Below are 72,089 nucleotides of genomic sequence, written 5' to 3' on the forward strand. Positions count from 1 at the left end.
GATACAAATTTATCTTCCCACTGCCAAGTAAAGACTTGGGTTGGATCAACTAATTCCGGCCAACTCCTGCTTTACAAGGATCTTGAACAAGGATTTTAGCTTGTGTTTGGAAGCAGAGGAGGACTCCGAGCAGGACTGGACCAGGCAGTTCGCCAAGCCACGAAAACACTCAATATTATAGTCATATTCCAAAAGAATAACATAAAAACACAATGCAAGTAAGCTATGTTAGAAAGATATATTCCACCATGTCCACGTGTTCTAAACTAGGAAATTATGCATTACATACGTAAAGCACACAAAAGAACAATTTTAGGACTAATAATAAATCAGGTAATATTTATACCAACAATATTTGCTGGCGTAATGTTAGCCAAGACGGATTTGACACTCACATTTGTGTATGAACGCACAAAACAGGCATCCACTACCGCTCACCCACTGGAAAATGTGCAGAATAACAGCAGTTCTTGCCTTAAAGCTGCAGTCTATGATTATTTTTGTGTTATATTTGCTAAAATTGTCATTATGATCTGACAGTAGCTAAGCTGTGACACAATCTACTGTCTCTGGGTCCAGTGGTCGTAAAATGATTTGCAAGAATCCACCACTCACTAGTCAAAACAACCAATCACTGCTTGGAGGAATGTCAATGATGCTGGCGCCCCCACCCCAACAATTATAACAATGGAAACAAAAACAGTAGACTTTCCTACACTTAAGTTACAACCACTATTACTTTGTAGAAGTCTGGTGTCATTTGCATATGAAAAATGACCCGTCATGTGTGTTGTGCATTGGTTAATTGTTGCCCATTTAATATTCCAATTGATGAGCAGTATATGATCCCTGACAATATTGTTATGTTGATTAATGGTGTATCACTGTGACTTCAACCGTTTATTATTTATGTCACGGCAGTGTAGTGAGCGTGCCGATGCGTCCATTAAGGGATCGTCGCACATTTATCTGTTTGGCCCTCTGTGCACACTATGCCAGTGAAATAGATATGGGCTTTTCTGAGCTAAGAGGTTGCTTTTTGTTGTCAGTCTCTTAAAGTCCCTTAAATGTATAAACACTCAAACCTTCTCATTTATTAACCTTTTACTGTTTATCATTACATAGCCTTATTATTGCATTGTGTAATTATGCCAGTCTGTTTCTGTTTATTATTATTATTGCATATGATTAATATGCACATTTCTGTTTATTTCTTTATTGTAGTAACCACACAGACAATAGCAACAGAAGAGTTTATTCTGCAATAAATGAGGGGCATCTCAATGAGAGTGTGTGTGAACTGGATTCATTAACTATCAACATCATTCCTGTTCTTACCGGACAACCTGTCGAGAGTGCAGATACATTCTTGAAATCAGTGCCTTCTGATTTATTCATCTATTATTAGGTCTCAAGTTTGGTATTCAGTAAGCCAACACCTATTTTATAGTACTGCATCCAGCAGGCCAAGAAGAACCTGTGAAAGGCCTCCCTGCCCTGTAATGGGATCAAGAAGAAGCGAGAAAGCACCTTTGACTGACATAACATGTATTCATTGTGGTGCTTCACATCTCTTTCCTTGTCTGTTTGTCTGTTTAATGTTTTATCACTGCTCAGGCATAATGTGTGATTTTAATTTCAGGTCCTGCTTTCTGGATTTTAGCCAGTGCCTCAAGTCTGTTTGAGACTCCTAGTGAACTGTAATTGGAGGTAAAAGATAATGGTATTATTTAATGTAATTAATTGATTGCTGGCAGTGGGTCACTCATTTAATGTTTTTTTCCTCTATATATTGCCACTGCTGTTTAGTTTAGTTTAGGGTTTCTTGTTTTAACTTTGTTCAGTTTAGTTCTGTTACTTTAGTAGTTTCTCATTTTCCTGTTATTTGATCTAGCTATTTGTTTAGATGAATAAGTCTGTTTGGTTGGACCGTGGTTGCTTTTGTTTAATTTTGTTCTTTGACCTTTGTATACTTTGTCACTTTAAGACATTATTTCACCCCAGGAAAGAAAGTATCTGTCATTAAAGTGTAGAAATTGAACAAATTGTCTTCTTTCCTTGTTTCCTTTTGTGTGTGTGTGTGAGTGTTATAGGAGTGGCTGGGTCAGTGGTCACTAGTCCTGCGCAGGGTTCTGGTGATAGGGCATTGTCCCCCTCTGTCCTCAATTGTGTGGGTTGGTAGTTTGTTTTGTATAACACTGCCCTCACTATTTTATTTTTGCCCTGTTTGCCTTAATTTGCCGTGTTTGAGTGTGTGTATGAGGGTGGGGTGCGGGGGTTTGGCGAGTGCTCTAACCCAGTCTGACTTTTGTTCCCTCTGCAGCTGTAACCACAGCTGGTCGTAATATAGCTCTCCAGAGTCTCCTGTTTTTATATTATAGATTCTAATAAACTAGCACAGCATTTTTATAGTTGATTTTATGACATACATTGTTATCCTGGGGGAAACTGCTTGTCACTGCCCATCATTGACATCACTTTGTCATCTTGGGTATTCAAAAGGGTTTTCTTTACCCAAAAATTAAGGTGTTTCACTGCACGGTTACGTAAGCAACATATTAACATTTCTTTTGTTGAATGATCTAATCTGTTTTAGGACGCTTTCCAATGACCAGTGATGAATATGTACATTTATTTGCATAAGTAAATAACATAATATCTCCGGCAGCTATCCTAATGTAACACTGTCCAAAGTGGAGTTGTATGCCTCGGACCCCTACGACAGAGCCAAAGAGGCCCTGAAGGTAATGCTAAAGAGAAACCTCTGTATTTTTCAACCTGGACCATAGTTTTCCATCTTTTTGTGTTTAAGTGACTCATGGGGGACAATCATTTTAGAAATTGATCTAGTATTGACCGAGAGTGCTGCAGCTAGAAATGGGCTGCAATGTAATCTGATGGGGCATGCGTTCCCTGTCAATGTACGTCAACTAACAGGCTTGTTTTTGCCAATGACAGGCTCAGATTGTTATTGTAAATGTCTGACAACATTATGGAGAGAATCATACAGAGAAATAAAGTTTTTCTTTACCTTTCGTTCAATTTGTTACTTGGTCTGACCACGTCTTGCTCAAGACGACTGGTTCTGAAATCTCATGAGGGTTACATTCTTGTCGAAATCAGTTACATTTTCAGCTGTGATAGAGTTGGAGAGAGGAGTTCAAAGAGTAGAGAAACTGTGTTGTTTTTCAAAATCATGGCTTAATGTTTAGCTGATTTCAACAACACAACTCTCACAAGATTTCAGAACAAGACTTTTTCAGTGAAGCTTTGTTAGATACAAACAGACCAGATCAAGCGAAAGGTAAAGACAAACTTCAATTTCTCTGTATGGTCCTTTCTATAATAAAAAATCATAACAATGAATTTTACTTTTATAAATCTCAATTAAAATCACATTCTGAGTGACATGCAGACAAAGGAGTGTCAAAACGCTAAAAATTGTTAACATGGGGTCAAAAATGAGCCTCCGGCGCACAGGTAGTCAAGTGGTTAGAGCACATGCCATATATGCAGCCGACCCCAGTTTGAATCCCAGCCGGAGGTCCTTTGCTGCATGTCACACCCCCCTCTCTCTTCCATGTTTCCTGTCTGTCTACGGAGCAGACTTCCTGCTTTGCTTGAGTGCAGACGCTTCGCTCTTTGCTCTCCGCTTTACTTTCTTTTTTCCATTGAAATCCTGTCCTTTTGCTACAAAATTTATACTTCTATATCACTGGGAACTTAATTTATGAAAGTATCTCAAGGCTACCACTATTATTTAAACTCTTTTACTTCGTGAGTGTGGCCTATCAGCAGCACAAGCCTGCACTATAGTGACTGGGATTGAGGAGCTCAGCTAAGCTAAGCTAATTAGCAGCAAGATGCCTCCTTTTTCCACGGATGATTACCACAAACTTCTCCAGAAGATAGCAGTACTGGTGACGAAAATTCAGCGACTTGAAGTCAACGTGGAGGTAAATGGACAATATGGGAATGAAACCACTCTACTGATGACCCAAATCAGTGGACAGGAACAGGCTAACAGACAGCTAATTAGCACCACCAAGAAGCAGGAGGCTGGTGGTTACGGCAGTAAATCAACCAGTAGTCCTCCCTGGAACTCTCTTGGTGCAAAGCCAAAGAATAAATCATCGCTTCCCTTAGATATGGGAAGATGGTTAACAGGCAGAACCCAGCACCCGGAGGCTCGTGATGAAACTCAGTGGCCTGCACTGCCATCGCACAGGAGGGTCTCTTCAACCCCAGTACCAAGGAGAAAACAGACGTGGACTGTGGCAAAAACAAAAAGTTAGAGCAAACCGACCCAAGACACAGGGCTTCTACTAGAGAACAGATTTGCTCCGCTTTTACAAGACCCTGACTCCCCAAAAGAAAGCTCATGTTCCAGCACCAGAGAAAGGTATGTGGCTAAATCAAAAACTAAAAGGCCGCAAAAAGAGGTAACCACTGGGCCTCAGACGCTGATAGTGGGTGACGGAGCTGTGAATAAGATAAAACACTTTTTCAACAAAAACACCAAAGTACTCTGTTTTACCAACGACATGGTGTCCGATATCTCAGAGAAAATTCTGGAAATCACTGCTGAGCATCCGACAGTGAAATCTCTCATCATACACACAGGAGCACTTGATGTTGTCAAGCAACAATCAGAGGTATTGAAACAGGATTTTAATGATTTGCTGAACAAAGTTCGATGTCTGAATACTGAGGTGTTTATCAGTGGACCTCTACCGACAGTTCGGCGAGGAGACGAGAGATTCAGCAGGCTGATGATGCTCAACAGATGGCTCAAAGATACGTGTGCCGCTCAATCAGTGAATTTTATTGACAATTTCAACATTTTTTGGGAATGCAGACACCTCTTTAAGGCAGATGGATTTTGCCTTAACAAGTCAGGAGTACAGCTGTTAAGCTACAACATTTTTTATTTTGTGTGTCAGACACCAGCAGCCCCTGCCAAGGACAAGACAAGACAAGACAATCCAAAACAACAGATAAGACAGCGTTCTGGAGAAGAATTGCTACCACCTGAGATAAAGACTGACCATGAACACCCAGAGAGAGGCTTTAATGTCATCAACCTTACCCCAACACAAGGAGTCTCCCCCAGCCCCAACAGCCCAACAGGAGGAGTCTCCCCCAGCCCCAACAACCCAACAGGAGGAGTCTCCCCCAGCCCCAACAACCCGACAAGTGGAGTCTCCCCCAGCCCCACCAGGAGACTCCCAACTTTCACCCACCAGGACCCCATCCAGTCTTTCATTCTCTCCACTCAGTCAGGACTCCCCACTTCTGGATTTCACCGACACATCAACACCACTCGTACTCTGTTTGCTACGGTTGATAAGCTTACAAACCCCCCTAAACAGATAGCTCCAGAACTCCTTTCTACAGAAAAATGCAATGAATTTGCTTTTTCAGTGAAAAAATCCAGTCCAAAAAATATCAACACAAATCAACAAAACAATAAAATGATGCAATCCCTAAGACCTCCCAGGAATAACTCAACTGCAATGTCAGAATTTAAAACAGTTGACCAAAAAACCATAGAGGAAACAGTGCAGCATCTAAAACCATCAACATGCTGTCTTGACACAATGCAATCAGACTTGTTTAAAACTATTGTGAACTCTGTCCAAACAGATTTGTGACAAGTAATAAATAGCTCACTTAAATCAGGTGTGTTTCCTAAACTCCTAAAAGTAGCTGCCATTAAGCCACTCTTAACAAAGAGGACGCTGGATGCTTCCATGTTAACCAACTACAGACCTATCTCAAATCTTCCTTTTATAGCCAAGATCGTTGAGAAAGTGGTTTTTAATCAACTCAGCCATTTCTTGAACTCCAGTGGCCTTTTTGACAAATTTCAATCAGGCTTCCGACCTCACCACAGTACAGAAACAGCTCTTATTAGAGTGTTAAATGACATAAGGTTGAACACTGACTCAGGCAAGGTGTCAGTTCTGGTCCTGTTGGATCTCAGTGCTGCATTTGACACTGTGGATCACAGTATACTGTTGAACAGGTTGGAAACCTGGGCAGGACTCAGCGGAACAGTCCTAGACTGGTTCAGGTCCTACTTGGAAGAGCGGAGTTATTTTGTGACCATTGGGAGTTATGAATCCGATGAAGTGGCTATGACATGTGGAGTTCCTCAGGGGTCAGTTCTTGGACCCCTTCTGTTCAGTCTATATATGCTGCCCTTGGGTAAAATTCTGCAGAACTCTAATGTAGACTATCACAGTTATGCAGATGACACACAGATATACCTAGCACTGTCCCCAGATGACTACAGTCCAATACAGTCATTGTGTCACTGTTTAGAGCAAGTCACTAATTGGATGAACCAAAATGTCCTTCAATTAAATCAGGACAAAACTGAGGTCATTGTTTTTGGCAATAAAGAGAAGAGGATTGCTGTCAGTAAACATCTCGAGTCACTCTCTCTAAAAACCAGGGACCAAGTCTGAAACCTTGGCGTGCTGATAGACTCAGATCTGATCTTCAGCAGTCACATCAAATCAATCACCTAAACAGCCTTCTATCAGCTTAAGAACATATCCAGAGTGAAGGGTTTTATGTCTCAAACAGACCAGGAGAAGTTTTAACCAGAACAAAGAGATCAGAGCACATTACTCCAGTTCTAAAGTCTTTACACTGGCTCCCACTCAGCTATAGAATAGATTTTAAAGTTCTGCTACTGGTCTACAAATCACTGAATGGTTTAGGTCCAGAATACATGAATGACATGTTAGTAGAATATAAACCCAGTAGAGCTCTGAGATCTACTGACTCAGGTCAGATAGTTGAGCCCAGAGTTCAAACTAAACATGGTGAAGCAGCTTTTAGCTGTTATGCTGCACACAACTGGAACAAACTACCAGCAGAACTGAAATCAGCCCCAACAGTGAACACTTTTAAATCCAGGTTAAAAACATTTCTCTTCTCCTGAGCTTATGATTGAGCTCTTTTAAATCACTTTACATTTTAATCTTTCATTTGCACTCTATGTCCTTTTAATGATTTTAAAGTTAATTTATTATTTTATGCTGCAATCATTTTATTTATGTCTTTCTATTTTTCTGTACTTTGTTTTTATTATGGGGGGGTGGGGTGGGGGGTTAATTGTATGTTTTAAGTTTCTCAAAGTACATGTTTTTCTGTTTTATGTAAAGCACATTGAATTGCCATTGTGTATGAAATGCGCTATATAAATAAAACTGCCTTGCCTTTTAAATCACTTTACATTTTAATCTTTCATTTGCACTCTATGTCCTTTTAATGACTTTAAAGCTAATTTATAATTTTATGCTGCAATCTTATATTTAATGCTCTATTCTAGCATTTTATTTCTCTCTCTCTATTTTTCTGTACTTTGTTTTTATTATGAGGGGGGGGGCTGGGGGGGGGTTAATTGTATGTTTTAATGTTTCTGTTTTATGTAAAGCACATTGAGTTGCCATTGTGTATGAAATGCGCTATATAAATAAAACTGCCTTGCCTTGCCTTGCCTTACTGTTGCCTTATGTCGTCTATGCCAAAAAAATCTAAAAAAAAAAAAAAATCAGTCTCCACTAGAATACATTTCCTTCTGAAAATGACAATTTTACAGGTCTGAGTTTTGATACCAATGTAAGAAAATATTAATATTGATTATTTATATGCTTCTATTGTTTTTTCCAACCCAGTTCAGATGAAACCAGGAGAATATACTAGCAAACCGTATCTAATAAGTTAGTCTGACATTAACTCTTGCTTCCCCTACACATTTTTACAGCCTGCTTAGACGCCAGTATGTTTAGTACTTTACTATTAATAATTGTATTTTCTGTAACTAATGAATTAGATGTTGCTAGATCTGTTGTATTGTGATGTGTTTGTAGATAGCCAGTTGTTTTTTGCTTTTATTTCAGACAGATGCCCCTCTACCACTATCCATTCTGTCCCCTCACCCATCTCCTTAGAGGCAGTATGTCGATGTTTGATGTCCCTCTACCTCCTTTATATATCTGTGTCTTGTTTCCATGTGTATGCCTTTGCTGTGTTAATCTGTTTTTACTAACAGTCTTTGTCCTGTGTTTCTAACATCCCACTCGTGGCCTGTACCTTGTGGTGGTGAGTGGGCTTTATACTAAATCAGGCCTCAATGTGTGTGTCATGTCAAATATTAAAAACTAATGGAAAGAGAAACCTATTCTCCTTCAAATCTGTGTATGCTAATGTAAAGTACTGCATTCATGTTTTGTTACAGGAAACAGTGTACAAAAACAAACTAATAACTTACTGCCATCACATCAGGATACAACGAAGGAGAAAAACTAAAGGCCTTTGAATTGACTGCATTCTTGTTAGGAAATATCATCTAGCTAGCTAGTTCTTCTCTCATTAGCAATCTGATAAACAATAAATTCCCTATCACTATTTTCTAAAGCTACACATTATACAGCCTCTATGCTTGACTCAAACTAATCATACTCATAGTCTTATAGACTCACTCATAGTCCTCCTAGAAATAACGTTTTCCATTACTAAACACTACATACCTACTGAAACAGTTAGGTAACAGCACACTAGCTAGCTAATTCTTGTCTCATTTGTGGTCTGATAAACAGTAAATTAATCAAATGCAGTATTGCTGTTTTCTAAGCTGCTGTAGGTGTTATATTTCACGGGACCCATGCGAATGCAGTTTTCATGCGAATGCAGCTGTCAAGGCTTTCATCATTTCACCAAGGCTTTCATGCAGAAGTGTGCCGGGTTTTATCTAAACTAAGTTGAAAAAACAATAGACCCTCATATTTAGAGTTATTCAGTTGGTTGCAATCTGCAACCTCCCCACTAGATGCCACTAATTCTACACACTGCTCCTTTAAACTAACTTTATTAAAATGTGTACTGTGTGTGATACAGAAGGAGGAATCAATCCATCACTCCAAGTTTGGAGATGGCCCCTTCAAGCTCAACCTCCATCCCAGAGACTATTTCCAGGGCAATCCATATCACAATGACAAACCAACCCCACCAGCACATAAGCCCCTCCCACCAAGACAGAAAGTCTCTCCTGCTCCCTTTAAACCAGCATCCCCCGGCAAACGGGTCAGTATCTCTATCTGCTCTACAGAAACAGAATTAGAGTGAAATTTGACAAGTATCCCTCACATTCTGCTGATCCATACGTCCTTCGCCGTCCTTCGCCGTGCCAAACCGACCAATCAAGAGCCAATCTTCCATCCCACTCCTGGTCCTAAGAGCACACCTGTCAAGAGTTCATCACTGACAGGTTTGATCCCTGGTTCTCTTTAATCACCTACCCTCTCTGCTCTCTGTGCTCTCACATACTATATAGCTTTCAGGTGAGACAAACCACCATCTGCAGAATTTAATAAAATATATTTTTTAAAGGATTCATTCAAGGAAGTCATCTATATGGTGTGTTTAGGTTGAAAATTTGAAGTAGTGAAAAACATTAAAAGTTTCTTTTATTGACCTGCATTACCTTTTTTGACCACTTGGGATGAGCAGAACTAAACTATATAAAACAGGCATTATCCTAGAGGTTCCATTCTGACTTCAGTTTGTCAAACACAACAAGTAAGTATTTGCTTTATCAGTGTTGAAAAAAAAACATATGAAAAGGAAATCCAAGAAATTAGGTTAATCCAATCTTTTATACACTGACTGTGAATTAACCTTGACATTTACAAAATATGAGTTTAATGCATGCAAAATTTGATATATTTAATTTCAGCTATACCTCACAGTGAAGAGAGCTGTAATTAAAGTTACCTTGTTTGCAAGAACAAGAGATTTTTGGGTTGTTGTTGTTTTTTTTTCAATTAATCTTCTTCTAACTTGTTCTGTCTTGTTGTTTCAGGAGTATAAATTCTGTAAACTACACCTCAACCATCCCAGCTGTGATGACCCATACCACACCAACATGTTTCTTTTTTTCTACTGTATAGGTTATGTTACTGTGTCTGTTTTACCACCTGCTGTTATGAGAGCTGTAAAAAATGTTATTCCAACATGTAGATAATTCAGTTTTCAACAGTGGGTTCATTTGTGAACTTTTTCCCTTTTTGCTTCTCTGGAAGGAAATATGACTCTTGATTAACAGTATGTCAGTATGTGTATATGATGTTTGTTACAGATTGTTGAAAAGAACTAGATGGTTTTCATGCAGTTGTATTTACTCCTGGGTCCATATTATATATGCACTTGAGACAATAAACATGAGACAAGGTGAAATTGGATATCATAATATACCTGTTCACACCAGAAGACAGCAATACAGGCGCCATCATGTCCATTGCAAATGCTAAAGATTGGCTTTGCAATTGGCTGTGCAGAGTAATGTTGACAGTGCCCTCTGCTGGCAAGGGTTATAACAGCAACTGAACTGGGCCTTATTAGGACAAATGAAGCATGACAACATTTAGGCAGCTCAATGTTTCATATTGGGAGTACACACACAGTAAAGCAACACTGAGAAGTACAAATGAATGACCTAACTATTCTTATACAGAGACTGTAGCTGGCACTAAATGCAGCAGAAATAGGTCACTTATTTTTTGGTCAAACACTCATATTTTGCAGGATTAATCCTCTCAGGAAAGACATTAAATGCTGAACACATTAAATATTCCACTGGTAGGGTGTTGTAGACCTCCATTGTTGCCAAATACTATTAAAAACACGTGAGTGGAGGCACTTGGGTAGTTGAGTGGTTAAAGTGCATACCACATAATGGCAGAGTCCCTGGTTCGAATCTGGGAAGTGACCTTTGCTGCTGTCATGTGGAAACCTTGTAACTCCATGTGTTGTTTTGGGCATACTACTGTGACAATAATTATCAACATTTCTGTCGAGCCTGATCAAAAAGGGCCCCTTTCTGCTCAAGGACCCCTGGGCACTTACTTACCCAGATTGCCAGTATGGTAGATTTGACCATAACTGTACATTTTTTAAAACAAACTTATCTACTATCATGTAACTGGACCATTTGCTCAGTTTCAGTTTTTCTCCAAGTGCAGTAATATATTTGTGTAAGTGAAATATCAAAAATGAAATCTAATATGAAAGAACACATCACAAATATTTTATTTAATTCACAGTTAGTCCATCTTTCTCATCCCACTGGTCGGCTTTTAACCTTGAGTCTATTCAATGGTTTCTGATTTGTTTCAGATGCTGTAGACCAGTGGTCTCCAACCCTGCTCCTGGAGAGCTACTGCCCTTAGGTATCTCCCCACTCTAACACACCTGATTCTAATTATTAGCACATTATCAAACCCCTTAATGAGCTCCAGCTAATAATTAGAATCAGGTATGTATAAAACATGCAGGGCAGTAGCTCTCCAGGAGCAGGGTTGGAGACCACTGCTGTAGACCAAGTGTGTATATCTGCACTATTTTGCTAAATATATTTTGATCCTGATGAGATCACCTGATTAAAATTTCTACAAGAAAGCTCTCTTACTTCATACTAACACTGCAAGGGTATGAGGGATGTCCTGAAAACATCTCCCAGACTGGGAGTCCCAGTGGAAGACTTAAAAATGATGTTAATTATATAATTAGTTAGCAACTTTCTCATATAAAGCCACTGTATATTCTGTTGGTGCAACATAACAATTAAGCTAGTTAATTACAGTTAACTAGCGTATTGAACTGTAGTGGCAATGTTTACATTAATTTATCACAGTAATAATATATTTACATGAATATGTTTAACAAACAGGCTATAATATTTCAAAACATTTTGTGTTGAGTGTGGCTGGTGAGCAGTCAACCTATAATACTGTATGTTTTATCGTCCAGGGGGAAATAAACGAGTGGGCCTTCTGTCTAAGAGATGATCTTTGGGAGGGCTTCTCTTCCCATAATGCACTGCGACAGCCGCATGTTATAAATATGAGCGTGCCTTCCTCTCTGAATTTCAGCTTTTTTAAAGAAATGTATTATTGTACTAAATTCGCGAGAAAGCTAAAGTGAATCAACCTCTAATGTTACTATTATAAAATGGCGCTTATATGAGTCGTTTTTTGGCGATTGGGGCCGGTGTTATGTTGAAGTCGGTTCACCTTCGAATAACGTTCCCCTCCTAGTAAACTTAAGTTATGGTTACTTTAGCTGGTTGGGGTTAAGGTAAACATGGGTTAAAGTTAAACACATCAGAATAGGACTGGTTTGGGTTATTTTGGAGAAGCGGGGACACATATCGCCGGCGTGGGGCTGCATTACCACGTTGCTTAACTTGAGCACTTATGTGCACATATCTTACGTCACATGGATTACCTGGCTTTAAATAAATATATAAACCAGTAATTATCTATAATTAAGTACTGTTTTTGATCATTGCACTGCCTGCCCACCAATTTCTGTGATGTGTTTCTTGGTGGCTCCATTGCAGCATGTTGTGACCTTTATGTTCTGTTTCAGAGATGCTGGGTCTGCCTGTGAACAGACCGCCATGGGGTGAAACTACCAACCTCCTGCCTTTTCTTTTTCTTTGGAGTAAAGGTAAACAGAGTTGTGATGGTTAACTTTAAAATTCACATTGCATTCAAGTCATGTCCCAGAACTTTACATTTCATTTTTTTCACATCAAATAATTTTTACTGATTTTAAAAAGACAGCAAAACAGACACATGTTTAAGTTGCAGTAGAATACACATCATGGTGGCTGTTTCTTTAACTCCAGTGCTCAGCTGTCCAGGTAGTGTGTGTCTGGCTCAGTGTTACAGTGCTGGTAGAGTATCTCTGTATTTGGCTTCAGCTGCAGGTTCTGTTTTAGAGTGATGTCGCTGAGCTGCTGCAGAGTGCTGCCCAACGAGAGTGGCCTGTCCTGATCCAACAGCAGGACGGGCTGCACACTTCAGACTTACTCCTATAAGGAAGCTTTGAAGTTAAACTTAACAGTTTTCAATCAAAGTAGTCATATGACATTTTTGATGTGAATGAACTTGAGTTTAGTAAATTTTCCTTGTTCTTGACTGTTGCAGGCAGAGCTACTGATGAGCTGCTCAGTGTGGAGATGAAGGTCATGCTGCAGACTGACTGAAGGTGAGTGCTGCAAAACCAGTAATATTTATATTAAAGCACTTCATGCTGTGATGATAAAATATAACACATCATGCTGACAAAATACTGTGGTGATTATCAAATCCTGAGCAGTATTGTTCCTGCTTTAACTGACTATTTTATCTACAGCAGTGTGTGGAGCAGTACACAGCCAGGAACCAAGACTGATGTCAGGTATGTAACAGTATGCAGTATAGAAAGTGCATCCCCAATCCTGTACTGCCATGGCAGACTTCCCTATCTGCTGTGGAATCTTATTGGGAGAGAAACATCAGGACTTTGGCACAGATTTACCAGAATCTGACTCAAGACCCTTGTGAGATTCTAACGTGAATTGCAATTTGTTTAAAACTCAAGTGCTCTCCTGTAATGTGTTTTTTTAGTGTTGATTGACTGTGGAGAACTGGAGGTCCACCTGCTGGGATGTGACCAGGCACTTCTGCTCAGCCTGAGTTTGAGGATACAATTTAACATTGATAACATCAACTTTACTGCAATGTAAAATCTGTGATGGTTGAATGAAACTTGAAAAATCTGCAGCGGTGGTTTATGTTAGGGTTTTTTCCAGATTTGACTACATTATCAGTGTATCCAACAGACTGCAGCTTTAGAGGGTAGGGAAGTTTATACATGTCTCTTTTCAATAGAAATGAGAGCATTAGCCAGATATTGCAGTGTCACTGTTTGATTATTTTCAAATTCTGTCAGATCATGAGTTTTACCAAATATAACTGGCACTTTAAGCACACTGGTTGAAGATGTAACTCTAAATGAAGTGTTAGGAAATAATGCATTGTACACAGCAGTGCTAATGGTTTTAAAGTGACTAGATGTGATACACCACTTGGGGAATGAATTATGGTACATGAAAAGTCAGTGATACAAAAATAGAGTTCTGATACATTTTTCAAGAATAAGCTGACAAGTAAATGAAAAGACTATTGAGCTAAAATATAAAAGTATTTTATTACAAGTTCAGTTTAAAATTAAAATCTGAATATACTACAAATAATCAGAAAAACACAAGTGGACTGGGGCTAGCAGATCTCTAGGTGTGCTAACATATACTCACTTGTGAAGGGACCTCAACCAGAGGGACAAACCTATCCCAGCAGACTGGCCCACAACTGCAGTAAATCAAATAAAACTACAAACTACAAAGGTTAAACAAAAATAGTTGGTCCTAATCTCCAATATGTATAGGGCTGTAGTAAAAAGGGCAGACAAAGCAGCAGCAGATGGCATCCTACAAAAAGAGATGCATACACAATAGAATAAAATTGTCCAGGCACCACTTTCCACCATAGTAGGGAAAAGGGTCTACGAGCTGGAGACACCAACAGAGAAACCTATTTATCATGAAAAGTGATACATCTCTAAACACCAGCCTCTTTGTTTTTTAATAACACAAAAATGCAAAAGGACTGAACTCATTTAAGACTAACATGTTGACACTTAACTGTAATTACAACACTTGATCAGAAAGAAATCGAAGAATTGTGACACTCATCAACCACTACCCAAGCTTATTGTGCTTTTTCCTCATTTTGTCAATCGTCAACCTCTGCCATTTATGGGGTGCCGTTTGTAAAGCGGCTCACGCTGAAAATAACAGCAACATTTTGTCACATTTAGCTTCAAACAATGTTTAAAAAACTGGTGTGAATTTTTGAGAGTCACTTGTTTTGCACATTTACAATATTTGTCAACTTAGAGATATTTTAAATATTTAAATCCAAATGTTAAATGTTAGATTTAAATGCTAAATCTAAATGTTAAATGTAAATCTAAATCTAAATGTTAATTCTAAATCTAAATCTAAATGTTACATTTAAATGTTAAATCTAAATCTAAATGTTAAATCTAAATCTAAATCTAAATGTTACATTTAAATGTTAAATCTAAATCTAAATGTTAAATCTAAATCTAAATCTAAATGTTAAATCTAAATGTTTCGAGTGAAACTAAATATTTAGCTAATATGCAAATTCAAATGCCGGTAACAGGAAGTACCAAAATAAAAGTTTGAGGAGGTCAGAGTGTGTTTATAGTGGCAAATAACGAATAAACCCCATCTTATCCGGGGAAATGGACTCTTGGACATGGATTATTGTAATAATAACTACCTAAAATAAGAAACACGGTTGGAGAAACTTTATTTGAAGAGTACTGTGAGTTTTTAGTGTCACTTTTATGAAGGGTGCCGGACTTATGACCTGTAGCCACTACAGCCATCCACAAGGGGGCTCACTATGACTGATCTGTCATCCTACACCCTCGCTCCTCCACCCGGTACACTGTACTGTCGGCCATGATCGCGCTGCAAACATGACTGAACTGCCACAGGGCCACCACAGGCCACCTCGGTAAGTATGTTTTCCAAATCACGTATCATTGGATGCTTGTCACTTACCAGTGTGAGTTTTACTGTTTATAGAAACATATGTGCTTGTGCTACACATAAAGTGCATTGGTGCTAGTAGCAAATCTCTACTGCTAGTTTAGTTAAGTTAGCCTTGACAAGCATCCAATGATACGTGATTTGGAAAACATACTTAACGAGGTGGCCTGTGGTGGCCCTGTGGCGGTTGCTGTCTCTGTCGACGGGAGCGTACCTAGGTTCCCCGGGCCCTATGTTCCCCGATCGCGGCTAACTCGGTTGCTAGCTCAGCGGCTAACTCGGCGGCTAACTCGGCTGCTAGCTCGGCTGCTAGCTCGGCGGCTAACTCGGTTGCTAGCTCAGCGGCTAACTCGGCGGCTAACTCGGCGGCTAACTCAGCTAACTGGCTAACTGTAGACGGGGTCATCCCTATGTCCCCCAGTCACATTCAAAGCAGGGAACATAGGGATGATCCCGCTGTCGACATACTCTGTATGGCCGCCAGAACGGCTCTGCCGATGTTCTCAGCTAAAGCAGATTCAGTCATGTTTGCGGCGTGATCATGGCCGACAGTACAGTGTACCGGGTGGAGGAGCGAGGGTGTAGGATGACAGATCAGTCATAGTGAGCCCCCTTGTGGATGGCTGTAGTGGCTACAGGTCATAAGTCCGGCACCCTTCATAAAAGTGACACTAAAAACTCAGTACTCTTCAAATAAAGTTTCTCCAACCGTGTTTCTTATTTTAGGTAGTTATTATTACAATAATCCATGTCCAAGAGTCCATTTCCCCGGATAAGATGGGGTTTATTCGTCATTTGCCACTATAAACACACTCTGACCTCCTCAAGCTTTTATTTTGGTACTTCCTGTTACCGGCATTTGAATTTGCATATTAGCTAAATATTTAGTTTCACTCGAAACATTTAGATTTAACATTTAGATTTAACATTTAGATTTAGATTTAACATTTAAATGTAACATTTAGATTTAGATTTAGATTTAACATTTAGATTTAGATTTAACATTTAAATGTAACATTTAGATTTAGATTTAGAATTAACATTTAGATTTAGATTTACATTTAACATTTAGATTTAGCATTTAAATCTAACATTTAACATTTGGATTTAAATATTTAAAATATCTCTAAGTTGACAAATATTGTTGTAAATGTGCAAAAAAGTAACTCTCAAAAATTCACACCAGTTTTTTAAACATTGTTTGAAGCTAAATGTGACAAAATGTTGCTGTTATTTTCAGCGTGAGCCGCTTTACAAACGGCACCCCATATGCCATTACCCTGTCGTGTTTCCAGACTGTTCTCCCTCTGACAGCTTAAACAAAGACGCTGCAGATCCATCCCTGAACCCAAACTCAGGGTAGAGCGGTTCAGTGAATGTGGTGTGGAAGGTGTGGAGGTGGATCAATGTGTCAGAGGAGACTCTATAGAAAGAAAGGATGCCAACATGACAGTCAAGATATACTCCTATTCTGTTAGTCTGGACAGAGGGTGGGATGTTGACAGTCTTTGCTTTGTCACTGTGCCAAGCAGAGAAAAGACCATCAGAAGCAAACAGAGCCTAAGACTTGTCATTCCTTCCCAGCCTGCAGTCATTATCAGTCCCTTTCTGTCCAATTCCTCTGTAAGCTACTCCTAGAGAGAGTCATCCCTCCCTCTCAACCTCCCAGTAACATCTACCAGTCAGACCATTAACACACATCACTGCAAACAAGAAGTCATATCTGTCTGGATGAGGACTGTTGCCTTTCTGCTGTCTTCAGAGAGGAGGACATTTTTGTTTGCTGTGTTTGGGTCCAGTGTGAGTTCACAGGCATCTGATGGACAGAAGAAAACTCAATACAGCACAGACAGTAACAGAATGAGAAATAGAGCTGAAAAGTGAGATGTGTTATTTTGGACATCCCATGCTATGAAAGCAAAAGTCTTGAGTGTTTGCACAGACAGTGTCAGGTGACTGACCAACTGTGCTGGAAGAGATCTTTGTTCTTTGATAAAAAGTCTAAGAAACTAGCCTATAGGCTATAAATTAAAACCTAAGGAATACAGCGTCAACATGACTTAAAATAACATTTTGTTAACACACAAAAATCACCAAGCTCAAACTTCAGTTTTATGTGCCTCTAATGTTGAGTGGAAACTAAAGATTAGAATTTGAGATGCCATTCTCATGACAGTCTACAAGCCTGCGTTTCATGCATTCTCCATAGAATAAAAAGAAAAAAGAAAACCAGGCAGGTTCACCGGCGGGTGCTGATTCAGTGTGTTGATCAGAAGTATTTTGTGACCTTAGTGCGATATGCGAAAGTTCACAGATGAGCAGCTTTTATTGAGACACACAGTATTAGAACAGAGGATAATGCTTTTTTTTCAACTCTGGGACTGACAGAGTAAAAATCAGCAGTGGACCACACAGTGTAATAATAGCTCACATTAATTTATATCAATGCAAACTAATTTACTGACTTTAACCATAGCAAATGTTTCTTTATGGAGCTGATAAAAATACATCTAATGAACAGAGAGTTTTTAATTAAAATAGCTTATTTACATCTTAAACATTATTCTATTTGCTCCAAGTATTATGTTTGCACTGGTGGATGAAACTACAGTATGTCAAAGTGTCAGTTGACCCATTTTGACCAAAACACCATCAACTTCAAACCTGATTTGAATTTCATTGTCAGGAAAACAACAGCGCTGTTTGCACTGGTTGTAGCACCGTCAAAGTAGGGCCCACTGTGTGCATATAAAGTCCACTTTTTGCAGTGCAATTGATTGAGGCTAATACAAAGCAAGAGTCAAAATATTTTATACTAGCTCAAGACTTTACCCTTTCTCTTTCTCTGTCCTCAGTCAGTTCAGTCTGGAAACTGACTGTAGCCACATGTCAGTCAGAGTGAAGCAGCTGCATTAATATGTCATGTCATGTGTGATTTATCTGAATTACCAGTTTCCAACTTGTGAGTACTATTTATGACAACCCTTCCATCATAATTAAGACATGGGAAACTGAATCTTTCACAAGGCTCAAATATATCCCACAAGCCCAGATGCAAAATACAACAGTGGTACCTGAAAAAGCTAACAAACATAGATCCTTTATTTATCATGCAGTCCCAACTCTGGCACCACTATAAACAGAGAATCTTTCCTACCACTATGTTCACATAATGTGAATGCAGCATTATGTAAATTATATTTTGGTATTTTCTTTAAATGTTTTATTTAATTTGTGCCAGTTACAAATGGCCTTGACAGATCTGACATTTAAGGGTGAGGCACAGAGCCCAAAATAGAGGGAGCTATCATATTAGTGGTGCCACATCATACACTTTGATATACACCTGCTGAGTATAAATTGTTCCACAAACAGAACACAGTAACACATTACTTTAGGTTATATCATTTTCAAGTAATTTCCTAGATATTCCTGGAAATAGCTATGTAATTTGGGGGAAAGACACTGTCCAGTTGGTCCACTTGCATTCTAATAAACTGGTAGTGTGACCATGAGTGTATTTAAGTGTACAGTAGGCCAGCTGAGCACAAACAAGTTGAAATTTGTCAACAGGCAGGCATATCATTCAGCGAGTACTGGCAAAACAGGTCAACAAATAGATGCTGAAACTAAATAAAAAATTTGGGATGAGGTCCTCATTCATTGTCCATCACTGTCTAAATGAACAGCTACTCCTAACAGCAGCATTGTGTGTCACTCTCAACCTCGCTATATTAGGCAAGACATGCCTTCTCAAAGCCTTCCCAGCTTGGCGGCCTGTGATGTGACAATATAAGAAGAATAAAGTTTCCTGTAATAAATTACTAATTTATATTGAATATTTACTTGGAAGTCCTGTATTAGTATCTTTTTTTCTATGAAACTTGCTGGAAATTATTTGGAAATGATGTCTTGTCTGTATTTGACGATGTAGCTCAGGAGGTAGAGCTAATTGGTAGATCTGCGGTTTGATTCTCGACTCCAACAGTCCACATGTTCAGTTATATGTAGACTGGCACTAGCCTCCCATCAGTGTATGAATGTTTATGCAAATAGCTGAATGTGGCTTGTAGTGTAAAAGCATTCAGAGTAGTCAAAAGATTTGAAAATGCAGTCGATTTTTACCATTTAAGCTAATAAATAACACTGAGATACATATAAAAGGATCATGTAGTTGTATTGAATTGATTGGAGCACAAACTTATTACAATATTAACATTTCAATAAATGTTTAGAAAGCATACAAAACATTTGGATGCTGGGTACAGTGTGACAATACAAGGTGCCCATTTTACAAATTAAGAGTGACAAATAGCATAAGCATATTTAAAAAAACTACACTCATACATACTCTTTTTAACACACACACACACACACACACACACACACACACACACACACACACACACACACACACACACACACACACACACACACACACACACACACACACACACACACACACACACACGTCAGTTGTTGAATTTTCAGTCCATGGGTTTTTTTGGGTTTTTTTAACCATAAGGTGGAATCAGCCATTGTTGCCACCCTACATATTTTAATATCAGTTTTCCTTCAAAGTGCTGTCTCTCTGAAGACTCCAATCAGACTGTGAGGACGTTCAGGATAATCCTGGCGGGACCCTGTCCTTGATCCTGCTCTTGACCCAGCTCTAGAGCTTGCTCTTGACCCCAGTTTTGAGCTGTTTCCTCTGTGTTCCAGAGACTGGAGTGCAGAGCAGGTGAAGGAGCTGAGGTCTCCACAGCTCCGCAGGTGCAGCAAACCAGGCCTTCTCCTGGGGGGGCGAGGGAAAGTCTGGGAGGACCCTTCCACTGGCGGCTGCTGCTGCTGTTGCTGGGGAGGCTGTGGCTGACAGTGACCCATCTCCGATTCAGTGAAAACCTGAAATGAATGACACCTCGTGTTAATGTTTCTGAGACCATAGAACACACGAAGGGCCCTATCTTGCGGTCAGCGGACGGCGCGTGTGGCGCATGTGTCTTTGTTAGTTTCCCCCAGCGCAGTTGTCATTTTCTCGCCCTGCGCCCACGTTGTCTAAATAGCAAATGCACTTGCACCAGTCTGTGCACCTATGGGCGTGTTGGTCTCTAAATGAGGTGTGGTCAGGTTCATTGGTGGCACGTTGCTATTTTGAGGCAGAGGAAAGCGATTGCGCTGCTGACCAAAAAAACCAGGTCTAAAGTCACTGGTGCATATGTTACTGTTATTTAAAGGCCGCATTATCAAGAGTCCAATATGCTCCTATATAGGCGGGTATATAGGGGGGCATATAGGGGCGTATATAGGCGGGTATATAGGGGGGCATATAGGGGCGTATATAGGCGGGTATATAGGGGGGCATATAGGGGGGTATATAGGCGGGTATATAGGGCCGTATATAGGGGGGTATATAGGGGCGTATATAGGGGGGTATATAGGGGGGTATATAGGCACAGACACTGTGCTTGTTACCACACGGACGCGCAGCAGCACACAAACATGCAAAACATTACAAATAAAAGGACACAATGTGAATTTGTATTATGATGTACATCAACATATTAAAAATACATGTTGTAGACCATTCTGGTATTCTGTGTAAACCTCATTCTGTATGAACCTCATTAGCCACCGTAGTCTGATGAAGTGCGCATGCGCAGTACGTACTAGGTGTTTTTACATTCTCGGCGGTACTGGCTTCCCGGTTTGTGAGTGTACGTTTTGTATGGTTGCTGCAGATGTTAAATAAAGCAACGAGGTTGATTTAAAGTACGGACCAGTCACTTTCTTACACGACACACCTCGACACGTCATATTAGTAAGTCATAATATTTATCAGATTTAATTAATTGCAAAAAATGGAGAGCACCGTTGTGGACAGTCCTAACAACCTATGAAAGTCTGTAGCCTCTGATGCTGCACAGAGCGCAGTGCCATTACATTATTATTACAGCTGATCACTGTTTATTAGATCAGCTGATGACACCAGGCTGCTGCAGTATAACTACACACACCTCTACACTCATCACACTGGTTGGTTATATCTCCATATTCTTCCTTTATATGAATTAAATGTGAGGTTAGCAGCTCATCAGCCAACTTTCCTTTTAGCAAAAGTAAGTCATGTTATATTATTGAAATGCATGGCTGGGTAAATGCGCTGTTATAATAGCAATCTGCCAAAGTGAAGCCTTGATATTAAAGGGAATGAGAGATGACACTCTGATTGGTTTACTGCGTGTTACGCCCAAAACACGTCTATGATTAATGAGGGGACTTAAGTCCATCCCTTTTAGACCAGGCGCCTGGTGTACTGACCATTTTTCCGCCGTTAAAATAGCAAAAGTGGATTTGGACCCGCCCCAAAGGCACTTGCGCTTCACGCCATCCGCTATAGATCGTTAAAATGGGGCCCTAAATGTAAGTATATTTAGTTTTGTGTTTTAAAGCTCTGGATGAACTCCTACCTGTTCTATGTAGCTAGCACAGCGTACAGCCTCCTCCATGTGCTCTTGATCAGACTGCAGGACATTTCGTATGCTGTCCACCAGCTCCTGAACCTCAGGGGTCAGGCCCTGGGCGGCAGGCTGCTCCAGGATTTTCCTGACCAGCTGTTGTGTGTGTTGGTAGCTCTGGTAGTCCACCATGGAGGAGGGTCGGGGCCGGCGGGGCCTCCTGCTACCATTGTTTCCTCGTCGAAGTGTGACCTGGCCCTGGGAGTGGGCAGCCAGTGTGGACTGGGAGGTCTGGGTGGAAGAATCTGTGGTTTGAAGAGAAGGAGCGATGGGAGCATCACTGCTACGTACTAAAGGAGAAGACAGAGGGAAAGGACAGAGTTAAGTGTTCAGGTTCTTTTCTTCTTACTGGTCAGGTGTATATCAGGTGTGTGACATAAACCATAAACTCAAACCTCTTACTCTGCAAACAGTGCCACTAATAATGAACAACCAAATAAACCAAGACCATTTAGGTCTCAGAAGTCACAGAAGTAGAGCCTGTTGTTCCCATGCAGATTTTAAACTGCTCGGATGGATTTCTGACATTCTACTGAGTCAATGTGTGTGTGTCTGGTCTCCAGTGGCTGTCCCACTTGTTATTAATAACTAATAATAACCTTGTTTATACAGCACTTTTCAAAACAAAGTTACAAAGTGCTTTACAGTGCAAGTCAGATATCCAAAGTAAAAACAATGACGATATACAATTATTAGAATAATGCAACAAATAGCAGTAGCCGGACAAACAAACCCAGACGATAAAGGTGAGTTTAAAGAAGAGGTTTAAAAGATGACACTGAGTTTGCCTGCCTGAGATCTCCAGGGACCCTAACAGCAAAGGCCTGGTCCCTTCTAGTAACAAGTTGAGATTTAGGGAACTTCAGTAGGGTCCTGCTGAAGGATCTCAGGCAGCGGTCAGCCTCATAAGGTGTCAACAGCTCAGAAATATAGGTAGGAGCCTGACCATTCAAAGCTTTAAAAACAAGCAGTACAATTTTAAAATCAATTCTAAAAGTCACAGGTAACCAGTGAAGGGCAGCAAGGACTGGTGTGATGTGGTCTCTTCTCCTAGTATGTGTTAAAACCTGACTGCAGTGTATTAGGATAACTTACTTTTTATTGACCCATTTAGTCATGTAAATGAGCTTGTAAATTAGTTGTAACTGTTAACTGTGTAAAGTGAGTTCAGACATTTTCTTCTAAACACATTAAATAGGTCATAAATGTATTTCTAAAAAAGGTGTAAAAAGCATTTCAACCATTTAGATTTGAATTGTGGAGCTAGGCTTCATAAACTGTGTTTCAAGATTTCTGTGTTCAGGATTTAGTGGGCGGGTCTGAAAATGACTGCTGCGTTAGCATAAACCCGTCCCTGCTGCTGTAGATATATAAATACATTCAGTGCACACTACTACTGAGTTAGCCGCAGAGCTATCCGTCGGGCTAGCAGCTGAGTTAGCAGCAGAAAGCTCTCAGACGTAGGGTCCATGTTTCTGGTAGAGGTGGTGACTTTGATTGACAGGTGACACTTGGTAGGGGGCGGGGTTTCAGCGAACTCGGCGGGCACTCCCACAGTGTTTGGGAGCAGAGAAAGAGGCTGATTTGTACACAAGTTTGAAGCCTAATTTCATATATTTGGCGATTTTTTTAATCATTCAAATTTGGCAGGGTGGTTAACAACACACTTTTCTGTCGTATGTCAAACTCAGAACACATATTTATTCTTACTTTACATGGACTTTAAAGCGTGTTGTTTGATTTCCACTGTGTAGGTCGCCCTTACTCGTTGGTGCTGGCTGGAGCAGTCCAGGTGTCAACTGAACTATACTATCTATACTATCTACTATGTATAAAGTCAGTCGGGGTTCTGGTGCATTTGTCTGATTTATTAAGCATTCATTTTCTTAGTCTGTTTGTTTGTTTGTTTGTTTGTTTGAGTTGCAATGGAGAGCACAGTAAATAAATCTTCACCTCTGAGAAATCAAGAAGTCTGCTGAGTCTATTTACCACCTTCCTGGACATTCAAGCTCGATTACTTTACACCCCTATTTATATAGAGTGATAGATTCGGCTACTAGTGGGGCTCATGACACCATAGAATCTAGGATGTCACAGTAAATATGTGAAGGAATTTTCATATGTGTCATTTATGAAATGCTCCTAAGACAAGCAGACAGTGAGGGACCGTCAGCTGTCTTCTTCACAGTTGAGCCGACCTGGTTTTATGACTGATGCCATAGAGACAGCGCTGTTGTGTTGAGTTAAAAATGATCATCTCCCTTCACCTCTAGATCTATCTCTACACTGTCAACTTGAGCTAACATTAGCTAGTTGCAGATATATTAATATCAGTGTAAATGTGGGCTGATAAGAACTTGAGTGCAGAAATGCCAAACTAGATTTGAGATGACTTCGATACAGTGTCACCATTACATAACTGAGCCACCAGACAAGCTCTGAGAAGTTCATTTCTCAACTGCAAAATGTTTTGCTGAGTATATAAAAAGTCTAAAAGGATCCCTATCAATATGTGTTAAAAAAATACTATTGGCTCATGTGTACGCCTCTGCTTTTTTTGTTTTGTTTTTTTGTTGTTTTTGTTTTAAATCATACGTATCATTATAGGGGTCAAAATTCCAGGATCAGTCAGGCTATACACTAAACAAATGAAATAAAAGGTATTATCTAAAGCAGTCATATTTAACTACAATAATTTAAAAAATATATCATTAAGTTACTTTTCTGGGCATTTTATGCCTTTATAAGAAGTGACAGTCAAGAGAGATGGGAAATGACACACTGTTGGAATCAAAGTGCAGACATTGTAGTTATTGAGCATGTAGCTTAACCTGCTACAGTAGCTTGCCAAGTGTTTAACCTCAATAGACCCCCACTTGCACCCCAGTTTGGCCTACAAGGGCCTCACATGCCTGTGGAGCCAGTCATCACCACATATACTGTAAATGCACACAAAAGGAGTCTATGTGGGGTTGAGGATGATTGCTTACATGAGCTCCATGTGTAGTCCACCTGCAGTACAGACACACATAACTGCTGATGGAATTTCTATCAAAGTTTGTGTTAACAACTTAAGCGGGGACCACAAGGACATGTTGGATGGGTCATTATGGGTTATTGTTGCTGATACTGTAATACTCACAGTTAAGGATAAACTTGGCTGAATTATTAATGATTCACGCCTGTATATCATCACTTGTTACATTGAAATGTGTTAAATAATAAAAAGACAAATGATGAGGTTGATGAAGTGACAGGTGTGTAGATGAAAATCATTACTGGTGGTTTAAAAATGGTCAGGATTGTCACAGACTGTAATTACCTTAACAAGTTTAATGACTATAGATTTGGCACCAATAATCAAACTTAATGTCTTTTATATTGTGTGAGTTTTAACTGATTGACTGATCTGGGGGAAAGGAACCTTGCTGCAAACTCATTCTGTCTTGGAGAAACAAACATCCTCACCTTCAAAGCTCTTAATGATCAGGCTCCATCATATCTTAAAGAGCTTATAGTACCTTATGTACCTACTAGTTATCAGGCTCCTCTCCTGTGGAACCATCTTCCAGATTAGGTCCGGGGGACAGACACCCTCCCTACATTTAAGAGTAGGCTTAAAACCTTCCTTTTTGATAAAGCTTATAGTTAGGACTGGCCAGGCTTGTCCTGGACCTGCTCACAGGTAATAGACGTAATAGACAGTAACAGGTGTAGACGTCCGGATGGCTTCTAACTTCATTGTTGATTTTCATTGTGCTTCTCTCTCCTATCCTCTCTACTCCAACTGGTCGAGGCAGATGGCCGCCCACTCTGAGTCTGGTTCTGCCTGAGGAGTCTAGACCTGCTCTATGTGTAAAGTGCCTTGAGATGACTTTTGTTGTGATTTGGCGCTATACAAATAAAGATTGATTAATAGATTGATTGATTGTTGTGCTGGATTGGTGTGTCACAGTTCTCATCTAACACTGGTCAACATCTACATGAGAAAAAACAGTGAACCTTTAGCAGTGAGTTCTATCAGCACAGGGTCACTGCTGGAGCGGTGGATCCTTGCTCTTCTCCAAGGTGCCACTGCTGAAGCGTGCTGCTGCTGCTGCTGATGCCGAGGAGGCTGCTGAGGAGGCTGCTGAGGAGGCTGCTGAGGAGGCTGCCGAGGAGGCTGCTGAGGAGGCTGCCGAGGAGGCTGGGGCTTGGCCTGCAGAGTGATGTCTGCTGAAGCTGATGCCATTTGTGGCCTTGTGTCTTAACAGACAAGGAGACACACACGTGTACAATTAGAACAAATTCCAGTGTCAGACATTCATCTTAAAAGTGAAACAGAAGTTCCTGTTATCCAGAGTTCACACACATTTTTACCCATGAGTTTTCAAAACTTTTCGATTACATCTATCACATTCCCATGATTTTATTTAAGCAACTGAAAATAGGTTGGTGTATATAGTGATCATCACAATCATGAGGCTCTTATTCCAGTATACCCTAACCAAAACTAATATTTTGCCCCCCTCATGTATGTAATGGACAAAATATTAGGAACATTTTTTAATGTAATGCATCACCCACTATAACCTCAATAACAAACATCAAGTAGAATGATCACCTTTCTGACAATGTCAATAAAAACTGAAAATGTATAAGCTTTGTAAAATTTATGGTGGAGCTGTTTTGTTGGATTGCAAGTTTCTTCATTCCAGTTTCGGAGGATATATTTTGCATCTGCTCTACAATGTCCGGGGCAATTTGCACCCTCTAGGATGTACAGGTCCAACTGGAGAGCATTGTTCAGGCTTTAGTCCAACATCATTATGTAACCAGCCGGTCTGGACACTTCTCTGACAACAGTGGATTTGAAGTTGGCCACCGTTTCAAATGTGGCGAGGAATGCAAACTTTGTTTCCCCATGACTAAGTTTGGGGACTATTCCACAGTCGAGAGTCATGGCTCTGAAATGTTCACCTCTGTTAGCACATGAGCTGTACGAATAATGTGAGTCCATCTTTTTCAGGGCCCAAATCTCTTCAGCTGATCACTGGATGCAGCAATGGACTGGGTGAGCTACACTGATGCCCGTCATGCTGGCTTCAGCAGACATGAAAGCAGTCTGTGAAACAGCCTTTTGGTTGCTTTGCCTCTTTAGCATGGCTGACCAGTGCTGCTTCCTCTATGTCGCTAACATGAAATATTTTGATGCAGAGTCTATATGCAGTGTGGCCATATTTATATCTGCTGTTAAGCCAGACAGTATTAAACACACACTTCCCAGTGCATGATTACTTCATTCATTCAGGCCAACTTGCTAAAAACTAGCTGCATATGCCACTGTGTATCACATGATACTAGGCGAGGTTTCAACTGTCACACAGAAGCAGTTTGTGACAGCTGACAGAAAATAGTGTAGCACCTGCTGCAAGTCACTGTCAAACAGCAACTCGCTCAACACGTCACAAAATGTGAATGACACATTTTATACAGTAGGACAAATTCAGTGCATACTCATCCATTTTCTATATCACTTTTCCTCTAGAACAGGGGTGTCAAACTCATTTTAGTTCAAGGGCCACATGTTGCCAAATTTGATCTCAAGGGGGCCCGATGTGTAAAATCATTACATAATAACCTATAAATACATATTATAACTTTACTATAATACAGTTACCATGGTAAGAAATACAATAAAATGTGTCCAAACCCACCAAGGAAAAAATAGTTCTTCAACAATTATTTCAAGTGGTCCAGAGGCAGACTAGAAGCCCCCACTGTGAAAATAGGTGAAAATAGCATTAAGGTGTATTTTATTGAAAAATTGGAATTAGGCCTACGTTCTTGCAATTTTCATACTTTGCAAAGTTATCCAAGGGGCCGGACAGGTCACTAGTCAGTCACAGGGCTAACATATAGTATACATACAGACAATTCTAACCCTACCTACAGTCACTATTTAACCCAACCTGCATGTTTTTGGACTGTGGGAGAAAGCCGGAGTAACCAGAGAAAACCCACGCAGGCAGAGAGAACATGCAAACTCCACCTAGAAGAGCTCCAGCATTCTATTCATTCTAAATCAGTTCCAGGCCTTGAAAACTGTTCTTCTGGTCTCATAACTTTTCCAGGAATTCAATGACTGTAGGAATCTTGTATCTCATACCTTCAGCAGAGGCTCCTGCCTCAGGAGTGGTAGTTGTGTTCACAGTAAGCTCTGTCATATCAATCTCTGTTTCCTGAAAGAAGAAAAAACAGAGACCACCATGTAGTTATATAAACAGGTCAAAATGCTCAGCAGTAATCCATCACAGAGACAATCAGTCACTTTATTTCATATTATTTTTCTATTTTAGTCAAAGTTGAGTTCTTCTTGACCCTTGACCACTATGAATTCAGAGAGATCAGTGAAATGGTTTGACTGAAGTTTTTACACTATATATTGGTTAAATACATAGTGATGTAATTTAAATTTAAATTTAAAGAGTATGGTCTAGACCTGCTCTATGTGTAAAGTGCCTTGAGATGGTTTATCTATCTGCACTGGCACTGCAAAGCCATCTTCACTATAGATTAGTTAGATTGAGGGTGAAAGTTTCAGAGTGGCAAAGATGCTGTAACCATAGTAACACATTCTCACTCCTGTCTGGGTGTGCACGGCTCCAGGGGAGAAAGAGAAACTCTGTCCTGGTGCCAGAAGAGCTGCTGACTGAGATTACTGTGAGCAGTATGCAAGGGTGTAAATTACAATATAATAGATTTCTTGCTTTCCCCCAGATAGCCTGAATAACTTACTGCTGTTATCCTCTGCTGCTTGTCTGTCCCTGTGCTGTCAGCGTCCTTTGCACATGTGCCATCAGAGTGTTTGAAAAGCGTCAACTGAATGAGTCACACAGTCAATATGTGAGACTTGGCAGCCCTGCTAATCCTTCATAACTTTTAACTGCAACAATGTGAAATCAACAGTTTCTTCATTTTCAAACAGTGATATTATCATGTGAAAGAAAGGCTGCTTTAAATCCATATTTGAGGCTAATAAAAAACGTTTGAGAGGCAGATAAATAGAAGTCATATAAAACACAGTATCCTGCCTGGACCTATAAGGGTTAAGATAGGGTTAGCTTCTCTTTAAAGTCTGTGTAAAGTAAGAATAAATATGTGTTCTGAGTATATGAAATTAGGCTTCAAAATTGTAAAAATCTGCATTTTTCTCTGCTCCCAAACGCTGTGGAAGTGCCCGCTGAGTCCGCTGAAACCCCGCCCCCTACCAAGTGTCATCTGTCAATCAAAGTCACCATCTCTACCAGAAACATGGACGCTACGTCTGAGAGCTTTCTGCTGCTAACCCAGCTGCTAGCTCGGCAGCTAACTCAGTGGCTAGCTCGGCGGCTAATTCAGCTAACTGGCTAACTGTAGTAGTAGTGTGTGCTGAATGTATTTATATCTCTACAACAGCAGTTTATGCTAATTTTCAGACCTGCCCACTAAATCCTGAACACAGAAATCTTGAAACACAGTTTGTGAAGCCTAGCTCCACAATTCAAATCTAAATGGTTGAAATGCTTTTTACACCTTTTTTAGAAATACATTTATGACCTATTTAATGTGTTTAGAAGAAAATGTCTGAATTCACTTTATACGGTCTTTAAGGAATCATTTATAACAATCACTGCTTGCCATTTCATTTCCATATGACTGTAATGTAGCTTTGACCATGATGCTGACTATTCCAAATCTTTTCCACCATGTGTAAAGGTGACTGTATGCAGGCTAATCCAGTGTGTACCTGAGTGACTGCATTGCTTGTGTTTCCAGCAACCGCCTCATACGGAGGAGGTGGGTCTAATGGACAGAAGACTTCCACCCCTTTGATCCGAGCCCCGTAGATATGAGGGAGAGGGATCACACTGTCCCCAAGCATCCTGAAACACACAAGACAAGGAAAAGGCAGCTTGCAAATGTGAGGTGTCATGTTCTTCTCCCACCAGCCAGCGTCAAGCTACCGAGACACATGACACGCTCCGCTGGAAGCAGGCGGGACAAGGTTATAGTCACAGTGCAGGAAGCTGTCTGTAAGACTGAGCAGAGCTATGCTGCTACACAGAGGAAGATTGATGAAAAGATGGATGAAAATGTGTGTGTGTGTGTGTGTGTGTGTGTGTGTATGTGTGTGTGTGTCTGTGAGCTGTTACCGGCGGGCCAGGCGTGGTGTGTATGAGTAGAAAGTGGAGAAATAGGAGGGGGGAGGGGCTGGGGGCACAAACTCATCTGGGTCCGGGACCTGAGCAGGCTCCTCTCCTTCTTCCACTGTGGCTCTGGGTTCGTCCTATCACAGAGCAGGGATATGTGACATCACTCACACATCATTTCAAATACTGTTAGATCAAATACACTTGTTAAAGCGATGGTTTGGCGTAATTTCGACCTAGTGTCATATGCACCATGAGGTCTATCTAAACACCACCTCAGCCGTTACACCAGGAGTTTATTAAAATAACACTTACCTGATGGCTTTTACTCTGCGGCTACTGCTAAAGCTGTAAACATCGTCAAAATGTTTTCCGACCAAATGAAAATGGCTGAGGTGGTGTATAGATAGACGTAATGGTGCATGGTACACTAGGTCAAAATTACACCGAACAGAGAAATGTTGAAACACAGTTTGTGAAGCCTAGCTCCACAATTCAAATCTGAATGGTTAAAATGATTTTTAAACCTTTTTTAGAAATACATTTATGACCTATTTAATGTGTTGTCACTTTACACAGTCTTTAAGTGCCTTTCATACACAGCACTGACTCTGTAAATGAGGATGTTATCACAGTGGCTCGGAATGAGCCACACAATGCTATTCCAACCAATCAGCAGGGGGCATTCGTGCTAAGGCACAATACAGAGGGAGTTCATCAGAGCAGCTGTCTGTGTGAGGACATGTCTCCTGTCTCCAGCACCTGTTGAATGGTGGGGGAGGGCTGGCAAACTGGAGAGAGACCAATTCACAACGTGTTATCTCACACAACAGATATGCTTCCATTTTATTAAATATATCAACACACTTAATCACAGACAGTCTGTTTCTGTAGCGTTCAGTGAAGCTTAATCTGAGCAGGCAGCTGTTTGCATTACACATCCCACTGTATGTGTGTTTTCAAATCATTATTATTTAATTGCTGTATCAATTCATCAGTATTAATCAGTAAATACAAACACTGTCCATTTCTTCCCATTGAGCCAACATGCAAAGAAATAGCAGCAATCTTTCTCCAGAATGACTGACTCTACCTTTAAGCTCCCCCAAGAGCCAAATGAGGGCTGAGTGGCCTGGAGTATATACATTCTTTGGAAATGTGAGTCAATATTCTTTTCTTTTCCATGATTCTGTTGACTAGTTTACTCCCATTCCTCCTTATTTCTCGTTTTCTCTGGTTACAAAGATCTCATTTTACTGTTCACAGGAGTACATTAATATCAATTTTCTGAAGTTCAGTATTTTTCTCCTTCAACCACCTTTAACATCTTAATCAGCCTTTTCAAACATTACATTAGATTTAGTGAGTACTTAATTGATACTTTATGATAGTAGTCCATGTCAGGTACTTTTGCACAGTAAAGAGTAAACATCAGTACAGTACAGTACAGTACTGCACACCAAAGTACAGTACAGTACAGTGCAGTATAGTACAGCATAGTATAGTGCAGTACAGTACAGCATAGTACAGTGCAGTATAGTACAGCATAGTATAGTGCAGTACAGTACAGCATAATACAGTGCAGTACAGTACAGCATAGTACAGTACAGTATAGCCCAGTAAAGTACAGTACAGTACAGCATAGTACAGTGCAGTACAGTACAGTGCAGTACAGTACAGCATAGTACAGTACAGTATAGCACAGTAAAGTATAGTACAGTACAGTACAGCATAGTACAGTACAGTACAGTATAGTGCTGTGCAGTACAGCATAGTACAGTGCAGTATAGTATAATATAATACAGTACAGCACAGTACATTATGTTACTGCAGTGTATACAGGGGCGGCTGTGGCTCAGGGGGTAGATTTTAGTGGTCGTCCACCAATTGGCGGTTCCACATGTCGATGTGCGCAAGACACTTAACCCCAAAATTGTTCCCGTTGCTGTGTCAACGGTGTGTGAATGTGTTTGAATGGTTAGTCTCCTCCTGATGAGCAGGCTGGCACCCATGCATGGTAGTCCCTGTCATCAGTGTATGAATGTGTGTGAATGGGTGAATGAGACATAGTGTAATAGTGCTTTGAGTGGTCATAACGACTAGAAAAGTGCTATGTAAGTACAGTCCATTTACAGTGCAGTACAGTAAAATACAATAGAGTGATGTGATCGTACCATGCAGGGGGTTCTTGTGGTGAAGATCTGCAGGTATCTCAGAGCAGCTGCCATGAGGCATACAGCGGTGGTCAGAGCATTCAGAGCACACAGTGCAAACAAGACTTTCTGGGAGAAAAAAACACGCAATCAGATGAGTTAGAATAGAGGAGGCACTCGTAGGATTACCCTATTTGAATGTTATCCATATTCAAACTGTTCATCTGACCACTGTTATTGTATACAGAACAAGACATGTGGTAACTACCTTGAGCAGGATCCTCATGGTGCTGCAGGAGTGAGCAGGGTGAAGCTCCAGGAGCTTCTCCTCTGGACACTTGGAGCTGGGCGAGAGAGAGCAGCAATAACACATATCTCCCACTTCACTCTGAAAGAACAAACAGGAAACACAAAGACAGGGCTGCTTTAAATACTATTAAAGCATTAATTCAACATTAAATCATGATGTACCAGATACTGTTGTTAGAAATCAATCAAACTCAGATGAGTCAATAAACACAAGCAGTAATACAGACGGTTGAAAACAGTTGATGCAGATGATCTAAACCACTTTATTTTGTGAGAACACTTGCAATGTTGGTTTAAAATACCATAATTATTTATAATCTGAACAATAGCTTAAACTAAAAAAATAAGATCCAACTGTTAATAAACACGAATTATCCTTTAAAAAGGAGGAACTGTGTTGACTTTACACATTATGTGTTGGGGTATAATACTGCATGTGAAAAAAGTCTCTTGTGATCCAGAGGGAGCTGTGTGAAATCTGATAAATTGCGTGATGTCACTTGATTCAGTCTCGGTTAGGGCTGAAGACTACAAGTTTGAAAATAAAAAACATCTGGGGGTGTGGAGCTAGAAAAAAAGTGATGTTATGCAACTAGCATATCACACCCCAAACTCTGAACCAACTGCTGGTAGTCGAGCTGCCAAGGAAGAAGAATGTAATATAAAGAGAAAAAGTAATGTAATTAAGATATCTTTGGTTCTGCAGCATCAATTGAAGCTTTTTCACTGTCCATCATGTGGAAATATTAGATAAGTGCATTTATTTATTGAGTAATAAGCAGCCATACAAGAACAGTATTCAGACCTGCCAACCCTGGACTCATTTTTGATTATGTATCACTTCAGCCAGCTAGATGCACCAACATTCACTGCTGCCTATTTTGCACCCTACACTAGTAAAGTTAAAATAATGAAAACATCTCTGTCAGCAGTTCAGCAGCTGAAAAGACAGCAACATGTTATGTAGCCCTGGAAATAGTAACAGCTTGTTAACTATGCCATTAATAAACATTAGTCCTACTGAATCACAAGCATTCATAAAATCCCTATTTTGTTAGTCAGGTATATGACACCTGTGAGTGCTATAGCTCTTTTCATTCCAAAAAATTGTAATTTTCCAGACAATAAATTCTCTCAAGCTGGTGGACATGAGAGTCTGACTGGTGTAATAGAAATGCATGGGCTTTACCAATTTGGAAGGCTTCTTGTATTAACTAGATCCACAGTGTGACTGACATTAAAAGCTGTATGAGGTAAACCATCATTGGTAAATAGTGTCACACAAAGCCTGAAAAATGACTGGTTTCACTACCAGAGTGTGATCAATGCGGCCAGATAACATTTTGAAAGTCTAGTTGAGCAGCATGATTAAATGGCTTTATCCCTTCAAGTTAGAGCATGAGAGAGAGCGTGCACAGTACACATTTATCAGGCCAGCACAGGAATGTCAAACCTGATACCAGATTACAAACTCAGTATACTGTGAAAGACTGATTTATCTGGCAGTGATAAAGTAACAACTAGCACCAGTGTACTTTCATGTTAAAATGTGTGGCAACTACAGGTTGGCAGGTCTGAGTATATTCTGACCTCACTGCCTCACTCAGGTGTCTTTGCTTGAATAAGAATTTTTCAGTATAGAATAGAATAGAATAGAATACAATACAATCATCATAACTCAATGAGGTCTTTTGTCCAGTGGTGCGACGGCCGTCACCTCATTATTAATGTTAAGAAAACTGAAGAGATGTTGATGGACCCTAAATCAGTAGGTGACCACTCCCCGCTTTTAATCCATGATCAAACAATCAATCAGGTCAGTTCTTACAGATATCTGGCCGTTCACTTGGATAGTCTGTTTAACCACTTAACACACGCCCCTATTTTTTATGTTGTTAGCCTAAACGACATGTTGCCCAAGTTGGGAACAGCACAGATCCCACATAGTTTGAGAATCAGAGATGTGTCTGGTATCATTGGAAAGGAAACACTCTCAGGATTCTTGTAAAAGTGTCTGTGTGATTCTGTAACTTACTGACAAAGAGTGGCAGAGGTTACAATGATGGGGCTGTTTACTCGCCCATAGGTTTGCCTTTACAATGACATGTGTACAGACATTCAGGAACCTCTCAGCGGGATATAGACACAATGAGGTCTTGGCTTCATGCAGTCCAAATTTGGAGTCAAAAGACCAAAAGATGAATTTTTCTGAATTATTTTTCAACAGGTATGTTCATGCGTTTTCCTCAGGTCCTTTTTGGAGACTCCAAATGGACACTTGGTTACCAAAGCTGTATAACCGCAATCAAACACCTATAACTTCACATCCCCTTTGCCTACAATCAAAATCTTGGTCTCTAATGAAAGCTGACGCCATATTATTATTATTATTATTATGATATATTATATTATTATATATAACCTTTTTTTTTTGTTTGGCCATATCTATCTATCTATCTGTTTATTTTGGTATAAGTCATATGTCAAGTCGAAGATGAACCAACCGTGTACCAAAATGCCGTGTGCTTAATGATATATGGTTCAACTCTTTTACGCACCGGGCGCACGCCGGTTACGCTTGGAGTTTGTTTATGGACAGCCAAACTTAATAGCTTAGTGTCATACACCGTTGGAAACCTCTGACTATTGGCTAAAAGGTTATCAACTTCATTTCACCAAATATTTCCATAGGCTAGAACAGCAGTCAATCAAAGCCATGTCGTCATTGTCGTCGGTCACATGTCCTCATTGGCTTTGGAGACATGTACTGCCTAATCCTAAACACCGATTGGCTTGTGTGTGGTGTCGTCAGAAGCAGAAGAGGCTCACGGTCGTAAACATCTAGTCACGTGTACTCTGAGATGGACTTGCAGGTCAGGAAATGACGTAAACGGACCGTATATGGTTTGTTATTTGTGTTATTACGTTACGTGTTGGACTAAATACATGTTGACATATTGAGGAAAGTATTTCGGTTTTATGGAAACGGATTTCATATTTCACAAGAATGGATACTTGGCGAGCTGTACAGAAAGTCCTGAGTCATAAGATGATCGTTGTGGATAAAGGGAAGACTTTGAAGGTATGTAGGCATTATAGCTTTTCTTACTTAGCTGAGTGGCTAGCCGAGCTAATCGCTAATACTATTACGGCTGTGAGCAACCATATAAGTCGTGAGTGGTCTTGAATGAATCAGGACAATCTAAGCTTTCCAACAATGTACGTGCATGTGCATGAATATATATGTTTAAGGGTTGGTGTTTAAAACATTCAGAAGAATGTGTGGCTACCTCCTAACATCCGTCCCGTCCCGTAGACGGAACAGCGTGCGTTAAGAGGTTAACTGGGAAGTTCATGTTGATATGTTGTGTTCTCGCCTTCAGCAAAGACTATATTTCTTACGCAGACTCAGGGTCTTTGGGGTTGACCAGAAGCTTATGTTTTTGTTTTATCAGGCTGTGTTGGAAAGTCTCATCAGGCATGTCAGCGTGGTATGGCAATCTCTCTGTTCAGGTCAAATCTAAACTTAACCGTTGGGTCCAGACAGCAATGAAAGTGATAGGGAGGACCGAAAACTCCTCTCTGCCGTCCATATATGACGAGTCTGTCTTCAGACTGGCACAAAGAGCATTATCCCATCCTGCCCACATCCTCAATCCAGAATACCAACTGTTACCATCTGGCAAACGTTACAGAATCCCCATATGCAAGTTTAACAGATTTAAATATTCATTCATCCCTACTTCCATTAGAATAATAAATAAGACTTTGTAAACAGTGTGAGGTATGCATTATAGTCATGTTGATGCTCTGCTATGACTGGTGGAATCCCCTTACTGTTACCTTGTATGGAAATTTGTGGGAAATGTGTACTTATTATATTTATGTATTTATTGAGGCAACAGGTATCATTATATTATTTATTGTTGTGCAAATGTCAATTTCTGTTATTTATATTGTATTATTATTGTGCAAATGTGCAACTTTACTTTTACTTTCTTTGTTCTTTTTAACTATGGTGGCAGCTTGTCTCAGCACTTGGAGTCCAAGACAAATTTCCCTTTGGCGACAATAAAGTATCTATCTATCTATCTATCTATCTATCTATCTATCTATCTATCTATCCATCTATCTATCTATCCATCTATCTATCTATCTATACATACACAATACAATACAATAGAAAGCTTTGTCATGTTACATATCATGAGATTACAGGTACCACTCCATGTGTGCTTTAAAGACAATAAAAACATGACAACCAGATAAAAACAAAACACACACACACAGCTGGTCTATAACCCGTTCCAAACATGGCACATGTAACACTGGTTTCATGTATCTGTGCAGTGAGCGTTCCATAATGACACCATAACAGACTGATTCACAATCCAATAAACTAAAAAAAGGGAAAGCATTCTTGGAAGTAATTTAGTAATAGCAGATCCTGTAAAGCATTACTGATATAAATGTTTGTCTTGGGAAGAGGTAGAAAAAAATAGCTGCTTTCACATGATGTCTAATGAGAATACATAAAGAGTGCTGCACTAAAAGTCCATTAGCTCTCTATTTATAGAGCAGAGTGCAAAACACTGTGTAACACCATCTATGTTTACACCTCTAACCCCTACACACACAGGACAAAAATACCTGAGAAAAACAGTGAGGGAAGAGACAGAGGAGAGGAAACCTGGCAGAGAGAGAGAGGAAGGAAAGACATACAACAGCAGGAAAGGTCAAAAGTTCACATGGTGCAGCTCTGGACTCAACAAGACATATCACATTTCCTGCAGCTACACACACACACACACACACACACACACACACACACAACCCCACTGTGTGGGGCGAGGCTTTACAGAATGAGTGGGTTGTCATTTTAATACACAAACACAAACAATTTTTACCTTGTGTTTTTGTTTTTTTGACCTAATGACAATGCTGACCTGAGATGACCCAAATATGCATCACTGGATTCAGCAGAAAGATAGTGTCCTTTTTAAGTCTGGGAGTATATGATCTTATATTTCTTTTTTTTAAATGTTAATTTATGTTTTAACGTATCATTTCACTGACATGAAATTGTGTCATTGTGTATTATTATTTGACAGCAAATATCCATGAGCTGCTGTTTTGGGTCAGGAGGTGGAATATGAAGACCATACTTGGAAGTCTACTTTTGTCATATGTTATCTACAGCCAGGTTTCTATTCAAATATAGCACAGATTTGAACCAAATTTCAAGAAAATCAGCAAAAGAACATTTTAATGAATATGTGTCAATTTAAAGTCCACTCTCCCCTCTCTCACCCTTTATAGTGAGCACTGAGAAGCTTTGACCCATCAGCAGAGAAATGCATGCACAATATTGAGTGGTGGTAGTCACTAAATTAAAAAAAATAGATATATATTTTAGTTGAACCGAACTCTTAAAACCTGAAGAGTTCGGTTTAGAACCTGCACTAAGTGTAAAGTGCCTTGAGATGACTTTGTTGTGACTTGGCGCTATACAAATAAAGATTGATTGATTGAACCTCATCTCAACATCTCACATCTCCAGTCAAAATGATGCTTTGCATGTGGTTGCAGGTTGTAAGAAGGCTGTTCCATGTATGATCTTCATACACCACCTCCTGGGACCCAAAACAGCAGCTTATGGATATTGGCTGCCCAATAATAATACATGATGACAGGTCTAAACACTGTAGCTGTGGGCCAGCTGTGGCAACTCTGGCTTCAAGAGGTTCAATCATCAGAAGATCAGTGGTTTGATCCCCATCTCCTCCAGTCCAGTTCCTCCAGTCCAGCATCTTGCATGGTAACCTCTGCCATATGAACGTGTGTGTGTGTGTGTGTGAATGTTGACATGCAGTGTAAAGCGCTTTTAATTATCAAAAAACTAGAGAGACTATATAAATACAGTCCATTTGTTACTTCACTGAGATGTATGTGCAAAGTTTCACATTCAGCTGAAGGAGGAACATTTCTCTGTGCTGAAGGAAAGTAGCCTACCTATGAGCCGTTTGGAACCAATCGTGATCCAGTATGCAACTTCCACAAGTATGATGTGGAAACTTGGAAGTACATCTTTTGAAATGAATTACATTTTCATATTCATAGACTCAATTTTCACAAGGAAGAAGCAAATGTAATTTTAAGGATTTTTGACACTTCATCATTTTTTGCTGTGATTTGAAACTTAAAATCTGTGTAAAGTGAATTCAGACATTTTCTTCTAAATACATTAAATAGGTCAGGTTTCTAAAAAGCATTTCAACCATTTAGATTTGAATTGTGGAGCTAGGCTTCACAAACTGTGTTTCAATTTGTGTTCAGGATTTAGTGGGCGGGTCTTATTAGCATAAACCCACCCCTGCTGCTGTAGAGGTTTAAATACATTCAGTGCACACTACTACTGAGTTAGCCACCGAGCTAGCAGCTGAGTTAGCAGCAGAAAGCTCTCAGGCGTCCATGTTTCTGGTAGAGGTGGTGACTTTGATTGACAGGTGACACTTGGTAGGAGGCGGGGTTTCAGCGGACTCAGCGGGCACTCCCACAGTGTTTGGGAGCAGAGAAAGATGCTGAGTTTTACACAACTTTGAAGCCTAATTTCATATATTTGTCGATTTTTTTAATCATTCAAATTTGGCAGGGTGGTTAACAACACACTTTTCTGTGGTATGTCAAACTCAGAACACATATTTATTCTTACTTTACATGGACTTTAACATTATAGATGCACCTACATACAAGAATAACACAATTTTAGGTCAGTTTTTCTTTTTCTTTAGTTTTACAACAAAAAGAATGCAGCCATAAAAGAGACAATAAACAGTTCTTTCTTCCATCCTGCATGATTAAATGATTAAAATCTTCCTAACTGAGGATGGTGTACTTGCCCTTCACCGTTTAACTGTTACAACAAAGAATGCACTACTGTAGATGATTAAGCATGGTGCTCTCAAAGCGCCATGTACACGTGACCCTCCACAGAATGAACAGAGTGAAGCAGAGAGATGAGAAAGGCAAGAGAAAGAAGTCAGAGGATCTACAAATGGAGATACTAAAAAACAAACAGACACAAACACGTAGCAACCTCACCAGTTGGCAGCTGGTCATACTGGAAACCAGCTGGGCTCCCTGGCAGCACAGGATGAATCCAGCCAGATTAAGGAGCACACACACCACAGAGAGCAGGACAAACACATTGACCTGGAGGTGGTGGTGGTGGTGGTGGTGGTGGTGGGGGGGGGGGGGGGGGGGGGGGTGAAAGACGAAGGGAAGATGGATTAATTGTGTGTAATCTTATGGACATATTACAGTGAGTTGAAATGTAGCACAGATCATATGCTAACACACACATGTGAGATGTCCAGCTGAAAACACAAAAATCACCACTTATTGCAGTCAAAGTGAGTTCATGAGATAACAATAAAGTGACAAGTTAAAAAGAGAAATATATCATTCTATAGGAGTTCATGGCACTAAACAGAGAATGATTTTAGCTGTGTTTTACTCTGCAAAATGGATTTTATCTCTGGAGTGTGAGCTGACAGTGTGGATGTTTTACTAAATTAAACTTGCTTCATAGAACAAGCCCTCAGGATCAACATCAGGATTCAGAAGCTCTTGATCCAATGAGCGCCGAGGGGAACTAACGCCGTTGTCAAGGTGTTGTCAAGCTGTGCACCGGAACAAAGGAGTAATACTAGGCAGTACTGAACCAATATGAATCAAGACTCTATTACTCTCTATCAATCAATGAAGTAAGCTTTGTAAATAAATACATATATAAGTAAAATAAGAGAGAAAGGAGAAAGGGTTATTTAAAAGTTAGAGTAAAAACTAGGTGAAAATAAATCAAAAGGACAAAAGAAAAGTAAAATAAAAGATGAAGAGACAAAGAAACAGACAGATAAGATAAAACTATAGAATGATAATAATAAAAAGTAGAAATAAAAAATAAAATATAAAATAAAAAGTAAAATAAAAAGATTTAAAAAAATGTAAAACAAAGACAATAAAACAATTCACTTTTTAATCAAAAGCCAGGCTGAACAGGAAGGTTTTGAGATTCTTTTTAAAATGTCCACACTTCCAGCTGTTCTCAGGTCTGTTCCAGCAGCTCGTAGCATAATAACCAAACGCTGTCTCGCTGTATTTCTCACATCAAATGTTTTCTGAAATGTATTCTATTCTACTGTGTAGCTGGAATATGAGGACGTTTATGACTCAGCTGTCATGTTGAACTGATGAGCCAAAACCAAACTCCACCCAACTCACACTACATCACCCACTACGTCACCACTGACCGGATCATTCAGCGGTAATGTAATTGAATCCTCGTCCCCCACAGATATCGGTCAGAGTGGAGGCAGAGTGGACGTCAGACTGAAGACAGAAATGGAGTGTAATGAGTCGACACTTCTGTCTGACGTCAGATGAAGGAATTGGTTCAGGCTGCTATCTGGCTTTTAGTCTCAAACATGAGAACACACTGCACCTCTGCTGTGTGACAAAATGATTTCAACTCAAAAGTCCACTTAGAAGCTTTTTCAAAGCTTTCAACAATGTAGTCGTCCTACTGTAATATTATACTGTAACTAAATCTGTTTTCATTTATATATACACAATAATTGATATTTACCAATGTATAGTAAACACTGTATATATAAAAAGGAGCCACGGCTATTATACATGGGTCAATGACGTGATGCAGTCCAGTTTCAATTGGTGTAACCAGTATTTTGATCTAATTATATACAGGAAAATAAATGTGGAATAAATATAATCCACTTTTGCAATGCAACACTTTGTTTTTTTAAAAAACAATCTTCACATAATTAAAACTTATTTAGAAAACATGGTTGTTTTTAGGATATGTCTATGATATGTATATTTGACAAAATGCTTTAAAATGTAAATGTAGAAATACTCCAAAAATGTTTCATTTCATTTGATGTTTTTAAATGAAGTCATTATTTGTATAAGTTCACTTAAATACATCGTAGGTGATCAAATATTTAATATTTATCATTCTTTTGTGGTTACACCGTTTGACATTTTCAGGAGCATTCAGTCTTACTTTTGGATAAAAAAAATGGTGCAAATGTCATTTAAATGATATAAAAGTAACAAAAATACTAAATGTACATTTTAACAAACCTGATGCTGCTTTTAAAACTATTTCTTCAGATATTTATGAATTGCTTGTCAACACGTATTAGTCACTGACCCATATGTTATCTGTTCATTAATGTGTAATAACTAATGACTTGATGTGTCCACAGTGGAACAGAAAATGCTCTATGAAAAGGATAAACATCAGTACAGCATGTGAAAGAGAAATCTATTTGGACTACACAGAGGATAAACAACACAGATTGAAATAAACCAAACATAAGACACGACTTTAATACATTAGTTCCACTTCCACAGTTCTTAGCTGCACATACCATACAGGCTGCTGATGCCTACACTATGTTGCGCAGCTTATCTGCCATCTGCCCTTAATGACAGAAATTCCTGTTATAATCTGCCACACTGTTGTACATTCATGCAGGCTAGTGATACTATCCAGAACTTTTCAAATAAAGTTTAATATCCAAAGTGAAGCTGTTTTTATTCACACATGGTGTCACTAAGCAAAACACACTATGTCCTTTACTGTATACATTTGCTTTCTTACAGAACATTTACAGAGATCATCTTTTTGGACATTGTTCATATCCAAGCCAGGTCCTGCATCAGGTAGGGTACCTGAAGAGGGACCTGCAAAATAAGTAATTCAAGGGTGTTTTTTCATCTTATTTTAATTCCAGGTTCAGTTGTGGGTAGAAAAAAAGAACCAATCAATCAATCTTTATTTATATAGCAGATCAAGGTTAGTTGTTTTTAGGAGAGGCTGAACAACTGCATGTTTAAAATAAGTGAGGGCACAATCAGACTGCAGTGAACTATTTATAATAGTGACCAGAGGCCTGTACTACGAAGCTGCATTAACCTATCCAGGATCTCTCTCCGTTACCTGGGTTGACTTACCCAGATCTTCGCAGTCCAGGATAAGCGGTACTACGAAGCTGGTTATCAACTCGGTAAATCAACCCAGGGTTTTCCAATCTGGATCTCTGCGCGCTCACATAAAGGGGAGGTGTTTGCAGCGTCTGACCAATCACAAACATGGAGAAACCCTGCAGAGCAGACTACTTTACCATGGAGGAGCAGACAATTATTATTCATAAATATGAAGAATTCAAACATCATCCAGGCCAAAAGCAACACTGTTGCTGCAGCAAAAGCCAGGAAGGAATGCTGGCAGAAAATTGCCGACTCTGTTAATGTGTAAATTCATCAGATCATACAATATTAATTTATCAGACAATATAAACGGACAGCACTCTGATCACACAATGTCACTTTATTACGGCACAGACGTTTGGGGCAGAGCGCTTCCTCAGTGCCCTTCCTTTCATAGCGACATTAAGTTAGTTTAATATTCAACATTCAAAATACAAACCTATTATGCGCTACAACCATTTGAGTGAATGATTTCAAACCAACTGTATAACATACAGAATAATATCCCTCATGTGCCTCAAGGCTTATTTTACAAATATATCTTTTCGTCAATTTTTTACAATTACAATAAATAAATACAGTTATTATGCTCCCTGACCCTTTGATCTCAGGATGTCAAACCTACAGAATAATATCCCCCACGTGCCTCAATGATTATTTTTTAAATATATATTTTGGCCAATTAAAAAATTGCATCTATCACTAAAAGCTCTTCCTCTCCTAAGCGCTCCTCTCGCGATCCGCGCACCAATGTTGACAGGATCTTTTAAGAATGGGCAGGTCATTTTCTAAGAGATCTGATTGGTCAGGAGGTGGTGCTTTTGTACTCATTGATCTCTTATCCAGAACATAACATGCTCCGGAGCAGGTTAGCCGTTCAGCATAAGTTACCATGGTGATTTACCCCGGTAAGAAGTGAACCAGCTTCGTAGTACGGAAAACCCAGGGTTAACCCTGAAGTTACCTCGATAAGAGAAAATCTAGCTTCGTAGTACAGACCTCAGGAGTCTCATTTATAGCTGTTGTGATCTATAAAAACACACTTCATGGGAGAAGGTGTGACGAGGTGGTTTATTGGAGCTAGATTGTATATTATTCCTCTCACTTCATATCATACATTCATTATATATCCACATTACCATAAACATTCAAACCAGCAGTGTTATCTGTACTAGCCACAAGGTGAGCCACAACTTTTCAATAACTTTTCAATATAAAACGTTAGAAGCCAACTAAAATCTTCAAATCTTAACTTAAATCAAAGTCTGCTCAACATTTCATCAGTGCTGTCTCATCTGGAGTGCAGAGGAGAATCAGCTGGAGAGCAAATCAGCTGTTGAAATGAATAACATTAGGATGTGACAGGTGGCACGATTTAAGAAAGTGTGGCTTCCTGTTCCTTGATATTAACCCTGAATATATGAACTCCTTTTCATCTCAATCATGTTAACTAACTGATGAACTCATCACCATCAGTTGTAGATATCCAAGATGACATCATGTAACTAAGAGCTGCAGAAGAGTGCCGATAGGTTTTTAATAATCTTCTAATATTGTGCATATAACACAAAGTATGATTTTAGTGTTTGTTTACGCACAAACGCTTCTCCAGTCACCTCACCATCACAGCTTCTTCACCTGTACTCATATATGGATTCATTAGAGAAACACCTGCATGGTGGATTTTGGAGTAAATATAAATGAATACAGTGTTAATTGTGTTTTAACTGGGAAATGGCCTGGTAAGAACTTAACCAGAGATGTCTGACTTTATGATCCACAGGAATGTTAACTGAAGTTGTATCGGGTTGTTACACACATACCTTCAAGAATTATGAAAACAGGGAAATTAAACTAAAAGTAAAAGTCAGTTCATGGCTATAGCGGTCCTTCCTTGTCAGCTGGGCTGAGCCAAGGAATGTACATACTGAGAGTCTGATCCATCACACACCTAAGAATGTCTCACACTGAGAGGAGAGCAGTCAGCTGACAGGAAGTGTTGAGGAACACAGGTTGAAGGCAGGAGAATGTGAAGCTGAGATTCACAGAAAAACAGGGCAAGATGGATCCATCCAAAGAAGGAGCAGAACCAGCTGAGGGTAAGCCATATCCAACCATCAGCCCAGGCTTCCTGCTTCCAGATCCTCTACAACTACACCTGCACAAGGGGGTGGCACAAACGTCCATGTGAATGGGGGCTGGAAGACACCATCCCATGAAACAGTGCCATAAATATCCTCCATAGATGACCCAATACCAAAAAGGGTCTGGCAGTAATCCACCCAAACGTTGGACAAGCAAGCAAGTGCACTGGCAACACAATGACACACAGGACAGGAAAGACAGAATGTGATGGGCAGGCAGAGGGCAAGCCCAATGCAAGAATCACAACTCCCATCATGCTTGGCTTCTATACAGTGCTGGGTGATATGGATAGAATCAAATATCACCATTCTTTACCAAATACCTCCATATTGACATTTTGACAATATTGCAGGGATAGCTATTGATGCTTTCACAGAATACATCGATATAATATCAATTTATTGCCCAGTCCTACTCCAATAAGGAATGGATAAGGCTCACAGATTTATAATCTGCAATGTCATTGTTATTTCAGCTATCAAGCTGTCCTTGTATTTTATTGTGGGTGATCATATTATATTATATTATATTATATTATATTATATTATATTGTATTGTATTGCAGTTTTTATGTTGATGTCTTGTGCTTCTTCATATGTGATAGTCTTCTAACATCTTGGGACCATATTGGAAATAAGTGGTTTCACTTTAACATGTTAGCTCTTGGATTTTAGTTTTTTTACTTGTAATCCTTAAACAAATCATATCGTACCGTAAATCCAACTCACAGCTGATTTTCAGGTGGGAGAAATAAAAACTGCTTCTATTCCAACAATCTAACACAGTGCTGAGAGAGTGAAGGACTCCATGTAATAAATGACCTTATCATGTTATCTTGTCTTTCACACCTCCAGGTTTGTCACAGGCATCATGCTAAACCATGTGCAAACACACAGAGCCTGCTTGCAATGAGCTTTTCCAGTGCTACATCTCACATTACATCCCAGCTTAAATAGAAATACCAGAGAACCTGAGGATCCGATAGACAGAGAAGGTAGCTACTTACTGAGAGTCCTGTTCCTGGTAGCAAGGGAAATGATCACAATCTCTTGGTTGAAGCCATGATCCCCCAACATAATTTAATAGACACAGTAAAAAAGGCCTTTATTATGGAAAAAACTACAGCAAGACTACAACTGAAACTAGAAACATTTGAGAGAAGATGGAAACCAATTACACAAGTGATATCGGAGCTCTTAAATGCTCTTAAAATTGTAGTTATTTTATTTACATATGTTATTTTTGGTTGTTTATTATTCTCTTTGTAAGTACACCTATCTGTACTATTGGACTACACAGGGAGAAGTCAGAGAATTCAAGTGAATGTTTGTATCTATGTAAAATGTGTTGAGACTTGAAAGCAAAGGTGGTATTGTATATATCTAGGTGTGTAATATGGTGTAGATGTGAGTGGACTGTAAACTGAGGCGGGTGTGATTTTATGTACATCTTCATGTATGTTAAAAAAAAATAAATAGAAATGCCAGAGAACCCACACAGTCCAGCTCATATTTGATTTCTTCACCTCTGTAAACACTATTTACTACAAATTATTCAGTTGTTCAAATAATTCATAATGCAATTTGGAAAGTACAGAACCTCAACAACAATTTACAACAATGACACATTCCTTCAGAACCCAAAGGGAGGCATCACATGTTTTACATCCATGCTTGGGACAAACGGACCGACTCCACTCAGATAACCTGGTCTCTAGTTTCAAACAATGAATGATAACACCACAGCAGACACACTTCCTGACTGGGTGGGTTGATCCTAATAAGGTGGTGTTATGGATGTTAAGCCTGACTGACTAATGCATTGACACCTATGAGCACATCTCTTTTCTGTTATCTGGAAGAGCCTCTGGAAAGCATGATTATAAAACATATGTCCAACACTTCATGTCAAAGAGGCCCTCTGAGATGATGAAGTCATCCAAAAAAATGTGATCCAAATATCATAGGCTCCACTGTAGCATACCCTGTCACTACTGTTGCAGTGTAAGATGGTAGATACATTTTTCAGAGTGTCACACAACCCCCGTGCAATGACTCATTTCACTATCAAAATTCAATCCATTCGATCCGATAACATTTGGAAAGTCTAAAAGAGTCACACAGTTCAGTTATTTTATCCCCATTCAAGTTAGCAGAGAGCTAAATGTCTCTACTGTGCATGTTCTGCCCACAGAGCATATTCAATATGCACTCATACCTGGGAGTGATCAAGTGAGACCAAGTTTCTCATTTACAAGATTATTTAGAAATATCAGTTTACTGGACAAAGTCAACTGCAACCTGCTTAAACACACTGAGTCAAACCAACCCTAACCCTCCAGCTGCTGGGAGGAAAAAGACGCATTTCTAATATTCAACCCAAGACCCCTCTATCATTTAATGCAGTTAATTATTATATGATAGACATTAACAATACAGTTAAACCACATTGATACTATTTTGACTGCAAAAAGGAGGATTATTTCAGTTGGACTTTGAAGTGTGTACTTGTGAACCTGTCATTGGTGGGTTATGATCAGGTCAATCAAAGAGATCAATTTCACAACATCTAGAAAAAGTAGACCTTACATGATTTTTACTGTAATTCTACTAATAGTCTGATGACTGCAGATTTATCTTGACCATCATAACTTAACAGAAGAAACCAAACTCATGTCTCTTACCAGTAGCAGCATAGGTCTTCTCCATGTAGTGAGCCCTACAATACCCGACAGAATGACCTGCAAACACATGGAGGAACATTAAAGTCATTTGGTGCAACAAACACAACTATTAACATCTGAAAACCATTCATATAAAAATCCAAGTTCCTGAAGTAAATGTGTTTGATGTGTGCATTGATGCTGATTGCTATGATTTCTGTATGCGGTTATATTCATATAATTTAATATGCAATAGTGAGCATTCTGAAGTTGTGCTTGTTCTGTATACATGTCCTGGACTAGAAATACAATGAAACTGAATAGAACTCCATAGACATTCATGTTTTATGTGACTTATAATAACTGTACATTCTGAATATGAATGGGACCTGTGCAGTATTCCATGAAAGATATATGCATACAGTGGGATTGTTTTAAATCTGAATTATTCAATCATAGTTTAATTTAATAAGTGTATTATAAAAACAAAGTCAGCATCCCTCTACAATGAATTACACACAATATGATACACCAATCATCTTGGTAGAATTATAACTGAAGGGGGACATACTGTATATAAATCAAAGTTCTCTTTATAGAAATCATGTCTTTATTATTAATATGCATGTATGATGATAGAAGTAGCAGCATTATTATTGCTAATGGAAAACTAGCAATGCTCCTTGCTTATGCTTGCTTATTTATTTATTTATTTTTTCTGTGCTTTCCCCCACCTCCCTTTCTTTCCCTCCTCTTACATTACTATCAAACACTCATACTTCTTTCTGTCTAACAGTGTGTAATACATTCTAACCAGTGTTGTGGAGTAACTAGTTCCATGTAACGGTGCTACGTAATTACAGTAACTGATGAAAATGTTGATGATTATAAAGGAGGTTACATCTGAAGTCACACCTTTAAGATTTTACTCAGGAGTGTTTTTTCCTCATTTTTTAACATTTAACATTTAACATGTTACTAAATACATATATTGTTGTTTTTAATTCTTTGAAATCAGTATTTTGTTATATTTAGTAAATAAATCATGAGGTGGGTTTATTTGGAGCACACATGGGCTTAAATGGAGTCACGGGACCAATTAAACCCACTTTATTCATCAAATATCTTTATTTTATATTCCAAAATGTACATGAACTAATGAATACATTTTAAATGAGAGATAAATGTTGCTTTATAAGAAATGACCTCTCTTATAAATCATGTCAGTATCCATGAAAAACAGCTGGACTTAGATTTTGGTGTTTAATGGGAACATTTACCCTAACAGCTGAAGACATTGGTTAGAACATTAGAAAAGTCATCAAATGTAATAAGTTACATTACTTTGATGAAGTTGTTGAAATAGTTACATTACGTATTACATCTTAAGCCCGAGAGCCCCCGCCGGCAGGGGCAACAGCGCCCCCTATAAATAAAAGGGCAGCTAAACAAGCACCAATATAGTCATATGATACACCATTTTGTTCAGAAGAAGCTCAGCTATCGAGCCAGCGCAACCATTTACAGCTCAACAAAACACAAGTCAAACGCCGAGCAACTGATTGCGCCATTTGCAAAAACGCTCCTCCGTCTAAGCACTGTGCACGCCCGCAGTCACCGCGGTCGATCTTTAATTTCACAATATCAAACACACGGTCTTTGACTCCATCTAGTGGTTGAACTGTGCTACTGTGATAGATTTAGCCAACTGCATTACTTTCTAGAGGGCGTGAACTTTCATTAGAGGTGTGATTGGTCCATATTGACCAATCGGTTCGCGAGATATTGATGCTCTTCCTGAAAATATTGCTTGGATCAGTTGATACCAATACCTAACATGCGCAGAGATGCGCAGTGCAGAGTTGAGCGCCTAAATATATCTCTACTAAAATCTCTCTAACTTTGCAGTGCTTTACTTTATTAGCATGAGACTTGGCACAGATAATGTTCAGATGTTATGCTTTTTGGCTACAATTTAGAAGGTGTTATTCACTCTGAAAGTGTACATTTTTGTCAGGCGAAAATTAAATGTTTAATTTATGTTGTGTTCAATCTTCATTTAGTCTGACCCACTAACATATATGTTGATGCTTATGATACCAATATTTTTCATATAGACCTTGTAGTTACAGAGATATACTATATTCATTTTGGGTATGTCATTTTCGAGCAGGACCCTGAGCCAGAGGCCTAGGGAGGAAGTAGAGTAACTATCTAACATATTACATTTCCAAAGTAACTCTCAACCCTGAATATATGCATGAGGACTAAGTGGGAGCTGTTCTCTTCAAGTTGCATTATTTCTTCCTAGAATGGCAATGGAATGTTCTGCAAGGACCTGCTGCAACACTGCCTCTGATTGGCTCTGAACCTGATATTATTAATCTAACCCTAACCATCTCACTCCTCATGCCCAAACCTAACCAACAAAAGACAACAAGTACCATCAGAGACAACGTAGGATGGGTCATTCCATCACCAAGCTGGGTTAAAAACATATCATATTCAAGTCTGGCTCAGAATATGTTGAAGGTCAGCAAATCAGTCTGTTTAGTGTGTGATAGCCTGTGTAAAGTAAATGTAATGTACATTTCCCCACTGTGGGACTAATAAAGGAATATCTTAGCTTAAAGTCCATGTAAAGTAAGAATAAATATGTGTTCTGAGTTTGACATACCACAGAAAAGTGTGTTGTTAACCACCCTGCCAAATTTGAATCATTAAAAAAGTCGCCAAATATATGAAATTAGGCTTCAAAGTTGTGTAAAACTCAGCCTCTTTCTCTGCTCCCAAACACTGTGGGAGTGCCCGCTGAGTCCGCTGAAACTCCACCCCCTACCAAGTGTCACCTGTCAATCAAAGTCACCATCTCTACCAGAAACATGGACGCTACGTTTGAGAGCTTTCTGCTGTTAACTCAGCAGCTAGCTCAGCGGCTAACTCAGCTGCTAGCTAACGGTAGACTATAATAGTAGTAGTAGTTTGTGAAGCCTAGCTCCACAATTCAAATCTAAATGGTTGAAATGCTTTTTACACCTTTTTTAGAAATACATTTATGACCTATTTAATGTGTTTACAAGAAAATGTTTGAATTCACTTTACACAGTCTTTAAAGATTGTGAACTCTTCAGATGCAGTCACTTCCCGTCACTCTCATAAAGAACATGTTTGATATTAGCAGCTGAGGGAGACGTACTGTGTATCAACACAAGAGAGAAGGAAACGTTGAGCTAAAAGGTTTGCGGTGTGAGAGTGAAATGGAAACAAAGCAGATTGAAACAAATCATAGTTACACAGCTGACCACAACCTGAAGTCAGCTTCATTTTACAAAAGTTCATCCACCTCCAGTTCCCTTTGTACTGTATACTCTACAGTCCCCACCCCACATCAGACCTGCCAAGTTTAGCTTGGAGAGAGATTTGTTCCCAGGGGTGGGGTGTGTGTGTGTGTGTGTGTGTGTGTGTGTGGAGGGGTGTGTGTGTGTGTGTGTGTGTGTGTGTGTGGAGGGTGGAGGGGTGTGTGTGTGTGTGTGTGTGTGTGTGTGTGTGTGTGGAGGGTGGAGGGTGTGTGTATTTTAGTGGTACTTATTTTTGTTGTGCATTATTCTAGGTAAATTAACCCACTTGACCTCTCTGTGAACCCTCACCTTTTTCATAAGCCTTATGCTTTTTCCTACTTTGTGTTTATTAGATAATATTTATAATACAGACTCCGGTAATTAGACTCCACATATTTTAGGATATGAAGCTCAGGATAAAAAACCTCCTCAATAAGTGTCTCCCATCATATGACACCCTTCACTTTAGTTTGGTCTATCCAAACAGAAGTAAACAGGTCTATGGGCGCCTGGGTGTAAAATAGGGGGTCTGGGATTCCTCCTCTATAAAAAAAAAACGGTCTCACTGTGAATATGTGAAAGTTGGCAGCTCATCCAGTATCTCACACAAACACGTGCTTTTTTTCTTCTTCTTTTTTCTTTCTTTCTTTTCAGCTTTTAATCTGCCCTCCACATTAAGCATGGATTCATAAGGACAAGTGGCAGGTAGACCCCCATGTTTGTTTTGTAGCTTCATAGTTAATAGCTGTGATAGGCCGACAGCTTGGAGCCACACTCCATCATACAGTCCATCAACGTGTTTGCCTTCTGCAGGAACACTAAATCACACTGATATATACTGCAGCACATACACACACACACACACACACACACACACACACACACACACACACACACACACACACACACACACAGGGCCTATGTAACACACTATCAAACAGTGGAATGCTGTAGCACAGACTGGAGAACTCTAGTGGAAAGTGAGAGGCTTTATCCTTTAATAGCTTTAAACTGATGGAGAAATATAATAAGCAGGGGGTAAGGCAATAGCATCTGTTCAGAATGCAGGAGGAAAAGCAACATGAGATGTAAGAGCTACTGTACAGCAGAGACTCTACCACAAACACTCACTTCAAACAAGAATTCCCCATTTATCATGGACTCGTGATTTCTATTAAATGCCATATTATTCTTATCATAGTTGACATAAAATGTTACGAGAGGTCCAGCCAGTTAAATGAACAGGGTCATATTATGAGGAATGTCCTTTGTTTGCCACCTTATCTTTGGACAGGATGTGTTTAGATTAGCTTAGAATTACTGAAAGCAGAAGAAGAAAGTGGCAGCCAGGCTTCATCAAAAGTGGAAGAAAAAAAAACATGATGTGAAACTGTAATTGGTTAGTAGTGGAGCATTGAATATGTGAGACTATGACTGCTTCTGATCATGTACAGCCTTACAGTATCATTTCACACACAGAACACACAGCAAGTGAATAGAGTTTCAACTCATTCAAGACAAGTCAAGTCACAAGTGTTCAGAAGCAATGAGTCTCTCAGGTTTCTGACTGATGACCGCTAAATACACACCAGCATTTGAAAAGTGAAGAAAAAGTTGTTGTTTTTTTAAAGTCTCAAGTCAATTACAGTCTGACAATCAGATATTTCAACAATCTGACAGTTCATCTAGATTATTATAATACTCTATCATTGCACAGCTCCAGTATTTCAGAGCTGGAGCTGCTTTGTACATTTCTCTTGACTTTTCTCTTTAAATGAGTAACCTGCTGGTCAGTGTACTCTGCTGAACTTTAGCCAGTGTTCATGTCATTGTTAAGAAAAAAATATCTGTATTTTTCCCACAACTCCAAATCTCAGATGTGTGCAGCTCTGCCTCTGGATATGGATGACACTGTTTTAATGGGTTTTCAACATGTGTGCACCTACAGTTCATGTCATATTCCTGACTGACAGTGATACTGGTGTTAATGGTATTAATGGAAACCTGTCACTCTGGCTACAGCTGACATGCTATTGTGATTTCCGTTTAAACAGTAAACAGAGCCATAAACGCCTCTAAATTCACATTGTGTGTACTGTAACCTCATTGAATGTTTAACTCTTGTCAAAACCGTTTTTTTATACTAATGATAATAAATACATGATAGAGGTTTTATTTTCAAACATATATATTGCACATGTAAAAAGCCCGTGTGTGACTTACCGAGGAGCCTGCCCAGAAGGGACAGGAGTTTCGGACAGGGGGAGAGTTGCTGAGGGACAGAGCTCCAAATGACAGCGCCACCATGGAGCCGCCGAGCAGCAGCTGCAACAAGCCCAGCGAGAGTAGCGGACGCCCGGGCAGCAACAGCCGAGAGCCACCGCCGGCGATCCGGGAAGAAGCGGACAATCCGCGGGGTCGGTTTCGGTAAGACGGCTCTGCGAGCTGCGAAGCCCCGGTAACCGGACAGCAGGAGCCCGGTAGCACCACTGGGAGCGACATGTGAAGCTCCACAGGCTGGACCAGCAACAAAACAAAGCAGACGGAGCTAGAGTTGAGGCAGAAGGGCGCACTCTCAGGGAACAGAGGGTGGATCCTCACACAGTACAGTGGAGCAGCTAGGTACCTCTGCCATATTGGTGTCCTGTTTTAAATAACATGCTCGCTTGAACGCCACTGCTTGGATTGACTTTCACATATTTTGGCAGCGGGCTGAGAAAAGCCATGCCGGGGGAGGGGCACAGCAGACCATGTGTAAACAGGACAGCCCTCCTCAAGTAGTCCTGAGGCCTAACATAGAAGCACATACACACAGTAGATCCCGTAGGGATCACTCTGAGGATCACTCTGAAACAACAGAACAGAAAAAGGTCAAACTATCCTACATTTCTCTAGGTATGCTGAGGTGCATACAACATACCATATTTCACCCTACCTTTCATAGTTTTAAAGGCACAATACAAAGAAAATTGTTTCCCTGCCACCGAAAAATCAAAATCAAATAAATTAGTGGGTACAATTAATTCCCTAGAAAAATTTAGGTTTCTGCCTTGCGTAGTTTTAAATGTATTATAGCACCGTGCATCATGTTTGACTTTGCTTGTCTGCTTTTTTATTTTGTGCTATTATCTATTGTGCTGATGTACTTGTTTCCTTCCTTTTTAACTTTTATTCTCTTACATACCAACATTTTTCTATTCAAATCAATATTGTGATTGATATGTTATATGTAACTATCTTTAAATGGTATGGGTAATTAGCAGACATGTGTAAGTTTAATATGTAAAGGTTTGGTGGGCCTAGTCCAAATAGTCCCTGAGTAACTGAGAGTAATGTAAAAAGTGTTGCAACTGTCCCCAGTCTCCCCTACTAGGGACAGGTGTTGCAAATGAGCATGAGCTATAAACACTGTGATTCTTGCAGACAGTTGTTCTAATCTAGCCTGTCTATGTATACTGTATCTGTCCTTATTAAATAAACCATAATAAATAAATAAAAATATGGACAATCATCATTTTATTGGGCTTCCTATCTATGACATAGGCTATATTAATGCCTACTGATAGATTATGAATATGTTGTGAATATGTCCACATCCTTTATTGTAGGAGGTTATATGAAAATAATAATGGAGATATTGTTTACAAAAAGAATGTATAGATCAAATGTATGTGATTAATATTTCTGTGAATATACTGCAAAACGTATGATGGAAATGTCACTGGTATAAGATCATAGTCTGGCAAGTTGAGGAAGTAGTTCACTATCTGAATTTAACTGAGCAAAAATAGAAGAAAGAACATTTTCTTAAATGAATAAATTGATAAGTCACTAAAATGAAAACACATTAATAATGGCCACTGTGTTGGGAAAGGCAGGGGTGATACAGTGAGAAGTGAGGCAAAAACATGCAGGGTTGTGATGTAGGGTAGCTCAAGTGACAAGGAAGTGGTCCCCCCTTAAATAGGCCCTCCATTCAATTAGGCTGAACCATTACTACAGGGGTGTCCTCTCCCTCTTACCAACCGACACTCAACAATGCTACTTGTATCAGTCAACACTGTTTACCAGCCATCATTCCCAACATTTCCATAAGCCAAAACAATAAATTAAAAACATGAAATCAGCCCCTTAACTGAGTAAAATAAATCCCTCATACGTAGTCCAACCCACTGACATCACCAGTCTATATATACAGGAAGTAGATTGGCAGTCCTTTGTGTTGTTTGGTAAGCACATGGTGGCTTTGGTAAGTAACAAAGAAAGACTATGCATAGTTTATGAAACTTAGAACTAAACCCAATAAAGATTAACCTTAATACATGTCTGTTTTACTTTGAGTTAAGTTTGCTGAATGTAAATTGTAACCAAATATAATGCAAAACAAAACAAACCCAGGATAGTTTGTATCTGCATATGATTACTGGTAAACTAATGGTTTTAACAAACATACATAGTCAAATGAATAAGTTAGCTGGTGTTGATGGTGAAAAAGGAAGTGATGGGTTTCACCCACTTTGTCACAAGATTCATCCAAAAAAAAAAAGGTCACCCTGGCTATCCATGGCCTGGCATTACTGCAGGGAAAATATCTTGTGTAGTATAGAATTGTGCTAAGTCATATTGTGACTCATAATTAGTCTCTTCAACAATTCACATCAGTCATTTATAAATGGTTGATTGATCTTATAGGGAAAAAACACATTCACTATCACTATTTTATGATCCAGGAAACATTTTATAGAATATGAAGAATACAACAACATGTTTGAATGTTTTTTTAATTTTAATAAACACAGGTCAATTTTGTACATTTGCATTTATAAAAATGTGTATCAGCTGCACAAAATAAAAAAACAATGCGTTTGATTTGCATTTTTGTATACTGTGGGTCACGTTAGTCCAGCTAATAGAAATGTATATAGGATGTTTTTACAGCTCTTAAATGTGAAAATGGGTCAAATTTGACCCTGAACAGTATGTAAAGGTTAAGACAGAGAATAAAAGTATTTTGTTTGTCTATGTAATTTCCAAAAGAATGTAAAAAAATATGTTGTAGAGTATGACCTGCAGTCCCTGCATCATATGAGCCATCTTGTCACTGGTTCTGGCAGAAAGCCCACTGTTGTCCTTCTGAATGTCCTCATGAGTTCAAAGGTCATACATGTCTATTTACCAAACAAGGCTTCTAAAGTAAATAAGCAGCTCATCTGTCAGTGACATAACAATAACTGAAATGATTGAGTATGCAGTGTTGTGCATATGAACGCGTTCATAATTTTGGTGAACTTGAACGAACGAACGGTATTTCTACCTGATGAACGATACTATGAACGCGTTCATTCTGGTGTCTGTGAACGTCACGTTCACTCTTTTTTAATTTCGTTCAATAAGGTTCAGGCAAAAAACACACCGCACTAAAGTGTTGCCCAACCGTTGCGTGTGCTTCTTTGTCTGTGCCAGATTCTAACAAGTGCGAGAGCGCCACAGTTGAGTAGAGCTCAACTTGAGTGGATCTGGCAACCAAAGGCAACTGCAGCCAGTGTCGCACTGCCTGCTGTGCCGTATTAAGCACCCCTGCCGTGAAAAGCACCCCCTCGTCGCGGGAACGCGCATGTGGAGAGGACGCTATAAACTACTACCAAACGGACATATATTACCCACAGATCTCTTATTCACGAGTAAATGTCAAAAAGGACTAAATGCTCATGTTTAATTTACTACAAATGACAACGTACACACAATGACAAAAATGATATTCTCATTCCATGTCACGTTCTGTTTAGCGTCCAGTTTTGTGTTAATGATTCATGTTTAAATGCGCTCATGGATTCCACAATAGTCATACTTTCCCACAATCACAGTCACAGATAACAAAAATCGGGTAAATGGTTATTGATGTCATTAATTAATAGCCTGCTTACCGTGTTGTCTTCCATAATATTTGTAAATATATATAATATAAACTCCTAAGTATGTGTTTGTGTGAGTATATATATATATATATATATATATATATATATATATATATATATATATATATATATATTGAAGTGTCAGTGTGTTGTTTTTTTTCTTGGTCTACTTATCATTGAATATAAACTCCTAAGTATGTGTTTATGTGAGTGTGTGTGTGTATATGTATATGTGTATATATATATATATATATATATATATATATATATATACACATATATATAAAACTAGCTTATATAAACTAGCATATATATGACATTCAAGCTAGTTTTTCCTCATGTTTTTGAGAATATAATGTTGGGGTGAAAGCTGCAACTGCTACAAGTGTGGACTGAATGGAGTTTAAACAACAATGGGGGAAGGCCCTTCGATGCTAATGTAAATCCTGGTTGGATAAGGATTTTTTGAGATGATGAATCAAACAAGGATTAATCAAACATATATTAATGACTGATGAGGAATTTATTAGAGTAATTATGAGTCAGAATATGAACAGTATGTGAGGGTTAGGGTTGATTCAACATTTAGAGAGGATGGAATCAACTTGAATCCATAACAAGTACACTTGTCAGTACTCCCACACTGTATGTATGTAAGTGCCAAATGATTCTTGTGTATAAATGGTGCTAATACTATAATGAGTATTGAGCAGTCCTTCCATGATTAACATGTTACTCAAGCATTTTCTGATGTGTAACTGTATACATAAAGTACTTTGAAAAAACAACATTCCCTTCTGTAAAGGCTGAAAGGTTCAAAAACAATATGACCATAATAAACCATTCTGATATTTTATATGTACCTGTGGATAAATCATGTGTAACCTTCACACATTGAGTTTGGACTGTAGCAGCAGCAGTGATAAATCACAGTTAGAGCTCATGTAACAGCTGTGTTGACCTGGTCATGGCCTGAACACACCATTTACCTGCCATCACTAAATCTCTGCTGACAACTTGGACGGCCTTATTAAACAACACACACTGCTGAGCTCTGCTGCTGGCTTTTGTTAGATGCTCATCTGTTCATTTTCATTATTCATATTTAAACTCAAGGCTCTCTTGGCTCAGGTGTTATATGACTACTCGCGTGATAAAGTAGCACTAGCTTCTGTCACAAGACTGACATTTCACACAGAGATCAAATGATGATTGAATGAGGCTGTTTCATTTTCTCATCATGTACACTGTAACTGCACTGCCATACACAATAAATACATATGATAATACAATGCATAAAGTATAAAGGCTGCCTGTTCTTCTTAGCACAGAACATTCATCCATTCACACACATTTATTCACTGATGGCAGAAGCTGCAATGCAAGCTGCCAACCTGTTCTAGTTCTAATGATAATTCACACACACACACACACACACACACACACACACACACACACACACACACACACACACATGTTTCAAATGGAATTATTTATTTATTTGTTTGTCCAGGTTTTTAAATATCTGTCTCTGAGATGTCTGCCTTCACTCCTATAATAAGGAGGTGAGTGGGATTTAGTTTGTGTTGCTCCCAGCACTGAACATTGTGGATTATCCATACAGCACACCGTCAACTAGCTTTAGGACTATTTATTTGGTACAAAGTAGTTCCAATGAAAACTGTTCACAATGCTGCAGATGTTTCAGAGCTATGAGCTGCACACACTAAATTCCCTCCTGTTGTATCAGGAAATATCTGTCTCTGATTCAGGGTGGAGTCACAGACAGATATCTCAAACTATCTGCATTCAGAGAATAAAGGGAAGTGAGGAAATATGTTTCTTTGTGATATAGGTGAACTGACTCTTTAAACCCTCAATAAGCTCCCTAAATACCTGTCCTCTACTGACTGCTGTCATGCCATTGTTGACACCATTGTTGGAACTCATAATAATGGGGGAAGCCATTATTTAGGGGAGTGGATCTAGTCTCATCACGTTAGAACTCATGGCCCCACTGCTGAGCATCAAAATGTAAGAAGTAGCTCCACTAAGGAGGGACGACTATAATGTACTGCTGTATTTTATTTACTCCTGCCTGCCTGTTCCAATTCTGTTTACCAACCCCAAAACACTGGCTTATTGTCCATTGCTAAACAAAAAGGTATCTGAGGTGTTTTTGGAAATCCAGTGTTTTGGGTATCCACTTTATTCTGCCCGAGCCAGATGAACAGGAGGTCAAAGGTGACACAGTACTATTCTCATAAAGCTAGTCTGTTCAGTAACCTGGAGACTGCAGTATCCTGACATTCACATCTCTTTAAACACCATCAGTCGATCCAGTGTCTGCATCTAAGGTGTCAGATCTCAGCCTGCTCCCTCTGCAGTCAACATGCAGGGACTATTGATTTTCCAGGAAGATGATCCATTCTGAATACCTGACTGCAGATCACACTGGAACAAACAGCAAAACAGCAAAACAGCAACAAAATAAACTACTTTACTCTAATTATCCTTTGTAACTAATGCATGTTACATTAACTTTAATCCATTAACATGCCTCACTGGTTCGGTTAGTAGGCTGTCACATTTAAACAATAATCTACGATCTCTGATCTACACTGACAGCACATACTATTAGTTTTGTCACAATTAAAGATGAATGAAAGATGGCCTATGCTTCTTCCCTCTATGTGTCATGACCCTGTCTATTGCTTTGTTAGGAAATCTCTGATTGGCTGCTATTCATGGAGCTCTATCCCTATACATCTTTCTAACCCTGTAAAGTCTGAGTCATCAAATAATTGCCAGAAAACTCAAATTCTTTAAAAATTTAGTTTATTTAGTTTATTTGACTTTTTTGACAAAAATAAAAGTAAAAACATATTGAATACAACATCTTTTAAGGTCCTGCAATAAAATGAAAATTGACAAGTTTACAGATGAATGACCTTTACTACCTGCTGTATCTAATCTAATACACATATTTTCAGCAGGAATTAATATTTAGTCATTCAACACTGCATGGGTTTATCTGTGTACTACATGTATCTGATTGAATACATCAGGTTTTTCATGAAAAAAAATATGATCACACTGATTTTGTAGAGCTCTCTAAAACTAATGTATCAAATATGATTCACATGGCATTACAAGGATAGGGTTTCTTTCCTGAACTACACTCTATAGATGGAAATGTCCCTACAACTCTTGACAGAGTGACAGAAACAGGGCTTTTTTAATAGTATGGCTGATTTTACTCTAAATGATGCTGGGTGTGTCAGATAGAGTGGTGGTAGTGGTAGTGGTGGTGGTGGTGGGGGGGTTACGTAGTGTACGCAGTCGGAGCGAGTTACAAACATAATGGAGACGGAGAGGTGACCGAGAAACATGCAGAGAAGAGAAAGTTAGAAGAACAAAACATATAAAAGAAGGATTTTGACCAGACAAGGTCCCGCGGACACATCAGTGTGGTTTTATAACCGCGGAGGGACAGACGGAGACCCAACGGATGCTGATCTGCCGGACAGGTGAGTAACATCAGCTCTGCTTCACATAAACTGTAACGTTACCTGCTGACATTGAGCTCACTGTCTAGTTAGTCAGGATATGGTGCTGTTGTGATGTTATCTGTAAAGTAGCAGAGTTATTACTACAGCTGTTTGACGCTCTGCACATTAGCTTCGCAGCTAACATTAGCAGCGTGCTAACGTAACCTACAACGTAGCTGCTGTGTAGTTGCTCGCTGTGTATCTGGTTTGCTGCTTTTAAACTGTTTACAGTCATGAAGACATATAAACACAGACTGGCTATCACAGTAAGATTATTTGGAGTGATACACGGACCAACATGCTATGTTATCATTAGCTTCAACTCTTGTCACTGTAGTTGTGTAAAATCAACCTGCACAGCTAACTCCTGCTAGTTTTTACTCCGTTGTGTTTTATTACATACACAGATTGATACACAGATAAACAGATTTACTTTATTAATCAATATTTGGAAACTCTTAATTTAGAGCAGCATTATCCAGTATATATGATGTCTGTTTAATTCAGCTGAAAAAATCAAGGTCTGGTGATTTCCAAAACAAAAATAAAATCATCACATATTTTCTCCACACAGTTGTTACAATCCAACTGTATATGAATGTTTAACATTACACATTACTGTAGCCATCACACCACAGTCTTCTCAGTTATCCAGTAACAATGGCATAAGACTTATAATGGGTCTGTATTATGTCAGCTCCAGAAACCTCCCTGTCTCTCATCCTGTAGCCCTGCTCCTCAGACCTGGACCCTGCTCCTCACAGCATTCTGCCTTTTCCCCAGTTCAATATCTCATTTCTATTCCCCTCAATAAATGTATTTTCCTTCAGCCGTGCCTCCTCTCCTGTGTCATATACTTAGAGTAACTAGCTTCAACTAACAACTGAGTATCGTGTTATGTAAGACTTTATACAATTTACAAATATGTTTGTGTACATTTTTCTTATTTCTACTGATATTGTGATTGTTCTGTTTCATACTGATAATACATAGATTAAGTATTAAGATTTAGATTTTAAGCTGCAATGATAAATTGTGTTATTTTCCATATTTATTTACTTAACTTATAAAACTAGGGAAATACAGTCTGGGTGACAGATCTCCACACTCAGCAGCTTGGTATCACTACTCTTCTGTCTCTAAGTGCTTCATGTTGGAGGGAATCTGCATCTCTGGCAGAAACACCAGGCTGGCTGACCCTGGACAGGGTGAGGTGATGCAGTAGGTCTCCAGGTGATAAAGACAGGCTGAGGTGATGCAGTAGGTCTCCAGGTGATAAAGACAGTAGGTTGAACATCATGCTTGGGTCTCTCATCAGACAGAGCTGCAGTTGATGAGACTGCTCAAGTTCCAGGTCCTGAATTATCTCCTGAAATGAGAAAATTGTTAACATTTCATTAGTGTTCATAAGTCAGATTTTATAATGACCAGATGCAGTTTTCACATTATATGTGGAGCAAGTGTCAATTCACAGGTAATACTGTCACACTGATGTAATCTGGATTTATTTCACAGGATAGGGGTATAGCCTTACTACAGCCCCTACATCTAAGATTGATGAGATCAATGTGTGGATGACTCATAAAATCACAACTGATTAGTCTACATCTAAGTAAGGCTATAGCTGATATTTAATTTGACATTATATTTAGTTACAGAATTAATATTGATAGGAGAAAGAAAAAAAAACAATCAAAAAGCAAAATAAAATATAAAAATCAAAATGCCAAATTTTAAACATTAAGATACAATGATACAGAAAGATCTAAAACTATAATACGTGGCTATTGTCCAGGACACTTCTCGGCTGTTGTTCAGTATTGGGAATACTCCTTGCTCTCTAGTCCTATGAATATGTATTCGTATTTTGTTATATGTAATTTTGTTTTATTCATATGGACATAATGTACAGTACCAGTCAAAGGTTTGGACACACTGCTCAATTCAAGACTAGTGGGCTCATGACAAGTACTAACCAGGCCAGCTTCCGAGATCGGGCGTGTTCAGGGTGGTATGGCCGGAAGCGATGAAGCAGGCTGCAGAAAGCCCATTTAAAGATGTTGTGACAGTTCCTCACACCATCCACCATCTGGTGTCACCACAATGGTGTCTCAACCATCAAACACATGCTATACTTTAACATTACTTTCATAGGAGTTGTTTTTTTCTGTGGAGAAACACACAGCTGGAACGATTGCAGCCTTGTTTCTCAGGCTATTTGTGTATATAACCACACGACCTGCAGCAGCCAATCAGTGTGTTGACATGGTGACAGAAGTCAGAGGGTTCACTGACCCACAGAAGGAGGAGTACTTCAGGAAGAAATTCAGAGACAAGCAGCAGGCCTTCAGGATCATCTCCCACATCAAGACAACACAAAGCCTCCATACCATGTGCCAAATCCCAGTCTTTGGATCACTGCCACTGTACTGGAAGATGTGATGAAAACCAATGAGGGTGCTGAGCTGCCTAAGACCTTGACTGAGATGTACATCCACTTTCTGGTGATTCAAACCAAACTCTAGCTAACTAGCTGTGACAGATCAACACTGGAATCCAGAGAGCAGGAAGATGACAGGACGAAAAGTTAAAGCCAAGTTTGACAATGTTGGTGTCTTGTTCACAATTCCTTTAGCGTCAGCAGTAATGTTGTACCAAACTGGACTGCTTGTGGTGAAGGAGCAGGGCCTAAAGGCTCACGATTTACTGAACGACCTATGTTTTAAGCTTCAATCTATGGTTAGAGCTTTGGGTAATGACCAAAATAATGGGATCAAGAATATATGTGGCAAAAATCGTTTCCTTCATAGGGTGGTTAGATTAACCCTCAGTGTTAAAATAAGGAACTCTGTGAAGAGCTCATAGTAGCACCATTGCACCTGTCTATTAAAATGATGGAGTGTATTTTCTTGTTTCAGGGTTGACCATGGAGAGCGATGTTTGACACCAGGCTTAAGAAAGTGTAAGTTAAGTTTTTTGCTGGATTCCTAAAATCAAAGTTTTGTTTACATCATTCTATGGAGAATGCATGAAACGCAGGCTTGTAGACTGTCATGAGAATGGCATCTCAAATTCTAATCTTTAGTTTCCACTCAACATTACAGGCACATAAAACTGAAGTTTGAGTTTGGTGATTTTTGTGTGTTAACAAAATGTTATTTTAAGTCATGTTGACGCTGTATTCCTTAGGTTTTAATTTATAGCCTATAGGCTAGTTCCTTAGACTTTTTATCAAAGAACAAAGATCTCTTCCAGCACAGTTGGTCAGTCACCTGTCACTGTCTGTGCAAACACTCAAGACTTTTGCTTTCATAGCATGGGATGTCCAAAATAACACATCTCACTTTTCAGCTCTATTTCTCATTCTGTTACTGTCTGTGTTGTATTGAGTTTTCTTCTGTCCATCAGATGCCTGTGAACTCACACTGGACCCAAACACAGCAAACAAAAATGTCCTCCTCTCTGAAGACAGCAGAAAGGCAACAGTCCTCATCCAGACAGATATGACTTCTTGTTTGCAGTGATGTGTGTTAATGGTCTGACTGGTAGATGTTACTGGGAGGTTGAGAGGGAGGGATGACTCTCTCTAGGAGTAGCTTACAGAGGAATTGAACGGAAAGGGACTGATAATGACTGCAGGCTGGGAAGGAATGACAGGTCTTAGGCTCTGTTTGCTTCTGATGGTCTTTTCTCTGCTTGGCACAGTGACAAAGCAAAGACTGTCAACATCCCACCCTCTGTCCAGACTAACAGAATAGGAGTATATCTTGACTGTCATGTTGGCATCCTTTCTTTCTATAGAGTCTCCTCTGACACATTGATCCACCTCCACACCTTCCACACCACATTCACTGAACCGCTCTACGAGTTTGGCTTCAGCTATGGATCTGCAGTGTGTTTGTATAAGCTGTCAGAGGGAGAACAGTCTGGAAACACGACAGGGTAATGGCAGAGGTTGACGATTGACAAAATGAGGAAAAAGCACAATAAGCTTGGGTGGTGGTTGATGAGTCATAATTCTAATACTGTGTGTTAATGGGATTTCTTTCTGATCAAGTGTTGTAATTACAGTTAAGTGTCAAAATGTTAGTCATAAATGAGTTCAGTCCTTTTGCATTTTTGTGTTATTAAAAAACAAAGAGGCTGGTGTTTAGAGATGTATCACTTTTCATGATAAATAGGACAAATGTTACTGTTTAGGTTTCATTCTTTGGTCAAATTGAGCACATTTTCCAACAAATTCCACAAAGGAGGTCCAAACCAATAATGCATTAATGCATTTGTATGTAGCCTGCCATATAGCCACCGTTGGTCAAACACTGAACGCTCCCTCAGCTCATTAGGTCTTGAATGCAACCGCAGGCTTGGCCCTGCCTCTAATCAGGGCAAGGTTATTTAAGACACCTGTGTACCTTTGTTCTTCCTTTTCTGCTGCCATGTGTTCTGGATGGAGGTCGGTAGGCTGAGATTTAACTGCTAGAAGTTCTTGTTTCTGAGTGCTAACTTTGGTTTTTTATGCTTATTTTCTCTGTTGGTGTCTCCAGCTCGTAGACCCTTTTCCCTACTATGGTGGAAAGTGGTGCCTGGACAATTTTATTCTATTGTGTATGCATCTCTTTTTGTAGGATGCCATCTGCTGCTGCTTTGCCTGCCCTTTTTAGTACAGCCCTATACATATTGGAGATTAGGACCAACTATTTTTGTTTAACCTTTGTAGTTTGTAGTTTTATTTGATTTACTGCAGTTGTGGGCCAGTCTGCTGGGATAGGTTTGTCCCTCTGGTTGAGGTCCCTTCACAAGTGAGTATATGTTAGCACACCTAGAGATCTGCTAGCCCCAGTCCACTTGTGTTTTGTTTTAAACTGAATTTGTAATAAAATACATTTTAACTCAACATTGTCTTTTAATCATTTACTTTGGTGAGCTTATTCTTGAAAAATGTATCAGAACTCCATTTTGGAATCACTGACTTCATGTACCATAATTCATTTGTCAAGTGGTGTAGTTGGTGTATCACATTTAGTAATTTTCAAACCATTAGCACTGCTGTGTTACAGCAGTTAATTTTGGATACAGTCCTGCTGGAAATAGTCCAAATGCACCATTTCCTTATAAGAAACAAGTGTATTTACTAACACCTCATTTAAACTACCAGTTATATTTGGTAAAACTGTCATTATGATCTGACAGAAGATGAAAAGAATTATAACCAGAGCCTCTGGCTACTCCATGCTGCAGGCTTAGAGCATAGGGAAGTTTATACCTCTTTTCAATGCATTGTAGGTATGAGAAGTGGATTAGTCAGAAATTGTCTGACTACAATGATGATGTAGTCAAATCTGAAAAAAATGAAGTTGCTGCAGATTTTTCCAACTTTATTCAACCATCAGATTTTACATTCCAGTAAAGTTGATGTAATCGATGTTAAACTGCATCCTCAAACTCAGGCTGAGCAGAAGTGCCTGGTCACATCACAGCAGGTGGACAGTTCTCCACACCAGTCAAGCAACACTAACTACAATTTTAGTTAAATTTGAAAAATTGCTGTACAACCAAATAGTTTTTTTCATATCACCCTCCTCCTTCCAAAGCCCCAAGTTAAATCCTGATGCTGTCTTTGGTCATGTGCCATTCAGTCAGACTCAGCAACATGTCAGAGGTGCAGTAGAATACGTTCCTGTGTTGGAAATACAGACAGACATCCCATCTCCCGCATATTGATAGTGGCTCCCTGACGACCACAAATAAAACACAATCTCCTGGAATCTGGAGTGAGTGAGCAGAGTGCACACTAGAGAGTCTGTGCGTGTGTGTATTTGTGTGACTATAAATGCAGCGCGTGTGAGAGCAAAGCGTCCTTATACCGACACACGGAACGAAACTCCCTTAAATTAGTTTTTGCAGGTTGGGATGTCTGCAAACACCACTTCATACAGAAAGCACACAAGGGCCCTAACATTGTAGTACAATGCAAAGAGTGTTTGCCAGCAGTGAAGGTGCTGTCAACGTAGAAACAGTACTGCTACAAGGTTAACACTATCAGGTCTTAAAATGTGAAAATGGTTAACAGTCGAGAGCATTCATTCAAAATTAAGAAAAGTAATCAAAATGTAATGAAATGTAATTAGTTATATTACTTTGAGAAAGTAATTGAAATAGTTACACTACATTACATTTTCAACAGGGTAACTTGTAATTGTAACCAACTACATTTCCAAAGTAATCTTCCCAACACTGAGCGTGTTATAGCAACTTGTTCCTGATTGATAGAACTCACTAGAAGCTAATGATCCACAGAGTGACTCAGTTATAGAATGTGGTGTCCAAGCTCCAGTTACCCTACCAGTGGAATATTTAATGTGTTCAGCATTTAATGTCTTTCCTGAGAGGATTAATCCTGCAAAATATGAGTGTGTGACCTATTTCTGCTGCATTTAGTGCCAGCTACAGTCTCTGTATAAGAATAGTTAGGTCATTCATTTGTACTTCTCAGTGTTGCTTTACTGTGTGTGTACTCCCAATATGAAACATTAGAGTACACCCCTAAATATGTTGAGCTGCATGAATGTAGTCATGCTTCATTTGCCCAGTTCAGTTGCCAGCAGAGGGCACTGTCAACATTACTCTGCACAGCCAATTGCAAAGCCAATCTTTAGCATTTGCAATGGACATGATGGCGCCTGTATTGCTGTCTTCTGGTGTGAACAGGTATATTATGATATCCAATTTCACCTTGTCTCATGTTTATTGTCTCAAGTGCATATATAATATGGACCCAGGAGTAAATACAACTGCATGAAAACCATCTAGTTCTTTTCAACAATCTGTAACAAACATCATATACACATACTGACATACTGTTAATCAAGAGTCATATTTCCTTCCACAACAAAACATCTGTTACAGAGCTGAAGACTAAAGGAACTCAACTTTATTTGGGCTCTCATGTGTTACTATACATGTGACATCCTGAATATTAGACAAGGATATGCAATAAAGAGAAAAGGATTCAGAGAAGCAAAAAGGGGAAAAGTTCACAAATGAACCCACTGTTGAAAACTGAATTATCTACATGTTGGAATAACATTTTTTACAGCTCTCATAACAGCAGGTGGTAAAACAGACACAGTAACATAACCTATACAGTAGAAAAAAAGAAACATGTTGGTGTGGTATGGGTCATCACAGCTGGGATGGTTGAGGTGTAGTTTACAGAATTTATACTCCTGAAACAACAAGACAGAACAAGTTAGAAGAAGATTAATTGAGAAAAAAAAACAACAACCCAAAAACCTCTTGTTCTTGCAAACAAGGTAACTTTAATTATAGCTCTCTTCACTGTGAGGTATAGCTGAAATTAAATATATCAAATTTTGCATGCATTAAACTCATATTTTGTAAATGTCAAGGTTAATTCACAGTCAGTGTATAAAAGATTGGATTAACCTAATTTCTTGGATTTCCTTTTCATATGTTTTTTTTTCAACACTGATAAAGCAAATACTTACTTGTTGTGTTTGACAAACTGAAGTCAGAATGGAACCTCTAGGATAATGCCTGTTTTATATAGTTTAGTTCTGCTCATCCCAAGTGGTCAAAAAAGGTAATGCAGGTCAATAAAAGAAACTTTTAATGTTTTTCACTACTTCAAATTTTCAACCTAAACACACCATATAGATGACTTCCTTGAATGAATCCTTTAAAAAATATATTTTATTAAATTCTGCAGATGGTGGTTTGTCTCACCTGAAAGCTATATAGTATGTGAGAGCACAGAGAGCAGAGAGGGTAGGTGATTAAAGAGAACCAGGGATCAAACCTGTCAGTGATGAACTCTTGACAGGTGTGCTCTTAGGACCAGGAGTGGGATGGAAGATTGGCTCTTGATTGGTCGGTTTGGCACGGCGAAGGACGGCGAAGGACGTATGGATCAGCAGAATGTGAGGGATACTTGTCAAATTTCACTCTAATTCTGTTTCTGTAGAGCAGATAGAGATACTGACCCGTTTGCCGGGGGATGCTGGTTTAAAGGGAGCAGGAGAGACTTTCTGTCTTGGTGGGAGGGGCTTATGTGCTGGCAGGGCTGGAAATTAGCACTCGCCACTCGCCATTTGCGACCCAAATTCCTTAAGTGGCGAGACAGATTTTTAGCTGTCTCGCCACTTGGCTAGAAGACTGAATAGTAGGGGTGAGACGAGATCTCGTCTTACGCAATCTCGCGTGAGACGAAAACGCGACAATATTTCTAGTCGAAGTTAAAATTGTCTCGCAAAGCTATAATTAAGGGGCATAATTAAGACGATCGGCTTTCTATCGCTCATTCGCACGTCATGTCTTCTTTTTATAATGTCGCGTGTGGATCATTAACCTTGTTACAGCTTCTACCTGCTGAGAAGATCTCAGTCTGAAGTATGAGATGAGGAGAGGAGCAGGTTAACTTCAGGTCTCTGGGGGGGGGGGGGGGGGGGGGCTCAGGTCTCTCCATAGACTGTATGGTCTCTACACTGAGCCTGAGGTAGGAGGAGCAGATAATCTAGCGCAGCTGTGGAAGCCTAATGATGCCAAAAGTAAAATGAGTCACACTAACACATTATAAAACAATTTATATTTTGTTCTACTTGTGTATTTATGTGATACAGGATTTGTGCAATTTACTTTTATTTCTGTGTTTTTTTATTTATTGTATATTTATTTTATTTTATGTTCTAATTTATGATAATTTGATTCTTTATTTAATTTATATTTATAAATAATAATTGTTTCTACTCTTTATAATTTACTTTTTAGTATTTGTGATTGTGTCTAACTTTTGTATTTATGGTTATTCCCATAAATACCAAAATGATCCATCTATAAAATATCTATAAACCTTTTACAGTGCTGCATACTGCATATGATAATTATATATTTACAAAGTAGAACTAAAGTTATTCATTACAAGATGATTGGTTAAAACATTTCAAATAAATTTCCATTTTGTGAATTTCAAATAAAAGAACAGTCATTTATTTAATCATTGAAGTTTTCTTTCAAATAGAGTTAAAATCTCGTCTCGTCTTGATCTTGTGAACCCAATATCGTGTCTCGTCTCGTGAGCTGAGTGTATCGTCACACCTCTATGAAATACAAATACAATAGTAAAGCAACGTTTTGGTTTTGACTAGTAAAATATCTGGTTGGCTAGTAACTTGCCTACTCGCCAAGTGACTAGTAGATCAAAAAGTTAATTTCAAGCCCTGTGTGCTGGTGGGGTTGGTTTGTCATTGTGATATGGATTGCCCTGGAAATAGTCTCTGGGATGGAGCTTGAGCTTGAAGGGGCCATCTCTAAACTTGGAGTGATGGATTGATTCCTCCTTCTGTATCACACACAGTACACATTTTAATAAAGTTAGTTTAAAGGAGCAGTGTGTAGAATTAGTGGCATCTAGTGGGGAGGTTGCAGATTGCAACCAACTGAATAACTCTAAATATGAGGGTCTATTGTTTTTTCAACTTAGTTTAGATAAAACCCGGCACACTTCTGCATGAAAGCCTTGGTGGAATGATGAAAGCCTTGACAGCTGCATTCGCATGAAAACTGCATTCGCATGGGTCCCGTGAAATATAACACCTACAGCAGCTTAGAAAACAGCAATACTGCATTTGATTAATTTACTGTTTATCAGACCACAAATGAGACAAGAATTAGCTAGCTAGTAATTAGTTAGCTGTTACCTAACTGTAGGTATGTAGTGTTTAGTAATGGAAAACGTTATTTCTAGGAGGACTATGAGTGAGTCTATAAGACTATGAGTATGATTAGTTTGAGTCAAGCATAGAGGCTGTATAATGTGTAGCTTTAGAAAATAGTGATAGGGAATTTATTGTTTATCAGAATGCTAATGAGAGAAGAATTAGCTAGCTAGATGATATTTCCTAACAAGAATGCAGTCAATTCAAAGGCCTTTAGTTTTTCTCCTTCGTTGTATCCTGATGTGATGGCAGTAAGTTATTAGTTTGTTTTTGTACACTGTTTCCTGTAACAAAACATGAATGTAGTACTTTACATTAGCATACACAGATTTGAAGGAGAATAGGTTTCTCTTTCCATTAGTTTTTAATATTTGACATGACACACACCTTGAGGCCTGATTTAGTATAAAGCCCACTCACCACCACAAGGTACAGGCCACGAGTGGGATGTTAGAAACACAGGACAAAGACTGTTAGTAAAAACAGATTAACACAGCAAAGGCATATGTCATGGTTGTAATAATGAACATGATAAAAAGCTAAGGTTAACCAAGAGCTTATGACTGAGTAGAATAATAATAATTAATGGCAAAATGTGTTTAAAAAGACTGTCATGATTATAATACCGGATAATAAAATGTTTCATGTGTTTAAAATAGGATAAAATGAATGAAAATAATAATAATTCATGTTCATGATTTTCATATGCTAAGATAGCAGTTCATTAGAAAGAGTGAGTTAAAAAAGAATAATAATTAATTGTTTTCAAGTGTCTTGAGTTAAGAGGTTAAAATGATGATCGATCATCTATTCAGTGTTCAACTGCTTTTGCCTCGCAGGTATTGAGACAACAACAGAGACAGGACAGCACTTATAGGCTGTGTCTCAATTTGGACCCAACTGCGAGGCTGCATCCTCGAAGGACGCGGCCTTTGCGGCCTTCGAAGGATGCAGCCTTCTGAGGAACCTCCGAAGGACGCATCAACCGTTGTGAAATGAGACGGTCTAGCCTTCGAGGCATTTCCTGGTTGCGTCACCAGCTGTTCCCGCCCATAAAACGAGAAAGACGCCACGACCGAAAAGACGGTGAAAAAGCTGACAAAATTATAAGAGAGAAGAAAGGAGAAGAATAAAGGAAAGGAGAAGAAAGAAGGAAAACACACAAGAAAGAAAGAAAGAAAGAAGAAGAAAGAAGGAAAACACACAAGAAAGAAAGAAAGAAGGAAAACACACAAGAGAAAGAATAATAAAATAATCTGTAAATAGTTATTTCTGATGTAATTTTTGTAAATAGTGAAATGTTTCATCACTTGATAATAAAAGAAAATATGTAATCCCTTGTTCTTCCTGAACAGTATCACTTTATGCAACCCTGTTATAAATTGTACTGAAGTTGTAAATACTAAATGGAATAGACGTGTAACAATGAACAATATTTTTTATTTAATAACAACATAAAACATCAAAATCTTCACAATCAAATAAAAAATAAAGAAAAATCATAAATAAACACAGTTCATAAATAAAATCAAATTAAACACATCTATATAGATGTATATTTATTTTTCTATTACTTTTTCCAGGAGAGAGAAGAGCCTCTCCATCCTGTCTTTCCCCTCCTGCTCCCTCCTCTCCTCTGCCTCATTTTGCCTTCTCATGTCCTCCTTTATGAGGTCAAGGAGGTCATCCTCCCTCCTCCTCTTCCTCCTGGGCCCTGGCTGGTCTTCCTCCTCCTCCTCTTCACTCTCCTGCTCACCCACTGCGGCACTTGGCCCTGGTGTGTCCTCACGGATGGAGGCAATGAGGACAGGGGGGGGCAATAGATGGCCTCTGCCCCAGTACCTCATCCATGAGGACAAACCAGGGCCAAGTGCCAGCAGTGGGCTTGCCGCTGGCCCCCTCCCCTGTCCCTGGATATTTGCAATCCTAAGGCAGCGGAAATCAATCATGTCAGCAATTTTCAGCAAAAGTATTTAGTAACAGTAAAACTAATCCAAACCATAGGCTACCTACTTTTTTTTTTTTTTTTTTT

General features: G+C 39.2%; 1 protein-coding gene across 2 annotated transcripts; it reads right to left on the minus strand.

Moving 5' to 3' along the window:
* Positions 1-19,645: 19,645 nt before the first annotated feature.
* fam189a2 (family with sequence similarity 189 member A2) lies at positions 19,646-53,517 on the minus strand. Of its 2 annotated transcripts, XM_053325948.1 has the most exons (11): positions 53,081-53,517; positions 47,541-47,597; positions 39,737-39,847; positions 32,595-32,714; positions 32,348-32,455; positions 30,177-30,310; positions 29,771-29,906; positions 28,151-28,223; positions 26,005-26,247; positions 21,955-22,292; positions 19,646-20,389 (listed from the first exon to the last, which is right to left on the minus strand). In XM_053325948.1, exons 1-11 carry the CDS (start codon positions 53,357-53,359, stop codon positions 20,063-20,065), a joined length of 1,926 nt encoding a protein of 641 aa, XP_053181923.1. In that variant the 5' UTR covers positions 53,360-53,517; the 3' UTR covers positions 19,646-20,062. The 2 variants fall into 2 exon arrangements, with proteins under 2 accessions (XP_053181923.1, XP_053181924.1); XM_053325949.1 differs by lacking the exon at positions 39,737-39,847.
* Positions 53,518-72,089: the final 18,572 nt, after the last annotated feature.

Source organism: Scomber japonicus, chromosome 9 (assembly GCF_027409825.1).
Source record: "Scomber japonicus isolate fScoJap1 chromosome 9, fScoJap1.pri, whole genome shotgun sequence".
Lineage (NCBI taxonomy): Eukaryota > Metazoa > Chordata > Actinopteri > Scombriformes > Scombridae > Scomber > Scomber japonicus.

What these genes read in the sequence shown, in the direction of transcription:
- fam189a2 (XM_053325948.1), bottom strand. Translation starts at nt 53,359, where the DNA reads ATGTCGCTCCCAGTGGTGCTACCGGGCTCCTGCTGTCCGGTTACCGGG. An exon ending in GTATGACCAGCTGCCAACTG is followed by an intron (nt 32,715 to 39,736) that starts GTGAGGTTGCTA and finishes TTGTTCTTTCAG; the next exon opens with AGTGAAGTGGGAGATATGTG. An exon ending in ACACCACGCCTGGCCCGCCG is followed by an intron (nt 29,907 to 30,176) that starts GTAACAGCTCAC and finishes TGTGTGTTTCAG; the next exon opens with GATGCTTGGGGACAGTGTGA.